Source organism: Phaseolus vulgaris, chromosome 11, assembly GCF_051622355.1.
Source record: "Phaseolus vulgaris cultivar YP4 chromosome 11, ASM5162235v1, whole genome shotgun sequence".
In the NCBI taxonomy this organism is placed as follows: Eukaryota; Viridiplantae; Streptophyta; class Magnoliopsida; order Fabales; family Fabaceae; genus Phaseolus; species Phaseolus vulgaris.
Window position 1 is genome coordinate 12718495 of NC_143508.1, and position 61580 is coordinate 12780074.

Here is a 61580-nt window from a genome sequence, read left to right on the forward strand (position 1 = left end):
TTATACTTAATAATTCAATTGTTCCTTGTGGGTTCGATATTCGTTCTTAGGGACAATTATTACTTCTGACGCAGTACACTTGCTATAAAATAGTAATCACTTCCCTTAGTCTTCCATTTGACAATATTCTCGACGTTTTCCATGGGGTTATTAAAGGAATGAGAAGAGAAAAAGGTCATTAGAGGAGAAGTTATGTGAACAAAAGTTTAATGTAAAAAAAAAAAAATGTGTAAAATTGTGTGGATGTTCGTAACAATGCTTGAAAATTTTTGTTAAGACGTTATGTGATATAGGAAATAACTGATATTTCGTCATCCTAAAGTCTTTTCAATTCCCAACGTTAAACAATTTATTTTTATACAATTTTAAAAAATAATGCAAATTTACAAATTTGAAATTTGAAGTGTGATGGAAATGTAAATAATATATAAATCTATAAATAATAAAACATTAATATTAATTAATTAATTAATATCAATATATATTTATAAATCATTAAATCATTTGGTGCCAAATTTTATAAAAGACTATCTACAAATATATTTTTGTAATAATTTAGAACAATGTTCTAATTTCTGTTGCTTCAAATCTATTTAAGAATGTAATTCGAACATATTTTCAGTATGGATTAGTGAAAACTAATAAAAACATAATGGGAGAAAACATCACTGATTCCACATAACGCCATATACTAAAAGAGAGACTTGAGATTTTAAAATTATTGGAAATCATTTGGTTTAAAGAAGATGCAAAAATATTTGGAATACAATAAAAATCATATTGGAATCAATAAAAAGGATATTCGAAATATGCATTTCAATAAATGTTTTCTACAAAAGATTGCTTTAAAGGATAAAAATAAACAAGGACGAACATAGTGTTCCATAAATCGCGTCCATTAAATACTTTTTGTTTTCTAGATAATTCTGAACATCTTTTGTAAACAAAATAGGATAGTGATGACAAGGAAAGGGATGATATATATTATAAAGACGATCTAATCCCTTTAAATAAGAATGAGTAAAAGAAGGTATAATTCCTTTGTAGAAAAATGTTTGAAAGGTTGTCTAATCATTTTAAATATAACTCACTTGCCTTTAATCTTATTTTTATGAGTAAAATATAATTGTATATACCATAATAAGCTGAAAGTGGTGATATGGTAGACGTTGTAGTGTTAGTGAGAAGGTTTTCCTTCCCAATATTAAAAAATTTTCAATAATAAAGTCATTATATGTTGTGATATTTGATAAACAGTCTAATTAATGATATATTGGGATTGTAGACGGCCTAAACCCTTTAAATAGTTTTTAGAATATTTTTACAATTGTTTGTATGAGTAAAATACAATTCTATATAGTTAGATTGTTTAAACAACAGTGGGTAAAAGACAGTCTAATCCCTTTGAGCAACAAAAGACTAAAGACTATCTAATGCCTTTAAATATGCTTCACTTGCATTTAATATTCTTTTTATCAATAAAATACAATTGTATATATCATAATGAGGTGAAAGTGATGATAATGTAGACGTTGTAGTGTTAGTGAGAATTATACATCGTGATATGTGTTAGATGGTCTAACTAATGAGATATTGGGAATGCTAAAGAGTGTCTAATACCTTTAGTTAGTTTTCTGCATGTTCTTTATGAGTAAAATACAGTTCTATATATCAATTAGACTGTCTAATCTTTCTAAACAAGAGTGAATGAAAGACTATCTAATCCCTTTGAACAACAAAAGATCAAACACGGTCTAATATCTTATTACAAAATAGAACAAAGATGAACAAAAGAGAACAGAGATGAACAAAAGAGTAAACTGAAGACAAAATATATGAGAATGAATATCTCCTCTTTCTTGTTATTCAAATCAAAACCAATGGTCTGAATATATACAAGTAGTACACTCATTCTAGGTTTAACTAAAGAGGAAAAGAATTAATAATTAAATACTAGAATCATAACACACAAGACAAAATAAAGGTTATTCACCTCTATAAAGAGAAACAACTGATAATTAGAAAAGACACCAAATTATTCTCCTCTATAAAGAGAAACAACTGATAATTAGAAAAGACACCCAATTAATATTATGATCCTTCGATAACTCTGCTATCCGTATCCTTTAATACCCCACCCCAAGCTGGGGAGCAAATATTGATGAGACCCAGCTTGGAACAAATATTCTTAAAAGATTGAGGACTTAAAGCTTTGGTATAAATATAAGCCAGTTGCTCTGTGGTGGAAATGGGAAGCAAATGGATGAGACCCTTCTTTAATTTCTCCCGGACCACGTGACAATCTATTTCTAAATGTTTTGTATGCTCGTGAAACACTAGATTTGCTGCAATGTATCTTGTTGAGTCATTGTCACAGTATAAAAGAGATGGTTGTTCAAAAGGAACTTTGAAATCTTGAAGAAGATAAGTTAGCCATTGAATTTCACATGTAACAGTGGCCATTGCCCTGTATTAAGCTTCACAAGAACTCTTTGATATTGTTCCTTGCTTCTTTGATTTCCAAGATGAGAGAATTCCCAAGATACACACTGAAACCAGTCACTGATTGTCTTGAATCACTACAGGTGCCCCAATCACTATCACAAAAGGCTTTCAGATGAACAGAGGTAGTGGAAGAGAAAAATAGATCAAGACTTGGAGCCCCTTTTGATATATCTGAGAATTCTAATCGCTGCATTATAGTGAGCAATTGTAGGCTTAGCAAGAAATTGAGAAAGTTGTAGCACAGAAAATGTTATGTCAGGTCGGGTATTAGTGAGATACATAAGTCTTCCAATCAATCTTCTATAGGCTTGAATATCTGTGAAAGGAACACTTCCCGTAGAAGAGAGTTTCTCATGATTATCAATAGGAGTGGGTGCAGGTTTGCAAGCTAAAAGACCTGCATCTGTTAATAATTCCAATGCATATTTCCTTTGATTTACCTTTATTCCTGTCTTACTTCTTGCTACTTCTAGACCAAGAAAATATCTTAAATTCCCAAGATCTTTAATCTTGAATATCTAATTCAAGGCTTGTTTGATTCAAGCAATCTCTTCTTTATCATTTCCTGTCAATATTATATCATCCACATATACCAATAATGTTGTAAAAGATCCTTCAGAAGAATTAATGAACAAGGAATGATCATTCATAGATTGAGTATATCCCATAGAAAGCAAAAATGATGACAGTTTGGCAAACCATTCTCTGTTAGCTTGCTTAAGACCATATAAAGCCTTTTTTAGTTTACAAACTTTTCTTGGTGGAATAAAAGTCAACCCAGGAGGAGCAACCATGTATACATCTTCTTTCAAATCTCCATGTAAAAAGGCATTGTTTATGTCTAATTGTTTCAATTCCCAATTATAAATAGAAGCTAAAGAAAGAAGCAACCTTATGGTGGTCATCTTTGCTACTGGAGAGAAAGTATCAAGGTAGTCAATGCCTTCTGTTTGTATATATCCCTTTGCCACTAGCCTTGCTTTATACCTTTCAATTGTCCCATCAGCCTTATATTTTATTTTGAATACCCATTTGCAACCTATGGCGGTTTTGTTCTTAGGTAGAAGAGCAGTCTCCCAAGTTTGATTTGACTCTAAAGCAGATATCTCACATTGTATAGCTTTCCTCCAACAGTCATGTTTCACAGCTTTAGAATAAGTGTTTGGCTCAACATGTGAAGAAAGAGACATAACAAAAGATTTGTAAGAAGGTGATAAATTGTTATAAGACAAAATAGAATTCAAAGGATATTTAACTCTTGAAGATGTACTGGAAACATTAAGATTACAATGATAATCCTTTAAATACTCAGGTGGTCTTTTTATTCTTGTGTCATTCGGACAGATGGATCTGATTCAAAACTTTGTTCTATATCATGATTTTCATTGAGGTTTTGGTCTATATGGGAACAATCTACGTCTGAAACTTCAATTTGTGACTCACAATTATTATCACTGCTATTTTCAACATTATCACAAGGTGCAAGAATGACTTGTGATGGCTGACTTAAGACAGATTGATCTTCAGCAAACAAAATTTGATCATCAATATCAGGACTGTTAGTTTCATTACTAGTATCTTGAACCCTTTGGTATGGAAAAACATGTTCATAAAAGACAATATCCCTAGACACAAAAATTTCTCTTGATTGAATATTCAACAAAATATATTCTTTTGTCCCCCTTGGAAAACCAATAAAAACACATTTTGATGCTCTTGGATCAAATTTTCTTCTATTTGTTGACAAAGTGCTAGCATAACATAAAGAACCAAACACCTTTAATCCATTAAAATCTGCATCAGTTTTGAAAAGCATTTCATGAGGAGAAGAATAGTTTAAAACAGGTGTGGGAAGCATGTTTATAATATGCGCAGCATGTATCACAGAATTTGACCAATAAATTTTGGGTAAATGAGATTGTATCATAAGAGCTCTTGCTACATCTAATAAATGACCATGTTTCCTTTCAACTATACTATTTTGTTGTGGAGTATTGACATATGATGTTTGATGTATTATTCCTTTACTGACAAAAAAATTAGTCATGACAAACTCAGTTCCATTATCACTTCTTATTATTTTTATTGTTGTCTCAAACTGTGTTTGAACAAAAATAACAAAATGTTCCAAAACCTTAACAACTTCAGATTTTTGTTTCAAAAGAAAAATCCATGTGTACCTCGAATAGTCATCAACTATGGTCAAGAAATATTTATGGCCATGAATTGATGGTATTGAGTATGGTCCCCAAATATCTACATGAATCAAATCAAAACATTTTTCCGATTTAGATGTACTAATAGGAAAAGAAAGTCTTTTTTGCTTTGCAAAATGACAAACATCACAAACAAAAGATTTGTTATATTTAACAAAATGAAATTTATTCTTGATAACATCAATACATTTATTTGAAATATGACCTAATCGAAAATGTCAAAGGGTTTCTAGATCACTAGCACTGACATTAACAGTATTGATGATGTGTGTAGATTCAAGGGGTTTAATTTGAAATTTCTGGTAAGATGGGATCCTGAGTATATAAAGTATATCTTGTATCTTAGCAGAACCAATTATTTTCAAGGAGTTTTTGTCTTGAATGTGACAACCATTAGAATCAAAGGTAAGAACACAAGATAGTCTATCAACCAATTTTGTTACTGAAAGAAGATTAAAAGTGAAGCAAGGAATATACAAAACATTGTTTATGACATGATTTTGATTGAGAAAAACACTTCCAGAATAATTGGCAATGACTTGATTTCCATTTGGTAATTTGAGATAAATAGGATCAATTTAATGATACGAAGTGAAGTAAGTTAAGGATGAACAAATGTGATCAGTAGCACCACTATCAATAATCCAAGAACTAGAAGAAGAAATAGAGTTATTACCAGTTTGTGTTGTCATGTTGGAAGGAATAACAGAGACTTGACTAGAAACATTGTCACTGGATTTGACCTGTTGTAAAAGAGCTGACAATGTCTGATACTGCTCAGGAGTAAAACCAATTTGTTGAGACTCCACTTCTGACTTTGAACCTTCATGATTCTGCTCATTATTTGTTAAAATTTGTATTGTGAAAGGCTGCATGACTTTGATGATGGTTCTGATTTTTAAATTTGAAATAAGGTGGAAAAACACATTTTTTATAGCATGTATCAATGGTATGCCCTGTCTTTCCACAATAACTGCAAATTTCGGAAGTATATCCTCCTTTATAGCTTCCTCTTCCATATCCACCACCCATGTCATAGGTCATAGCATTGTTATTATAACCTCCTTTGCTAGTAGCAATCATTGCCTTGGATTGATCACCAAAAACTTGCCTCTCTTGTTGTGTAATGAGAGAGTAAACTCTATTCAAGGATGAATTATCTGATAAACTAACATGGTAAGGTGAACAAAGATCTTGTGAGGGATCAACAACTTCACCCATAGATAAATGTAGCAACCAAAGCTCTACCATATTACAAAATAGAACAGAGATAAACAAAAGAGAACAGAGATGAACAAAAGAGTAAAATGAAGACAAAGGATATGATTATGAATATCTCTTCTTTCTTGTTATTCAAATCAAAACAAATGGTCTGAATATATACAAGTAGTACACTCATTCTAGGTTTAACTAAAGAGGAAAAGAATTAATAATTAAATACTAGAATCATAACACACAAGACAAAATAAAGGTTATTCACCTCTATAAAGAGAAACAACTGATAATTAGAAAAGACTCCAAATTAATATTAGGATCCTTCGATAACTCTGGTATCCGTATCCTTTAATATATCTTTAAACATGTTTCACTTATCTTTAATATTCTTTTTATTAGTAAAATATTGTTGTATGTGTCATTTTATGGACCTTGTTGCATGAACATATTTAGTTGAAAGTCATTGTTATTGTAGACGTTGTAGTGTTAATCAAAATTATAGATTGTGATATGTGATACACAGTCTAAGTGAGGATATATTTGGCCTTAGACTTTGTGGTGTTAGTGAGAATTATACATTGTGATATGTGATAGACAATCTAACTAATGATATATTGGGGTTGTCTAAAGAATATCTAACACCTTTAAATAGTTTCCTGAATGTTTTTGCTTTTGGTTTTATGAGTAAAATACAGTTCTATATATCAGTTAGACTATCTAAATCTTCTAAACAACAATGAGTGAAAAATAATCTAATATCTTTAAACATGTTTCATTTCCATTTAATATTTTTTTATTAGTAAAATATAGTTGTATATATCATATTTAACTGAAAGTTATTGATATTGTAGACGTTGTAGTATTAGTCATAATTATACAATGTGAAATGTGATACATAGTCTATCTGATTATATATTGGCCTTAGACATTGTGGTGATACATAGTCTAACTGATGATATATTGGCCTTAGAATTGTGGTGTTAGTAAGAATTACATAGTGTGATATGTGATAGACATTATATAAGCCCATTTTTTTGTTTTCTCTTTTTTTAATAAATAAAATAAAATCTTCTTTTAGTATTTGATATTTTAATCAAAATAAAACTAATGCCACTTTTTTAGTTTTGTAATATATAAGAAACAATTTTAAAGATTCAGATTTTTTTATCATTTTTAATTTAATTTTGTTTGCTATTATTTCCATTTTTTAAGCTTTATTATTTTTTAAATTTTCTAGTTATTAGAAACTTTTTCATTTTATATATTTTCAAATTAATTGAACACGTTTTTTTTTTAAAATTTTACTTATCCGGACAAAGTTAGGTATTGATACTAAGGACTAAAGAAAAGTTAATACAAGTTGTTTAGGTTATCTAATAAATTAAAGGTGTTTTAGTAATTTAAATTGGGATAAGAATGAGGAAAAGGATGTGTATTAAGACTAGTATTGAGATGAGGCGAATATATACATACCAATTCTCATCCCCATACTCAATTTAAAAAAAAAAAATTGGATATTACACATAGCCACACTCGTACACGTACCAGTCAATGTGGAGATTCTCCATCATAATTAGGACGAATTCAAACAATACATTGGGGATGAGTTCATTTGTCTTCCTTACACTTTAGGCCAAATCAACACGAGCCAAGGTTGAGCTTAGTCAACCTAAGTCCACATCTACCCGAGTTGGCTCAAGGTCGTGTTATATCGAGTTAGGACAGGTCCAGGTAAAGAAGAATCGATCTGAGCTCAACTTTTGTCATGTCAAGTGAAGATTGGTGTAAGTCGAACTTAGTCGGGAAAGGCTTAGATTGAATTGATTTAGCCTCGATCCACATTTAGTCAAGTTGGATGTGAGGATGAGTTAGCTTGAGTCCATGTTGGAATGCATTGGCAAAAGTCTACTCGGGCTCACATTAAGTCGATTTAGGATAAACCCACATCAAGTTGGATTAGGTCGAACTTAGGTCAAGCAAAGCCAAGACAAGTCAGACTCAAATTACGTTGAATTGAGATTGAGTTAGGTTAAACACATGTTAGTTTGGGTTATGCCCATGTTAGGCTAACTTATTTTAGTCCAAGTCAAGTGGGTTGAACTCTCATGTCAAGTTTGGTTAGGTTGGATCAAGTTCTAATCAGATTAAGCCATGTTGAGCTCAACTCAATCTAGAATGACTAACCAAAATCTAGGTTAGACGGGGTCTAACTATGCTTGGTTCACATCAAACTAGCTTTGGTATGGTCGAGTCCAAGTAAGACCAATTCACAATTAAATTTAAATCTCATTTGAAAAAATTATATAAACTAGATTTAATCTAGTTTAAATTAGAATGAAAAAATTCAATTCAATTTTATCTAATTAAAATAAAAATTAAATTTGAAATCTAATCTATATTTGATTAGATTTAGAAAATTTAATACATGATCACTGAGTGGTAGACAAAGATTCTTGTGTCAAAGCCTTTGGGAAGCTTGTGTTACCTTCTAATTCCTCCTCTAGGCCACATACTGCATCAAATGCATCTTATGGTCTCTCTTTGTTTTATGCTTCCATTAATATGCAAAAGGAGTAGTTCTAAAAAGTTTTGAAATTATATATGAGGGTCAAGGAAATTTAATTAGTTAAACAATTTTAAACAACTTTTTTTTACTAAACTAGAAAACATTTTTTTTCAACTTCCGAATATATATGTGCCACATTATACATCCCTTAATTACTTTTTCAACTTTTGGATAAATTTTGTATCCAAAAGTCTATCAATCAACATTCTCCTCTTTCAAAAATCAATGGATCAATTTAAGTATTTACTATTTTGAAATGTTTTACTACTAAATTTTCCTTTATAATTTTCAGTTCCTTAATTTCAATTTACAACTTTAGAGTCATTAATCTCAATCACATTTTTTGTCTAAAGAAATCAAATTTAAATTTTATTTAAAATATTCAAATTCAATTTTATGTGGAGTAACGAAATATTATTGGTGCAGTCTAGCAATTTAATATTTGTAGGTTTTTAATTTCTATTAAAGAACCTTGCTATTTTTACTAAGTTCTCCCGCATACATGATAAATAATTATTTCAAATATAATTATAACTTCGAATAAATGTTTTTGATAAAAAAAAATATACTGTATTCAAATTCATAATAGTAAAAAAATATGAAAAACATATTTTTATTTACAATAGATAAAAACAACTTATCATTACTTTTATGTTAGATATGACATGACCTGAATGCAAACTATGCTCAATCAAACACACTGTTAGTCTCTTAGTTGACATTCATGTTTTAGAAAGACGATAAGAAACAATTGTTTTAAAATAAATATAAAATCGGAGAACAAGTTTAAATCTTAAACAAATTTAGTTAAGATTGTAGAAATACTACAGTTAACGTACAACGTATCAGTTTCACTATTAACTATTCATCGCTTCAATTTTCACAAATCTTCACTCAAAATCAGAAATGTCAACTAAATCAACCACTGTAGCACAACATGGAAGATAAGATATAATTTTATTATTATTATTTATGAAACTATAGGTTTATTTTTTTAACAAATAATTAATTAATTTTTTTTCAATATTTTAAAACAGTTTCATATTAAAATTAGATGAATATTCCAATTATAGTCTATTTTACTCACCTACTCTCTGATTTTGATAAATTCAATGGACGGTTTCTTCCTGTACTTCAATATGTTCTTCTTTCACTCTCATATAAATATATGAAAATATTTTTTTATCACTCTTATTGTCACTCCCATATTTTGAATTAATTCAGAAGTTAATCTCGAATTTAAAAATAGTTTACGAATTTTAGAAATATTTTTTTTAAAAAAAAGGTATTCCGATTTATATAATTCAGAAGTTTGAATTTGAGAGTAACTTCCGGATTATGTAATTCAGACACGCATTTAAAAAAAAAGCTTCTGGATTACATAATCCAGAAGCTAATTTAAACTTCCAGATTATGTAATCTGAAAACTAATCATACATCTGAAAAAAGACTTCCAGATTACATAATCCGAAAGCTAAATACAAATTTAAAAAAAGACTTCCAAATTACGTAATCCAGAATATTACAAAAGAACATTTTTAGAATATAAAAAAATTATAAAGGTGAAAGAAGAACATATGGAGGTGCAAGAAGAAACAGTCAATTCAAGGATCACCTCACAAGTTAGCACTCCCAAGCCCAATTGAGGTTGTTTAATGGGTTTCTTATGACCCAAAAAGGCAATGATAGGACGACAATTACTTTCTCTACCCAATTTTTATATGAAATGACAAAAGTACACATAAATAAAAGTGGAGGTGTGGATCAGAAATACTTCTTGAATCCCTAGAACACGTTTTAAGATTTAGATATTCGGAATACTTTTCTGAATTTCACAAATTATTATCCGTAATACATTTTGAGATTTATTTTTCAGCATTTTTTATGTATTTTTTGCATTCTATAATTATTTTTTGAAATAAGATTTTGATTTTTATTCTAAATATTATTTTTAGAATATAATAATCTATTTAAAACTTACTTTTTCATCATATATTTTTTGAATTCTAAATTTTCAATAAAAGATAATTTTAAAAATTTCAAAAGAGAATCAAATACATATCACAATTGCCAAGCTGCGGGAAGAATTTGCCTCATAAGAAAACAATAAAGTTTGGGCAATTGCTTTCTGCACCCTACACTTTTGAACCTGCACCAACATAATTTTGAAAATTCCGAAAATACCCTTTATTCAAGAAATGAAAATCCATAATTTAAAATAATGCATTCCGGAAAAGTCGATCCAGGAGAGATTATTGTGTTCTGAATATAAACATCCAGAAACAAAAAATCAAAATTCCATTCCAGATAAAAAAATCCGGAATTGAAAATAATACATTCCGAAAAAATTTATCCAGAAGAGATTATTATGTTCTGGAAAAGGGGTATAGAATGTAATTTAATATGTACCCCATTTTTTAAGATTATTTTTCTCTTTTCCTCTATAACAGGGTGGAGTGATGTGGTGCAGGAAACAAATGCCTAAAGTTTGTGGGTTGGTCCCACTAGAACAAGAGGTCCATAAACAAAGAAAACATTAGAACTACCATTTGGAAAATGATAGTGTGACAACTCAAAAAGTTGTATACGATGTGATAGGTTTAAAAATAAATATATATATATATATATAGTAAAGGGTAAATTTGTAATTAAATTATATAAAAAAGTATTAAAATAGTAATATTGAGAGTTGTAATGTGGTTGTATAAAAAAGTGTGGTTGTCCATATATCATTGCTCCTAGGATTTTGCGAACCGCAGCCCTTATTTGCTACCTTCACAAAAAGTCAAAAATGTCCTTGATGGGTTTCTCTGACAGTGATCATAACATTTAAAAAAAAAAAAATTAGACATGCTAAAGTGTTCATTTCATGCATACATAGAAAATGTGGTCAATTTCTAGAAAGCATAGTTGTATTTTGTTAAATAACATATCTCATACAAAACCTTTCATCTAAATAGTATATGTCATTATATTGCAATAAGAGCATTAATTTGATTTATGGCCGAATTAGTGTACTTCGTTTAATTATTTACTTTGTATGAATGTTCTAATAAAAGTTATTCTTGTATAAAAAGATTTTACATACTTAATATTGGAATATAAAGTATCTAAAGCCAAGTTGCATTAAAAGGCATGTACTACATAGGTTAAAAGTGAATGACATGTATTTTGAGTCACACCTACTTTAAAAAACTTATAAAATTGTTGCTTAAGGAAGATAAATCAAGTAAGTAAAAGTTATTTAATGTAACTTTCAACACATGTGTGACCTGAGTATTTTAATATATATTTTAGTTGATGATGCATAAAGAACAAAATTTTGAAGTTCATGAATGTATATAAAAGGAGAAAAAAAAGATAAAGAAATATTTAAAAGCTTATATTTGTCCTTTGTAACATTAACCTTAAGTTTATTTGGGCGATTTTTCAAAACCATCTTTATAAACATTTTGTGTTTGAGTGAAACTTGTATGTAGAAACTTGCAAAAACTTATTAAAAAGTACTCATGTGGACAAGTTTAGAGAAAATTATTAAAAAGAAATACCAAAAAATTATAAGTTAACTAAAAAAAATACTAGTGTTCAACTGACTGTGAATCCTATTTAATTAAGCTTAAAAGGTACTAGCATTATTATTCTCCTAAAATAGTCTTTTGAATAAAGAGAAAAGAAATATCTTTATAATTAATATCTTATTTTTTGAGTAAAACCTTCATCAATAACTTATATTTACTAACATTACACCCTTTGAATCTCTTTCGTATTTAAAAATTATAACCAAATATTTTTTTCACCTTCAGGTAATTCAAAGGATTAAAATATGAATAAATTTAATGTAAACTATCCAATCACAAATTAATATATTATGAATTATTTTATTATAAAATTACAAGTACGATAATGCGTACTAGATTCTAGTAAAATGAGTAAAATAAATCAATATGAAATAGAATACAATTATATTTTTACTTATACATAAAGGAATGAAATAAAATCTATATTATATTATTTGACAACTTAAAATGAGTTTATTTTCTTGCAACCAAAAACAGAAAAAAAATTGTATTTATTTTTTTCTCTATTTTTCTAACTTTTTTAGTTTTGTATTTTTATATAAAGGGGATTAATATATATGTAAATAATGACTTTTATATCACATTATTTATAAAAATAATATCATAATGAACTGCTTTAATAAAAAAAAACTTTTCATGAAGATTTTGTAAGATCCGTGTTGGTAACTTTCATCAGAATGAAGGTAAAACCAAATTAGTAAATGAATTGTAAAAGACACCATATACCATACAAGTATATTTCCATTCACACCTTCATAAAAGTTTATCTTTGAGTTATATTATTCATAAAGTTTCTTCAACAATAATTATTTTCTTTTCCCTTGAATTATGAATGATCTCATTTGATTTGATGTCTTTAAATGTGAAATCACTCATCTATGCAAAAGTTAAGTAAGTATTCTTATTCGGGTTCTTCTTTGTCAATAATTCTTGATTTGTAAAAAGTCATAATTATTGTTACAGAAAAACAACTGATTGTTACACCTCTAATAACACTGATTTAAGACTGGTTTAATTCTCCATGCATTTGTTTTGTTGCTGATTTCTTTCAAAGACTGTTATAAGTCAAAATTGCATTTATCTTGGCTTTGAATCTGCTCTGGAAGGAAGCTATGTTGGTCATAAATGGAATATATTTCATATCTTTTTGGAAATTTAAGAGTTTTTATGACTAGTCAATTCTCCATGTGCTATTCATGTGAATTTTGTTCAAAGGCTGACTTGGGTCAATTATTTCTCTGAACAAATTCTTTTTCTGGAAGAAATCAACCCACTAAAACCCAAACTATGTAACTGCTTTTACTGTTATATAACCATATTTATATAGTTGGTTTTCTTCACAAAATCAACCCATTGATTATTCCTCAGCCTTCATATCAATTCTGATGTCTTCATCCTTTTGCTTCTGATATTTCCTCCTTTCTCCATGGAACCAACACCTCCTTCCTCTAAAAGGATGAAGTCCAAAGGAGTAAAAAGGAGCAGTCGTTTAGAAGGTTGGTTTGCTAGAGAAGATGAGAAAAATGAAAAATATCTTCATGAAACCAATAGAAAAGCAATCAATAATCCATAGTTTATCACCTTCATCTGGTTAAAAGAGCATAAACTTACTGAAGTAAGGAGTCTGCTGAAAGAACAATAACTGAAGAAATTTCTTGATATGTCTGGAAACATTTATCCAGACTTGGTAAGAGTTTTGTACACCAATCTACAAATTGTTGGTGATACTATCAGCTCTCATGTAAAAGGACTTGATATGGAAATAACCCCTAAAGTATGGACTGCGGTTGCTGGACTGAAGTATGATGGATTAAGAATAAACAAGGGAACATTGGAGTTGTGGAAGAATTCAACAAAATGCAGTTTTATAGAAGTTTCTTGAAGAATCATCAAACCAAAGTGAGGAATTTTTAGGTGGGTGGCTTGAGACTTAATGAAAGGATTATTGCCTTTATTGTCTCATGGATGCTAACACCAAGAGGGAGCAACCACTCCTTGTTGACTGAGGAAGATTTTATCCTCATCTACTACATAATATCAAGAGCAAGATCAATTGGATTCACATCATCAAAGAACATATGCAAAAGTATATGAGGTTAAGGGACTATCACTATCCATATGTTATCCTTATTTCTAAATTTTTGAATTACTTTGAAGTTGATCTTTAAGAAGAGATAACTGAAGTGATTAAGGGATCACATGAAATCAACAATGGCTCTTTAAGCAAAATGGGTTTCACAAAAATTGGGGAAAATGGGTCAGCAATGATGGTGATCAAGTTGGATCCTTAATGGAGCTCATGCTGAAGATGGTGATGAAGAGCAAACTGATGGTGTTGTTGGTGGTGATGGTGCTGGATTCTAGGCCAGAGAAGATGATGTTGGTCTAAGTGCTGGAATCATGGGAGATCGCATCACCTCTATGGCACCATTTGAAAGATTGATGTTAATAAGAATGGAAACCTTACTGATGAATAAAGAAGCCACCATGAGTTTTGTGTGGCACGTTTTCAAAGCATTGATGAAGAGATTGAAGTTGTTCAAAATAAGCTTTTTGAGCTTCAATATGGAAGAAATGATTGAAGTCTTCAATGCTTTATTTCCAAATTTTGTTTAATCTACTGAACAATATTTTAAATTATGTTTTTTTTTTTAATTTTGTGTCTTACTCTATTTGTGAAGACAAATAGTGGGAGATATATCTAGTTTTGTGTTGAACATTTGTTGCAACCATCTAGTTTAGCATATGGTTTAGATTTTGCTAGTTTGCTGCTTTGTATTGTTGCTGCTCTGCTCTAATTCTACACCTTGTTCACTGATTTTCACATTGATTTTTTTGGTTTTCTTGCTTAAAACCACATGATGAAAATTGGTTCTTTGGTACTATTTCAACCTCGGATATATTGTTACCTGGTATATGCATGATTGTTGTTTTGCAGGTTCTTTCAAATTCAAACTGAACAACACAAACAACCAGAGATTTTTCTTCATCAAATAGGGGGAGATTGTTGAACAAAGGCTTTGATTACTCCAAATCTTTAAGAATTGTTTAGTTGGGTATTTTGTAGTGTTTGAATTTATAATTCACTTTAAGAATTGATCCAAGGCCATTTGATCTTGAAACTTTTTAAAAAGATAAGTTTTCAAAGATAAGTGGAAAATCAACCAATGGACTTATCGTTTCAATAAGTTGTTTTACACTTAAAAGCTTTTGAAAGAGTTTGAAACAATTTGACTTTGGTTGACTTTTTTTGTCAAACCAATTCAATCGGTTGTTTCGATAAATCAATCGATTGATTTTTTAAATTTCTCAACTGAGTTTTGTTAAGTCTGTTAAATCTGTTTTGGCTGGTTTTCAAACTACTTTGGCTTTCGTTTTTAATGATTTTAACGGCCACTTGGAGTCTACAAAAAGGATTTTATACTCTTAGTTGAAAAGACAATTAGAAGATATTCAAATTGCATTTTTTAAATTAGTTTTCCAAGATTTCCTAAGGCTTTGGACTTTTCTTGAAGAGGAATAGGATTATTGTGTGTTAAGTCATTTTTCAATTCTATGAATTGATCTAGGTGTACTCTTTCCTCTTCTTTTAATCTTTGTATTTTTGTAAGGTTGTGTGGTTCAGATCAAGAGGGTATTCTGATCTGTCTAGTGTTTGCAAAGAGAAGGTTGTGTTCTTGAAGGGTTCAAGAACATCTCTTTGTTGTGTGTGTTGTAAATCAAAGGAGTTTGAATTGTTAGTGAAATTCTCAGGTATTTTTGGGGACTGGATGTAACTCTTAGTTAAGAGTGAACCAGTATAAACTTGTTGTGTTGATTTATCTTCCCTTTATCTCATTTAAATCTGTTTAATTATTGTGTTTGTATACTACTGATACAAACAATCGGTTGAATCGAAGAAACAACCGATTGATTTTCTGGAATCAAGTTAAAAACATATTTGATTTTGGTTGATCTTGTTCTGTATCTTTGATTCTGCTTGTTTTTGCCCTAAAATTCTAACAATTCAAACTAATTAGTGTTTAGGCGCTTAAATTAGAGTGACATGGCAAGCATGATCAAGTGTGCTCCATGTGACCTAATTAGGTCTAACGGATCGACCTAGGGTAAATGTGGGTTGTAATGAAGCCCTAATTATGCCCTAGGTAGGTTTTAGATGCCTAGCCTTAACCATAATTCACTTAAGAAAACAAGTAAATTTCCTACTCTAATTTTAGCAAGAAAAATAAATTCAACTCTAGACAAATTACACTAGGTTATAACATTTTTTAACATATATAAAAGGGTGTCTCTGCCATCAGTAGCAAAGTCTCAATCTTCTTTTATCCTCCTTGTCATAGCTCTAGTGATGGTCTTAAGTTAGGCCCTCTGTCATCACTAAAGGAATGAGCATAAAGTGTTGCCTATTTTACCAGTCTAAGGCAACAAACATAAAAGTGTTGCCTATTCCACTAGTTTACAAATCGAATTCAAAACAAACTCTCATTCTAAAATCGAAATCCAAACTATTATTATTATTATCATCGTTAATAATATTAAGAATTACAATAACAATATTATTATCATTATTCATAATAATAATAATACTAATAATAATAATAAAAATCTTAATATTACAACAAAATTTGTCCAGTGTACTAGTTATAGGTGTTATGTTTACTCATGAGACTTATGTTTTCCTTAATGATAATAATAAGAAATGTAACCGCTTTAAAGAAATGTGACCTAAACATAAATGTAATAGTTAAAATACCATTGTTGCATATTCTACTGGTTTAAGATAAGGTTTTGAAAGCATGCATGACCACAAGACAAAAACTGTTACAATTAAGCTACGTGTAGAATACTTTACGATTGAAAAACCATAGTCACTTGCCTAAAGTTTAAGCAAATTTTTTACATTTTAGACCATATATGATATATTTGGTTAATTTTATTTAATTGCCTAAAGTGATATTTGTTGTAGAGACCTTTCAATTCAATCCATACAAATATTTTATTAATTAAATATGTAATATGGTAAATATTTAAAAGAGGATGTTTTCTATCATCATACTTCTATCTTGTCTTAGCATAATTCTCTCTAATAAAAAAAGCATCTTGTGTGTAAAGAAATTATTAAAGTTGCTATGTTTTCGCATGGAGATAAAGAAACACAAATAAACTATTCTTAAATCAATGTATATATATTTGGATGTGATTGAATACTTAAAAGTTGATTATATGTCCAAATGAGATATAAAAAGTCACACTATCCTTAATTAGTGTCGTCCATTTGGAATTGTGTTTGAAGACTTGAATCAATGTTTTAGATGTAGAGAATAAAATTGTTTCAAAATTATTTTAATTTAAATGTAGATTATTGGTATTAGTGAAATCAAGAATTAACTTATTAGGGTATATAAGTTATAGGGCAATCATATTGGTGGGTCTCAAATCCCACCCCATAGAGTATGGGCACCCCCCTTCTTGTCCATGAATGATTTATTTGAAAGTACCACAGCCAGAAATCGAATTTCATCATCTCCATCATATTGGGTTTGAGTGCATCATGATGAACCTAAAAAGGGTGAAATTATTAGAAAAGACTTTTTATATGCCATTATTTTCTTTTGTTTTTGTGTGAGTGAAATATTATCAACTAAGGGAGCCACTACACGATCAAGTAAGGAGGGTATTGTAGATTTTACACGAACTTAACAAAAAAAATCTTTTTATGATTTTTGTAACTTTTTCACTATGAAATTAATTTGTAAAAATGTTACTTTTAAGTTGTAATATTCTGCGAGCAACACATATGTTGGGACATGGTCTATGCATTGACAAAACTGTTTTATGATATTTATAAGCTATTTTCAATTTATTTCTTTAAATTGTATGATACATTGAGGCTAAATTGTAATTTTGATAATCTTTAATTCCTGATTGATGGATATAATCTTCAATATTTTTTTTTAAGTTCATCTAATTTGTCTAATTTTACATTTTTTTTTCATTTGAAACTTAACATATAAATAATCTCAATTAGTTATAGTAAAAAATAAGCTATATAAAAAATGAGAACTGAGTCAAAATTACAAGTTTTTTTTTTAAAAAAAAATTGAAATACTAATAAAATTGTGGAAACAAATCACAAATAAAAAATAAAAAAGATTGAAACTATAATTTAGCTTAAAAATTTATGAAAGTAAGTTGATTTTAAAACTCTTCATAGCCTCTTTTTATTTTATTTCTTTGCATTTCAGGATATAATTTATAAAATAAGTTATTTTTATCTTATAATAATATGGTTGACACAAGTTTTCGAATAACAAAACTTTTTATTTGATAATAAAAACATAAATAAACTATTAAAAATACAGCTAAAATTCAAGAATACAGGTTTTCCACCAGTTTTCCACACCAAGCTTCTTAGCAAGTTCCCAGTCTCCAAATATCATTATAGCTAGATGCCAAATCCTTCAATTGTCTCTCATAAACAAGATAACTTTAGAACTTTACACACATAAATGAATAAAAATAAAATCCCTACAACTGTTATAAGCATCTTTGTCACCAATTTTGTAATACAAGGATGTCCTAGTCAGTGTTGCTACTTCGCAGTGGCACTGAGGAAGATGCTAACTGTGTCGTTGTGTGGTGGTCACCCTGTCCCCTTGGCCTTACATGCTCTCTAATGAAGAAGGTTGCTATAGCTAGCGTAAAATTTGGGTTTGTTTCCCTCTGCAGTTTTCACTGTCACTGTCTCAACGTCCTAAAAGTCATCTTTATGTAACGTAACAAGCAAGACATGCACTGTTTAAGAAAACCACGTTGGTAGTTTAATGTAGTTGTAGTTAATACAAACCAAGTTCATTGTGTACCTATGAGTAGTTTATTTAGTTTTCTTTGGTCTTTGTTGAGAATTCCGTGTACTATATAGTGTATTAAACTCTTGGTATGAAACTCGCGATTTGTGGCAACCAATGCAAGAAATAGCTGAATATATTAAAGTTGTATCTTGCGTTGTATTTCCCTTAGACGCTACTCTTCTACCTCTTTCGAGGTCTATGCAATTAGTACTTTGATTTGTTGACCCAAAAGTTTCTGCTACGCTATATGATAATGATACAAAAATGGAGTTTGAAATTCAAGAAGAAAGGGTTGTTTATGTGGTTGACTCTCCATAAGTCTCACATGAGTCCCGTGGTACGTGGTTCCTAGTTAGATAATAAGCAAGAGCTCTTGTTCCAAAACTCACAAAAATCAGAACTAAAACGCATGGATCATGAGCACTAGTGTTCATTTAAATAAATTGTCATATTTTAAGTTGTTCTTGCCAAATTGTAGTTTGTGCAAAAAATTTAAGCACAAAGAGTTAAAGTTGTAAATTTTAATCGAACACGCGTTTTGGTTATTGATATTTTATTTGATGTGGCAAACAATTATTTAAGGGATAAAAAAAAAGAGAAAAAGGTGTTTTAAATCCTTAAAATTAAACATCTTGTTTACATAAATAAAAAATGTGAATAATACTGATTAACATTATATTTATTTTTCATGGTACATATATATTATATTTGTAGTTTTTTTTTTTAAATTCTACAATACTCACTTTTAAATATTACAAACTATTACAACAGTAAGTTTAGGTTTGTCTCATCCTCATCAGAATTGATATGTTGATAAGTCTACACCATAATGTAATTAGTAAAAAAAAAAAAAATTTGACTGAAACATTTTATGTGAAGAGATTGAACAATTTTAAAATTTATTTATTACATCACAATTATAAATTCATACATTTTGATGTAAAGTTATCAAAGTAACATTTTTTTAAAATTATAGAATTGTCTATACTTCTATATATAAATTAAATTGATTTTATTTCTGTTTGATATGAGATATATTTTTAACACACCTATTTATTCATTAGTATAAAATCTGAAATTTTTATAAGTGATCAAATAAGAATTACTTTTATTTTTTATATTATAAACTAGTTTTATATCTCAAGTAAACATAAATCTCCAACCGGAATAATTTTTTTAAACAAAATAAAGTGTGAGAGGAAATAGAAAAACATTCAGACTATGGTTAAGGTCCAGTATATTAAATGGGGTTCGAGTGACTTCTTTAGTTAGTCCCACAAAAACATGTGGTATGTTTGCAACATGACCTATGTGTGAGAAAATATTCGATAGCTAGACAAAAGGACATTATTGTATATATTTATAGTTACTTTTTGAGACAATTTCCTGCATGGACCCAAGAGCTACGATACACTAGCCAAATACAATTAATAATGCTTTATGCATATTTGGTTTGGATTAATGCATGCACAGAAATAATAATCAGGGTGCTGATACTATCGGTTTTCGTTTGAAATAGTTGGATTAATTAGTTTGTATTACTTTAAATACTAGTTACAAATTAGTATAATTTTTAACTCAAATTAAACTTCAATGATACAATAAATTATTTTTTATTTTTTAGATTAATATATTTTAACTTCATTAGTTAAATATTTCCTTTACTTTTTTCTTCTTAATTTCTTCGTTTTGATTTTTTTATTTTGTTTAGTTTTGCCAAAGAGTCTTAATATGATTATATTTATTATCATATGTTGAGTAAATAAAATAATGAAATATATAAGAAAATAGTTACAGAAAAATCAAATATTAAATAAAGTGAAAATTTAGTTAATAAAGAAGGTATAATTACCTTATTTATTCTTACATTTAGGGTCAATATTCAATTTAATATAATGATTTTTAAGAAAATAAATTTGGTCCCTTTGTTTTTTAGAAAGTACCTAAATTGGTCATTTCTATTAAGTCTCATCCAACGCCATCAAGTGTTGCTAATGTGGTAGAGAGAATTATTGATGTGGATTGTCAATTTAAAGACACATCAGATTGAGTGTTGTGTGAGGTGACAAGTGGAGGGGTTTGACAGAGATTAGTAAAATTTGGGGGTTAGGATTTCTTGTACTCGTTAACGTTTTTGGATGGTAGTTTGTGAATGGATACGAGGGTCGTTTGTGGAGGTGGTTCGATTCTAGGGTGTGTGTTGGAGGTTGTGGTGGAGTTCGATTTTTTGGATTCGTTGGTGGAAGGAAGGAGTTGACTTTTGTGATTCGTTCCTGGATTCGTTGTTCTTTGGTGTTTCCTTAAGTGGGAATGTCTGACTATAGGTCTGCATTTGCATCATCATGCACCAGTAATCGGATGAAAATGCATAACCGGTCTAATTGTAGCCATGGTGGTGGGAGCAAGACCACATTGGTTGCTCCCATTTGCGATTGTGGAGAATTTGTGGTTTTGAGAACAACAACTATCAAAAATGGTGAGAGGCAATTTTGGGGGTGTCCAAGTACAAGGTGAGATGTATTGAACTGTGTTTTATGAAAAAAATACGCATTGGTATTGATTGTTTTGGTTAACATTTTGTCCAATATAAAGTAGGAGTGATGTAAGCATGAGAAACAATTTCTTCAGATGGTGCATTGAAGACACTAGGGATGACAAAGATGGAATTATTGCTAGACAAAGAAACAAGATTTGTAGTTTGGAAAAAACGTTTGAAGGTGTCAAGAAAGTGGATTAAGATGTTTTTAGTAGGATTGTCTATTGTTGTTGTTATAAACATTGCTATATTGACTATTTTCTTAAAATTCTTACGACATATGTTTTCTTTTGGGATTATGATTGAATGAGTTAATGTAATATGTATTAGTGTGTTGAGTTCAATGTGTTGAGGTTATCCCGAAATTGTAATTTGTATTTCAGTATCAAGTAATGCAAAATGAATTTTAATGAACCAAATATTTGAAGTAATGTGTTGTATAATATTTCAGTATCAAGTAAACCAAAATGAAATTTTAATTTGTATTAATGTGTTGTATAATATTTCAGTATCAAGTAAACCAAAATGAAATTTTAATTTGTATTTCAATATCAAGTAATGTGTTGTATAATATAAAATGTAACCATGAAGAAAATGAAATAAGCAAAGTGATCTGGAATGAATCAAACTTAATTATCATACAACCTGATAACATCAATGTACTGCGAAAATTACCAAATACATTGGCTACATGAACTTAAATATCACTTCAAAATACATTAACAGGAACCTACAATAATTGTTTTTCAAAACACACCGTTATAAACTGAAATAAATGGGTTCCAAAAGTAATCATGGCTTCCAAAATCGCCCTCTCCTAGACTGTACCTTAAGCTTAAGCCTCATGTTGGGTCTGCCAAATTTTGCATTTGATCTTGTTGTTCTTCAAGTTGGCTAAGATGGTTGTGACTATGTTGGTTGAGTAGGGGGAGATGGTGGAGGGGGTTGGGTTGGAGCTGCTTGACATGGAGTTTGCTGAAAAGGCCCTGGGTCAAATAGACCTGCCTCACTTGGAGGTTGTTGAGATGGTTTTTCAGTGTAGGACTTTCTGTTGTGACCAAGATTATGACAAATCCCACATTTTTTCTTTAATCCATGGCCTAACTGAGTCTTGTTCTTCATTACCTCACATGCTTCCAACCTTCTCTTCTTTTTTGGTCTTCCAGACATCTTCTTTGTAGGAGGTGGCTCAACATCTGGCATTTCAGTTTTCTCACACACTTATTCACCATTCACTAGATAGATAATTGAGTTGTACACCTCTGCATATGTTGCCTTCTTTAACGAAAATGAAATGAAGTTAACTGCATCCACATTCACAAATTTCATTGCACATAGTGCATAATAACAAGGTATTCCAGTCAACATCCATTTCTAGTAGCCACAATCATGTATGCCCAAGTTAACCACAATTTTTTCTCCAATGATAAAGATATGCCTCACTTTGAATAAGTGATTTGCGGAAGAGCTGTGATCATCCAATTGGTTAGACATATCTAACAACTAACACAATAACTGCTAAAATACTATATGAATGTTGTCATCTAACCTGAGTATTCAATATTGAGTTTGATTTGCTTCCTTTTGTAATCTGCTTAAAATATTGGACATATTAATCCTTCAAATAGGGATGACAATGCAGGGCGGGTCATGCGGGTCGACCCATATCCCGCAACCAAAAAGTGTGAGGCAGACTCACTAATCTAGCCCGCTGACCCACTTAAGTCAGCCTCGCATAACCCGCAGCCCGCACGGGCCAATAGCGGGAGAGGGTGGGTTGGCATTCTAGTCTGCATAAATAAAAATAATAATTATGTTTTTTGTAAAAAAATATCATACCCCATTCACCCATTATTGCCGTGTGACATCTATTTTATTTTATTTAAAAAAATTGAATTTAATGTACTAAAAAAGAATGTTTTATTTTAATCATTTAAAAGAGGTAGTTTTTTTATCAACAATAAAAAATAAATAAATAAGAACAACTTTAAGGGTGATCCAATCCATGTACAAAATCACACAGAAACAAACAACCCCTCCTCCCAGAAGTTTGTCACTAACTTCTTACTAGAACAAATACAGTCTGACCAACCTAAATATATTACTTATGTTTAATCGAATACATACAAACCAAGGGATCCAGACACCAGTCAGAAAAGAAAAAACAAGTATAAGGGACTTTAGAGGTTACCCAGGACCATACCTTTAGTTGAGCCATGAAGTTATTATGAAGAGTGACAGTAGATTTATTTTTCAGTAAAGTCTTATATTTATAATTTATTAATAAAAATAATAATATATAGAAGAGATTTCAATAAGATAGTTAAAAAATTAGTCATCTTCATTAAAATATTTTGTAACAAAACTTTGATAAGATATTCTTATACATTTACATACATATATAAGAAAAATAGATGTAAAGCAAAACTTTAATTATTTTTAATCAAGCATTCTAACAACCCTCATTCTTGAATTTATATTTTTATCTTAATTCAATGAATTGAAACAGAGATAAAATTTTAATTTTTCAGTAGTAAGAATAAGTTTTTTTTATAATTAATAAAATTTTAATTTTTGAAAAAAAATATATTTTTCTTTGCAGGCTGGCCCGTGGGTTACCTCTTATGCGAGGCGGGTCACTGAAATGAGCTTGCACTCCTTGCGCGAGGCAGACCAACCTGGCCCGCATTTTGTGGGCCAAACGCGAGACATGCCTATGTGGGACGGGTTATCCCGCATTGCCATCCCTACCTTCAAATGAGGCAATTTTCAATCTGTTATTTTCCCATCTCTGCATTATATAAGTCCTGATATCTTCTAGCATGATAATGATAGGTATTGCACGTGCAACTATAAGCCCACTATTAAACCCTTCACAAATAGTGTTGACAAGTGAGTCACATTTTGGAGTGAATGTGAACATTGATCTGGACCAGAACCCAGTAAAGGAAAACAAACATTACTTAAATACTTCGAAAATACAGGTGAGTACAACTATGTGCTTTATGAATGTTTGCCTGGGAGGTAATGCAATCAAATGTTTGAAAGCCTCATCATTGACTTCCCTTATAGCCATCATTTCCCTCTCCCATGCTTGGGAATGTGTTGTTGGTTGTCCTCCACATTTAATTTTTTAATTTTTTTCTTCCTCCTCGTCATCTTCCTCAACATCACCTTCCTTACCAACATCATTTTCCACACCATCAGCATCACCAACATCATATTCCACACTGTTAGGCTCACCAACATCATTTTCACACTCAACCTCATCACCTAAAACCAACATAACTTCTGCCTTTGATACAACTTGTACTAAAAATAAATGAACTTCAAAATATGTATTTGCAACTTTCAGCATATCTATTGCACCACCATCATCAACCAAAAGCTACAATCTATTTTCCAACACTTCACAATCTCCATGTGAGTACCACATCTCTTGTATTATTAAAAAGCACATCTCCTTTACAATGTCAACTATTTCAAAGTAACTCCATCTATCAAAGTCACATGAGCATGTTGATGTATCACCACCAACATATCTCCTATCAGAAAATGTCCCACTATGGTGGACCACAAGCTCAAAAAACCTTCTGACATGATATGGAGTTTATAAAAGGTATCCTGTAAAATATACATATGGCCACATATACCAAACAAATTACAAATCAATCCTTCATTTAATTATGTCAGAAACCAAATGTTGGACCACACACAATTTTTTTTTGCACATGGTGGGAACCTACATCAGAAACTACTCTGTAAATGTTCTCTTAAAGTAATCAAATACAGAACATACGACATAAAATAAAGCAATCAATTAAAAAACATTTAAAGAAACCATAATCATTGAACCAACACAGGGTAAATGAAAAGTCCTAACATTAGAAAGGAGAAAACAAAAAACTACACCACACTCAACAATCGTTGCACCTCACGCAATTATTGCACCTCACAAAATCGTTGTCCCACACAATTGCACTTCAAAGGATCACACTTCACCAATGTTGAACTATAACCCCAATCTCTCAAACTCACTGGTTGTCGCACTGATTGCAATTAAAAAAGCCCTAACCCCAATCGCCCACTCACTGATTGTAATTAAAAAAACCCTAACCCCAATCGCCCACTCACTGACTGCAATTCAAAAACCCTAACCCCCCCAATGTTCATTTTTACTAATATGTCAATCCACTCCACTTGCCACTTCACACAACACCCAATCTCACTTTTCTCTGCCACATAAGCAACATAGGGACTTAACATAAATGACCAATTTGAGTACTTCTTAAAAAACAAAGGGAGCAAATATCACTGTACTAAATTGAATATTAACCTTAAATGTAATGACTAATAAGATAATTGTACCAATAAAAAATAATAAATATTTTTTTATATTACATTAAAAAAACAATAAAAAAAAGTAAATTCATCTCACAACAGTAAGTTTTCTTATATAAACTTTCTCTATTTTTGTTTAACATTTATTCAACCTTTTTATGGGGTAGAGTGCACAATGCAATAATTTTTAATTAAATGAGGTTATTTCAAATAATTAAAAAATTAGGAAATGTTAGTATTTGTTATGAGTTAAGTGTTAATTTTGGTAGAACATATTTAATAGAGATTTTTAAAAGATGTAAGTGTGATAAATCATCATAATATAATATAATATACTATAATGTAATATAATATAATATAATAATAATAATAATAATAATAATAATAATAATAATAATAATAAATCAAAGAATTCTAGTATTATATTGTGAATCAAATGTGATGTTTTTGTATTATTGAGATTGAGAATGCTTAATATTACATATTCATCTTTGATGAGTAAATGTGTAATGTTAATTTGTATGTATATTTTATGCATTCACATATTTATTTATTGAAAATTTGAAAAATTAGTTTATTGTAGTTTTATGTGTTGTGAAACTGGTTTCATTGTATATATTTGGATAAAAAAAATTTAAAAGTTTAATGTTCTATTACTTTCAAACCAATCAATCTTATCCAAATATATATTTCAACTCTCTTTTAAATTATTACTTTTTTATGTAATATTACATTTTAAAAATAAATGAGTGGAATAAATTTGGTTTTTCTGAAGTGAGTTTTTGTTTTTATTTAGTGTCATTTAAAATGCTTAGATGAAAGATCGTAAAATGTCAATGTTTTAATAGATTTAAAATAGGCCATTTCTTTTTTACTTGAATGCATTTAAAAATAATAAATTTATGCCGATTAAAATTGTTAATTAAGTAAATTCAATTTTCTCAATTTTATGTAAAAAATAATTTCATCCTCTAAATTATCCTAGATGGAAAACTTCAATTGAAAGAAATGTGTTTCACGTGAATACTTTTTTTAAAGTTTAAAGATCAAGTGACGTGTTAGGAAAATCAGATTGACAATGAATAAAATATAAATTACATAAAAGAGTGTTTAGGAAATGAGTTTGTTGAATAGGTAAAATTAGTTAAAAAGAAATTTATTTAGACCATTATAAATTATTTTCTCTTCTTATATTTAAGTATGAAATAATTACAAGTTTATTTGCAATTTTTCAAAATAAGAAAATTATAATGTTTACTTTTCAAGTAAACGATTAAAAGAAAAAGGTATAAACCAATTTTATAGTGTGATGCAATCACAAATTATTATATATGATAACTTTTTTAATTTTGACAATATCTACTTTATTCACAAAGCTAAGGTTTGTAATTAGTACCATTAGTTTATTACGATTATTATGTACTTTGGCTAGTCGATGTGGGACATTTTTGTTACTCCTAATAGTGACAAGCGTGAAGATGGAGCTGCATAAACAAGAGCTACCAGTTCCACCTATTAATCAAAATCAATTGCATTATTACTAATTTGCAACGTATATGGGACCTCCATGGAGATTTCACATCTTACAACTAATCTTCCTCGTGATTGGTTTGTAATTTGAGTCAACACCAAGAAATTCTTTATCCTAACATGGTACTATTCAATTCAGAGTGTATACAAGTATATTACAGTACTTAAGCAATCAGCTTATTACATTTTTCTCGAATTCATCTGACACGCTTGCATCTTCAGGTAGTGGTGTCTGGTAATAACAGTAGCTATTTTGTATCTTATGCGTGTCAACTACTGAATTGTCTTCGTGTAGGGGTAAGCCAACAAACCATAATTTTATTGGTTGAAACTAGATGTGGAACCATCTTTCTGGCCATGCTTCTATTTGCAGGTGAAGGGTCAACTTTGATTTGCAAGTTACAACGAATCAGAGATGAATGAATAGTGATCAATTCAAAGATCAATGTTCATAAATTGAGGGGGTACTTTGCATTATGAGTTACAACACGCTTCGTGGTGTAAGTAATGGTCTAATAGATCAACACTTTTTGATATTATTATTACGATAAGACTCTTTTTAAAGTAATCTAGGAAGAACATGATTTCTTATACAGGGTTATTGTCCACACTCTAATCTGAAATTCTTTGAAGTCTCTTCCATTATTTCATGACTGTACAATAAATATCACTGTTCTTAGTTACCGGAAAAGATTAAAAACTACAGACACACAACTCATTCCTGTGCTGTACAGATGAGAAGATTACAGGAAAAAAAAAACAAAAATCCAAAAGCAAAGAAAATGTGTCATGACTCATGAGCATAGCTTTGGCAAAGATTTTGTATAACTATTGCCTGATGCTTTTGATTTTGTGATCTTTGCCATTTGAACTTGCATTTTCCTACAGAATTTCTCTAATTCCATGACCCTCCACTGCATTCCTTGTAAATGTGCTTTGAGTTTCTCATTATCTGTAGAAAGATCAAAATTGCCAGCATACAACACAACCTCTTCACTGGTTTTATCTTTCTTTACCTTTTGAGCAGCCCCACTGGAGCTGCAAGGTGAATCGTTGTATGAACTTGTACTGGGAGTAACATGGAGTAAATTTTTTAGCTTATATTGTTGAGAGATAAGAGCCTGAACTGCGGATTTTGAAGGAAATTTTTTGTTCTGAGATAGGTGTAGGCAAGCTTGGGGTGAAAGCTTTTCATAATTTAAAACGCAGCATATCTTCATTCTTTCTTCCTGTGACAATTGAGCATGTACCTATAACAATAATAGTCAGTTCAACAACTCAACCACACTATATTTGAATAGGCCATTAATTTAAAGGCAGATTCAATTTTCTCACTGCGCTACACATATATTATATAAGCATTTCCGATGAATTAATAGAACAAATCTCAGTCAAATACTTAAACATATGACTGAAGTCACATGTGTCCAAATTTAAATTAGAAAGTAACTCTTCTTGTAGATAATGTATTCCACATAAAAAAATCATTATGTATGGTAAGTTTGTTGACTGATGCAATAACTACTTGAAAGCCTTAACAAAGATGATTTCTTATCAGTTGACCATGTGTACAATGCATACAAATTAAACTTTATCTGAATCAAGTAGTAACCATATGACTGAAGTTAGATACTTCCAACATTAGAATTAAATTGGAAAGAATTATTAACTATTATACCTCAAGATACATGTCAATTGCATGGTAGATCTCATCATAAGAATCTCTTGCGGAATCTGGAAGTGCTGTGGCAAGAGCCAAGAACTTGGAAGTTTTCAAACAAGGATCAGGGGCTATTTCTGCTGTATACAAATCTATTAAACTAGCAACTTTCCTCATCCGAATGGGAGTGACTGGACCATTCCCTCGCCGCAAGAATGCCTTTAAAAATCTCAAAACAAGGTTCACATCATACAAGTAGCTTATTCCATAAGGAGATGGAACAAGCAAATTGTCCAAGGTTGCTTGATCCAATTGGGAACCAATCATAGTCTCCAACTTATTCCTGCTACATTTGCTTATATTTAAACCTAAAGTAACCCTCAGAATCCCAAACAAAGTCTTGCAAGGAACACAACTTAGATCCATATCAGAATGCATATCTATGACCATTTCTATTATCTTGCTCTTCTCATTTGTAGTAGAAGTGGAAAATTTAGCCTTCTGATAGTAGATAAGAAACCTGCTGATCAAAACATGGTCCATCTTTCGCGCAAGCATTGACTTAACCAACATTGCAACCAACAAGGGACTCAAAAAAAGGAGATCTTCAAACCACCATGTCAGACGAGTGAAACTTGTTTTTGCACTCTCAGTGCTCTTAGAGTCACATGAAAACCGAATCCAAGAACTATCTGTGGAACTAGTTGATGGACAGGGACTTGCTTCACTAGCCAAAACCAACCTCCCCACAATAGTGTCCAAGCATCTTTCTACCATCACCGAACAATCTAGAACTAGTAAATTCTGGCACTGCTTCAAAGCAATCAAAACATCTGACCAAGTCCAATAGTTGATCTCTTGGAGTGACTTTTCAGTTAGCTCCAACAAGTTAGATACATCAGCCACTGGTTCCTTCATTTCCATGTACTCAGCAGCACAACGCGCAAGGAACAAATTTGAAGGACTTATATCAGCTGTTCCATTATTGTAACAGAATTTTAACATAAGCTCAAAACCTTCTGCTCCTCCTGGAAAATCGTGAAATATTACTTTAAGCTTTCCTGTGGCACCACTAGACTTTCCAAATAATCTAGCAAACTTGTTTGAATACTGTGTAATAACACTCTGCAAAAGCACCCATTTAAGACCAAGCTAGATGATTAATAAACAATAGAAGAAATAATGCACCATGGAACAGCTAGATAAAAAAGAAATAGCAGCAAACTATTAAAGGGCAATTATTTTATTTTATTTGTGTGGAAAGAACAATTAGAGACAGTAGATTTAGTCAAATACCAAAATAACTGGCCAAAAACATGGAACAACTGGAGCACATAGACTAAAAAAAGGACAAGTAAAAAAGGGGAAACGGAGAGAATGAAGGGAAAGTTCCACTCCAATTAAAGCTCTGAAACCAAAAGAAGGGATTGGAGTCGTTATAAACAATAAATTATAAGTAAGTGTGAGCAGTAAGGACCCCTATTCAGAAATCATCTGGCATGGAAGGATATAGAAAGTAAATAAATGGCATGAAAGCAACCCTTGGTCTCTCTCAGAAAAAAATGTGAATAAAACAAACAAAACGAAGGTGAGAACATTTAAGGCTCGGAAGACCATAGCAGCAGCATTTAATGTGACATGCAACATGTAAAAATAAAAACAAAAACAAAAGATGAAAAGGTGACTCATGCTTGTGGTTAGTAAAAATGGAGATGGAAATTATTGCCGGGATGGACAAACAGAAGTTGCCCCACCTCACTGCTATGTAGGTGCAAATTAATGATAGGCGGAAAGCTACATACACGAATCATAAAGTAACTCAAGGTTTGCCACTACTACTAGCTAGAAAGCAGAAGAGAGAAAGAAAAATTAAAAATTGCAAAGTATAAAACCACTGAACCATAATTATTCTATATTCATGAGTATATCAGCATTTAGCATGAACTCACTGAACTGAAACCATCAACCAATTATGATGAAAAAACTAACCATGTGACTAGATCCTGACCCAATGGAAAAGGGAAAAAAAGAAGAAAGGGTTGATAATTTACAATAAAGGTAAAACATAGAAGAGGAATAAAAAATGAAAAAAGTGAATCATTGTCCAACAAAATTCTCCCTTTTATTTGGCGAAATTGTAACCAAAGTTTTGAAACAAAAGTTAATAAGATTTTCAAAACAGGAGTATTAAGCCAAACAATAAAGAAGATAGAGAAAGGGTTACCTTGTCCACCATGAAGGTCTCTTCTCCATTTACATCCACTTCAAGGTTGCAGCAGCAAGCTTCCATAACTTAAAACAAATAAAAACAGAAGAAAAAAAACTAAAGCACAAGAATACAAATCAAGGGTCTTCTGAATTGGCTTGCTGGGACTTATCTTACATGAAAGATAATCCAAGAAAGGGAGATGCATGAGAAAGCCAAACTGGGGAGGGAAGAGGAAGGGGAAGAAGGACTAACAAGATCATATTCTGAGACTAACAAAAGAAGACAAAGCAAAAGTGGTCACAACACTGGTCCTTGTAATGGGGTTGTACTAGTCAATTGGCGCAGAAGTAATGTGGTTCGCCACAGGACACAACAAAGACAAAGCTCGAAGTGAATGAGAAGCAACAAGGCATATAAAGACAGAGGGTGAAATATAATATGTGTAGACGGGTTATGAGTCAGAGAGAGCACACACCACAACGCAAGCAAGAGCAAGAGAGAGAGAAAATAATTATATTTTGGTGTGTGTGTATATAGATATAGATATCATAGATATTATTATACCATAATATAGCACCGAACCTTCTGACATTCCTGCAAAAATAATATTACTACTAGCCTCTTAAATAACAGCATATTTTATGACTAATTCTGATTTCTTTTTCCACAGCAAGTCAGAGAAAAAATTAAGAAAAATAAAACTTAGAACTTAAGCTTTATATCTGGCTTGACTCTTCTCTTGTTTGTTCCATCTTCACTGCTGCAAGAGTTTTATATATGTGCACCAACACCACCATGAGGGTCCAATATTGTAGTGGCCTAGGTGCCCCCAACACCTCTCACTTTTTCCTTTTTTCTGTCAACTATCATGTAATTGACCAAATTTACTATGCATACCTTTTTTTTCTGGGCATGTGCTTCTTCTGGGACCAATTCACGTTCTTTTATTTACCCCACCAAGCCACCAACCAGTTCCATCACTAGTTTTATAGTAATGATAGTATAGATAAATATTATATATATTGCAAAACTTAAAGCAAGCGTCGATATGTCCGAGTGGTTAAGGAGACAGACTCGAAATCTGTTGGGCTTTGCCTGCGCAGGTTCGAATCCTGCTGTCGACGTTTTTAATTGTTTTTCTTTTGTAACACTCGTCTTTATTTACAGAAGACAATGTTCTCTTTTTCTTAATTTATTATTTATCACTAATTCTATAGTAAAGTAAGAAAAGCTTTCCCTGTCCTTTTTATTGTTTTTTGGTAATGAATGTTGATAAAGTCTTCTATTTCTGTGAGTATATTGGATAACTATTTCCTCATTTAGAACTAGTTTATACACATTTTAAAATAAATTGGCCAAGTTATATGAGAAAATTTTAACAAAATTAGTTTATTCATATAATAATTTTGAATTTATATAAAAACTAAATTAGTATTTTTATACTTTTTGTTAGAAAGTTCTTATGGAAAATTTGGAGTTTGTTTTATAAACTTTGTTCTATTGATGTCATAGAAGGTGGTAGATAGTATTTTAATTTTTTAAAGAGATTTTTTTTTGTCTGTGTTGGGTGAATTGGAAGAATATATATAAATTCAATATTTATAAAAGTTTAAGTGTTAATAATTGTTCTTGTACAAAGGAATTGAGAGAATTTTTTACTGATTGAATAATTAACTCTTTTGTTTTGGTCGGTCTTTGCTTTCTTTCTTCGCTCCTTACTCTATTAACTCCTTCACTTTTGTCGGGCTTCACTTCCTTCCTTTGGTCCTTACTCTTTATCTTCAACTCTTGGTCGGGACGACACCTGCAAAAGTGTTCTGACGCTCAAGTAAGTTACATAGGAGGTTGTGGGGAGCAAAAAAACAATTTATTTTGTCTAATATATATTCTAAAGATTGCTCCTAAGGTTACTCATTTCATTTGGAGGTGTGCACAAGATAAGATGCCCACTAAACAAAACTTGTACAACAGAAGGTTACTGAATGCTGATGAGGTACAATGCCTTGTATGTTTTAAAGCATAAAAGTTCATGTATTAGATTCTATTTACTTGTGTAAAGGTGGAAAACTTATAAAAACACTATTATGCTTGGGTGAGAAGGGTATCTTGCTCTCCATGTCATATTATTGTTCACTGTTAGCAAAATGAATCTTGGATGGAAAATGCACATAGTAAAAAGATGTGGTATTTCATCTAGTGTGCATTCTTATGATGAATATGATAAAAAAGAAATGGAGTGGTGTTTAGAAATAAGATATGAGACGAGGAGGAATTGCTACAACAAATTAGCTATGTGGTATGGTCATGGATGAAGATTAAGATCAAATCTTTTAATTTCCCTTATTTGATGTGGAACTTCATCTTGGGTTTATGTTTGCTAGTTGGTTAAGGTAATGTGAGTGTCAATATTGTTGGGGGAAGCAAAAAGTTGTCAAGTTTTAGTAGTATCTTATATTATCTAGAATTCTATAAGAGTATATTGTTTCTCCTTTTGGTTTTGAGTTGCTATATTATAGTTGTTGAGCATATAACGTTAAGAAATGTTAGCTAACAAATGACAAGAAAGGTGATGATGTTTTTAAGAAGGGAATGGAGAAAGGTTTGTACATATGGTATTGGTATTGTAATTCCTGTTATGATGTTGTTGTGAGTACAATTATACAAGAAACATGGAATGTGTATGAAGGGTATTGGTGTTGGAATATAAGTTTATCAATTGGCAAAGACTTAAAGTTTGATCTTAGAGGAGAATCCTTCACAATTTATGTACTAATAGGGTATGTAACAAATGCAACAAGTTGTTTTGTTTGGGTGTGTTTTCTATTGACTTGCATTATGCATTATCACAAGGAATGTGTTTGGTTTTTTAGGGAATTCTTTGAATTGTATGTCGTTATGCAATGGTGGAGGATAAAATGCATTCAACTAGTTGTGTGTTTTTGGTGCAATATACCTTGGTCCTCATGTTTACGTGTTATGACAAGTATTTGATATTGTGGATACAACTTATACTTTTCCTTTAGTCATAAATGAAGTTCCTCTAATAAGTCTGTGATGGAAGGTGGTGAAGGATGGTGAGAAGTTGTAATGGTTTTGAGGAGAAGAGGTTATGATGGGGTGGTGAAGTAATTATGAAAAGCAAATTAAACATTAATGCTCATTTTTTGTGTCATTGCATAGAGTTGTTATAGTGAGTTTGCAGTGTAGCTACTATGAAGCTAATACAATTTACTTGTGAAGTTATTAAAGTGACGCATGATCCTAAAATCATGGTGTGTGGTTGTTAAGATGCTAATGAAGATGTAACAAGAAGGTAAAAAAGGAATTGAGAAGCTATTATACAAATCAAGAAATTATGGTGATATATTTTGGTAAAATGGTTGAATGAGTAAAGATTATATGGTCACCACATTTGACCATAATAAGGGAGTGGTCCAGGGATTTTTACACTTTGAAAAAGTTAAGCAAGAGCGATCTTAGATTATAGTTAAAGCTTCATTGGGGGTGTGGAGGCCATGCAAGCTAGAAGACTATATTTGAGGGTTACCCCAAGTCATATGAAGAAATGGTATAGATTATTAGATCTTGGCTAGTAGGCTCAATGGATCATTACAATGTGTGGTTGGGGTTGTTATGGATAATGGTGTCTTTAGTGAATGAACAAGTTGTAAAATGTGCATTTGAAGTTGAATTATGGAAGTTAAAGGTGTCACCAAATATAATTTTTCTAGATGAATCAAGCAAATAGTTATGTTCATTCTAGGCACAACAACAATAAACTATATCACATATTTTTTCGCAAGAGTTATGTCTAAGTGTTATGTATAACTAAACTTTAAGATAATGTATCGTTAAGATTTGATATAACATTTCATACAGTCAATGTGCTTCAAAACTAGTAAAAATAAATAAAACTAAAGCATTATTTGATGTTCAATTGTATAGTGTATGTAGTTAAAAAGAAATAAACATGTTTGTTTAAAGTGATCTATTTTATAATGAGGCTCTACTACATGACCTTTTTTTCTCTACATGATTTTTCCTAAAAGAATACATAAATAATTTTTCTAACTCATTCACACATGATTCCTTTCAAATCATGGTTGTTTGTTATTTTAGTTGGGAGAAAAGTTGGAATGAAAGGAAGTCTTGAGATATTTAAAATAAATTAATTAGTGAATTTCTCACATGAGGTAGTTATAAATTCAATATTGTGATTTAATGGAGAATGATAATGTGGGTTAGATCATGCAAGTTGACACATCAATCCATAATAAAATAATACAAGGTGAATTTAGTAGTTTAGTCTCCTAACTTACATAGACTCATTCCCATAATAATACAAGGTGAAAAAAGTGTGGACTAACCTTTTTCATATAAATCATATATTTTTTTTTCTTTTTTAATAGTTTATTATTATGTATAATTATTTATACGTTGAAAATGTATGAACATTTTTATTCATTACTTCAACCATGTCATATTAGTATATATTCATTATTTTATTATTATCATATTAATATGTCTTGTATAATATTTTTTTTACTTGTAATAATAATAAAAATTTAATATCTAAATTTGTATTTTACTGGTTTAATATCACTTTGCTTGTAATAAATATTTAAATTTTATATATTCAAATTTAAGAAGAAAAAATTGTTAATAATCTTCTTGAGTTAATAGTAAATGAAATTCACAATAGACTAAAAATAAGCTAGTTCATATTACAACCTCTAGTTAAATAGCTTAATTAATGTAAAAAGGAAAGATATAAAGACTAAGGCACTGTTTGTTTCCGGATGTGATTAAGGAGAAGGGAGGGGCGAGTGGGTGAAATTCCTGTTTCGATCTGTGTATTTGAAGATGTGGGTGCGGATGAGAGAGTGAGGTGGAAAACTTTTTTCCTCATCGTAAAACTGAGAAGATTTGGGAGGATTATAGGTGGCAAAAAGGACACAAATAGCATTTTACTTTCGTACCCTTTAAACACTTTGGGCACATGTGAATGGGTTTACAATGTGTTACACAATAACTTTTCTTCTTTATTACACTGTTTAGTGCTATAAATTGCAAAAGAATCTTGACCAAAAATTTATTTTGACCAGTAGACCCTGTAAATGTGAAAGTGAACTTGTGTTTGCTATAAATGAAATTAGGTTTGATAGTTATGTTTGTTGTGCCTAAAACGAACGAGAGAGAAGTGGATTGAGTAAGAGAAAACTCACTAGTTTGAGAAAGGAGAGCGCATTAGTTTGTCTTCATTTTTTTGAATTTTCCAGAATCAATTTTCCTATTTTTGTACATGGTGCATAATCGATTTTCCATTTTTTCAAATGGTGCAGAATCGATTTTCCATTTTTCCAAATGATGCAGAATCATTTTTTGATAGAAGTGATTTGGGATAATCGATTTTGTGGATTTTAAAGGTAGATAGAGAGTCGATTCTCCTTTATGTGAGAAAAATGTTTGATTCTGATATGTTTTTTTATTTTTTCAGATTGAATCTTGGGCCTCTTGAAGCATCTTGGGTGTGCTTATTTGCTTCTCTTCAACACACGATTTCTTCTTCTTCTTTCCGGTGCTCTTCACCCTTCAAGTAAGTTTTTTTTTTTTTCTAAATGTATTTAGAGTTTTTTATTATTATGTGTTGTTACTGTTTTTAATTTTTAAAAATGTATTTACATTCTTTCTCTATATATTTTTATTTTTAATAAATATATTTATATTCTTTTATATGTGTTTATTGTTTAGTTTATTTTCTTGTTTACGAATTTTTTATGAATGTAGTTACTTTTCTTTATTATTATTATGTGTTTATGATTTTTTATTTTTTTAATGTATTTATTTATTTTTATTATTATGAGATTATTGGTTTTACAGTTTTTTATTATTATGTTTACGGTGTAGTTTTTTATTTTATTTTATGATTTTACTGTTTTTATTTTTTATATTATTACGTGTTTAATGTTTTTAATTTTTTTATTATTACGTTTTATGTGTTTTTTTCAGTGTTTATTATACACTTTTTTGTTAGGTATTTACTTGTTTACAAATTTTTTTAGGTATTTACTGTTTTGTTTATTTTTTTTATGTGTTTATCATTTTTAATTGTTATAAATGCATTTACATTTCTTCATGTGTTTATTCTTTTTAATTTTTATAAATTTATTTATATTTTCTTCTTATTATTTTTTTACTGTTTTTATATTTTTTATTATTTTGTGTTTACTTTTTAGTTTTTTATTCTATATTTTTAATTTTTATATATATATATATATATATATATTTTGTTATTATGTCTTTATTGTTTTTAATTTTTTATTAACAAGATACTATTTAATTTTTTATTAACAAGATACTATTTAATTTTTTTTATATGTTTACTTTTTTTAATCTTAATAACTGTACTTGAATTTTATTTTAGATTTTTCCTGTGTTTTTTATTTTTTTTTACTATTAACTGTTTTTAGTTTTTATAAACTTTTATTTGTTTTTTATTATGTGTTTTATGTATTTAATTTTTATATATGAATTTACACTTTGTTTTGTTGTAATAATTGTATTTAATTTTTTTTAGGTTTTTATTGTTTTGTTTACATTTTTTATGTATTAGTTCTTTTTAATTTTTATAAATGTATTTACATTTTTTTTTTACTTTTTATTATGTGTTTACTATTTATAAGAGTGTGTTTGGATTGTGTTATCTTAAAGTGAATTTATGAGAAAAGTTTATTGAAACTTGTGAATGATGTGATGGTTGTGAGAATATTTTTATTTTTTTAAAAGATATAAAATGTAAGTTTACAAATTTACTCTTATTTTAAAAAAATATTAAATAATAAAATGAGATATTTGTGTATAAATTTGAGTTAATTAAAATTTTGTAAATTATTTTCAAAAGTTTTTAAGAACTCACTTTGGAAAAATACTGATTATGTAAATTTGTAAAATAAAAAAAAATGATTATAAAAATAATTGTGTTTGTAATCAAAATAAAATTTTAATATTCATAATTAAAAAAATTAAATGAAATTTTTTAATATTCATAACATTAAAAAATTTCAAAACATAAAAATTACCAATTTTTTAAAATTGTTGGAAAAATAAAAATTATTAGATAAAACTAAACAAAATTTAATATTTATAGCTATAAAAAATTAATTAAAAAACATTTTTATATTAAATTTAATAATAATTTAATTTTTATATTTATTTTTTATTGTAATGATATAATTTTTTATTAATAGTATTATTAAATGTTTTTTAAAAATAAAATTAAACTCAAATTATTATTATTATTAATATTATTATTTTTATTTAATAATTTATTAATAATTAATAATTTTTTAATTTATATTCATTATTATTATTTTTAAATAATTTTATAGGTTTATTACTATTTTATAAATTAATTTTAAATATTATTATTATTATTTAGAAAATTTAATATGTATATTAATAATATTAGTAATAATAATTATTGTTATTGTATAAATATAAATATATTATTATTATTATTATTAATTTTACTATATTTTATTATATTATTATATAGTAATATATAATTAATTATATTATAAAATTTATAATATAATGGATTTTATTGTAAGTTTTATATACATAATTCATTATTTATAAATTATTTATATAAACTTATAACATAATCGATATTTGTATTATGTTATAGATTTATATAAATTATCGATTATGTATATATTTTTATAATATAATTAATTATTTTATTTTTATAATGTTTATAATATTTTTTACAGATAAATATAATATTTTTATTTATTATAAATATACTTAATATTTTAATTTATGATATAGTTAATTATGTTATATAATGAATGAAGAAAAAAAATTAAGGACAAGTTTGTATTAAAATTTGGATGTATTAAAATTAATATTAAACAAAATTATCAACAATGGACAAATATGAATTTTAATGTAAATGTAAGTATTATTACATTGTTTTCTTCGCACATCTTTGTTATTTGCAATGAAATTTGTTTTTACAAATCTTGGAAATCCAGGCTCGCATATCCGTTGAAATAAACATATCACTTTTTCACTTACGCGCAGAGTATATCATTAGAAGCAGACATTGCATTAATGTAACTTTTGTTGTTATAACATATCTATTTTTGGATTTGGTATATAGTTGACCCACAACTCTTTGCTACTTGTGTAATTTATTATAACTCTGTCGATTAAAAAAATATCACTATAGGACTTTAGTCTTAGTTGTTTCAAAGGAGTTCAAGAAAAACAAGAATATGATATCTACTTACTAATTCTTGCATGATTTTTTTTTCTAGTGTAAGAAAATAGTTAACTTCTCATATAACTAATGACTTTCTTATTTTAAGTTATATAGTGACTTGGTTAATTTGCAAACCTCGCCATGCTTTCATGGAGTAATACTAGGAGGTAAAACCATGTAAATCTCCTCACTCAAATCGTTATGCAAAAAAACATTGTCAATGTCCTGTTGCTTAAGATACTAATCTTTGACTGCAACAACGACAAGGATAATCCAAATGGTTGTAAGCTTAGTCACTGGAGAGTGTGTTTCAAGGCAATCAACTCTTTCATGTTGAGTAACCCTTTGCAACTAATCGAGCTTTGTATCTTGTTGGAGATCCCACATCGACTAGAGATTAGAGCCTTTCATTGTATATAAGTGGGTGCAAACCTCAACCCTATGAGCCGGTTTTATGGGGTTGAGTTAGGCTTAAAATCCACTTCGTAATATATCTTTCAATCTCATCATTAGCCTTACGCATGATTTTATAAATCCATTTACATCCAATGAGAGTCAGCAAGAAGGACCATAATTTTCCAAGTATTGTTGACTTCTATAACCCTGATCTCTACTTCCATGGTATTTATCCACTCAAGAAGAATAATTTTCTTCATATGTTTAAAGCTCAATTTGATTTGAAATAGAGAGAATGTAATTCATATAATTGTTAGATAATTTTTTGGATGATAGAACAACATCAAGCAGATAGCTAAACTGATTGTGACTTTATGTGACAGCATTCTGTGATGACATCAATAGTTGATGATTATAGTCCTTTAGAAAGGTTAGTGCTTTGCGCACCCATGTTTATCATATATTTTCTTCCAATAAAACTCATGAGCATTATCTATCATAATAATCTTGATACTTTTGTTAAATTGATTATGAACATAAGACATGAAACTAATTAACATACTTCTCATTTCACTTTTACTTTTCATCAAATAAACTCACATGTGTCTAGTATAATCATCAACTATCATGAGAAAAAATTTAAGACCGTGTTGGAGGGAATATTAAATGGCCCCTAAATGTTAATATGAATAAGATCAAACGAATTAGTAAGGTAGAATTACTAAGTGAGAAAGGCAATTTGTGTTGTTTGGCTAAATGACAAGAATCACAAATGTTAGTTTTATCATAATGTATACCAACATGCCTATATATACATTCATATCAATTTTAGCAAAGAAGATTATGTTATGGTTATCAGTGACAGAAAAATGAAAGCCCACTATGTAGATTAATTTGTCCAGCCATCTTGGATGTATTTTTCTATTGTATCTGACAAGTATTTTGTGAAAAAATGAGTTGGCAATTTAACGAGGATGTAAGGCAGACAAAAATAATATTAATGGTGAATTCAAGTATGTACAATACATCACATATTATAAGTTTTCTTGATTGAAAAATAGTTTCATCTCGCTTAACAAAAACTTGTGTATTATTTGGAAAAGTAACACATAGGTTTGATTTCATGATAGCTTATAAAGAAAGACAAAATAAGTAACATGATCATATGCATCGGTGTCAAGTATCCAAGAGTCTAAAACGATATTACCTTTCGCATTTAGTTGCATAGAACACTCACCAATAGTGTTGTTGATCAATATTTCTTTAGTGTTTGAAGATTGAAAAATGTCAACTAATTGTTGTATTTGTTCAGTAGTTTAGGTATTCAAAATTTGATTATTGAAAAAATGATTCTATAGAGATTGAGCCTTTTATGGGACATGTTCATTAATCTCAATAACATTAGTGACGTAATGCTCTTTTGTTTCATCTAGGGAGGAATCTTGTGCTTTCAATAGCATTCACTTTCCACATGTTTCATATTGTTGCAATATTTACATTGTTTACCAAAACTTCTTCCTCTGCCTTTTCCATAATTTCTCCAACCATAAACCATGTTGTTATTTATACCATTTATTCTTTGACTTTGTTTTTTAACATTATTGATTAACCCTTTGATTCTACACTAATATTATCATTTAGTTGCCTTTCATGTTGAAGTACCGAAGAAAAAACTCGATTAATGCTAGGTAAGAGCTCCATGTACAATACTTGTGTTTTCACAGTGTTGTAAGTTTCTCTCAATCCTTTCAAGACTCGTTCAGATTCTTTGTATTCTACAATGGTTTTAACAAGAATGCAACTGCATTTAATACTACAAAAATAGGTTGGCACATTTTGTATCCAACTCTTCTTATGACATCATTGAATATGTATAATAATTTGTGATACTTCTTTCGTCTTGCTTGATAGAGTTAACTTCTAGAATCAAATCGGATATGTGAAATTGATTACTCTTTGAGAATCTCTTCTTTAAGTCTTCCCACACTTCCTTCGCATGATCAACATATACAACACTCTATGCAATTTGCGCAGTTAATGTCAGAGTGATCCAATAAATAATCATTACGCTTCATTGTTCCCAACCTTCATATAGATCATTTTCATGTAATGGTTTTAAGATTTCTCCGTTCACGAATTTGTTTTTGTTTTTACACACCCTGGACTCTCTTCATTGCTCTGATAGTTTGTTCCATCAAGCTATGGAGTCACGAGAGTTATCCCAGGATTCTTGCCTACATGCAGGTAGAAGGCGCTCGAGGTCTAAGAAAAATTCATAATAAAGAAACAACCGAAAGAAAATTAGAGTATGGAAGAAGCACAAGAAACCAACAAGAAAAAAAATAGAGAAAAAAATAAATAAAGTCGACAAAGCAGAGCGGAACGAACCCATTCTGATACCATAACAAGTTTCTGCATTATGGTTATTTGAAAGTTCTATGCAAGAGTGAAGAAAACAACAAAAGAAAAGATAACAAAAGAGTGATAATGACCCATATATTATTTTTGCATGCTAACATGAAATACATACACACAAAAAAAATTTAAAATAGAAACAAAATGGCTAAAAATCAATTTGGTCCATTAAACCAAAATTAGGACATAGAAAAGTAACAACAATGAGATAATAATAATAAACTAATAAAGTAAATAAACTTATAACATAAATATAAATAGAACCAATAACATAAAGAATAACTCTTATTAAACTAAGATGATTTAAAAAATAACATTCATAAAAACCGTATTAACTAGTATTATTGGTGTGAGCTTAAATCTTCTAAAAACGTTGAAGTCATTATATTCAATAATTTCGTTTTCACAACATACTATAGTGGATTAAGAATGAAGAACAAAGTCCTCTTTAATTTTACGAAGCAACATATTATAATATTGAAAGATTGGTAAAGAGACATGGTTAGAGTGAAGCAAGATGGTTGAAAACGTAAACAAAATTTGATAACTTGAAACTTGGATGAAATTGAATATCTAATGCCTCGCCCACACTTGAAAAAAATCTTTAATGTGGCATGTGAAAATGAGGTGTGTAGACCTTTGGATTAAAGACAAAAGTGGGAAGTGATGGCGATGAGACGAAGGGGGTTGACAAAGGTGAATGGTGAAAAAGTTCAAACCAGAGAGAGAATCGTGAAGAAGATGAGGACAATCACAGAACGTGACATGAGAAAGTCGTATAGGGTCAGAATCTTTACTTCATAATTTACAATTTTTTTTTGTCTGTCAATCTTTTTTGTCTTGTCCAAGTTTTTTTTTAACCTTTTTCTCTATCAAAAACCCAACCCCTTTCATCAAATTAGACAAACTGACATGTCAGGTTTGGATTAATATTTCATTGGCTAAGCAACCTTTTATAAAGATGGGGTGTTTTCCATGCCCTGTTCTTCTCAATAAAAACTCTAACTTTTCTCTTCTTTCTTTTTTGTTTATAGAAAAATATAATATTTTCATTGCTAACACAAGTATTTGAGAAAAAAGAGTTAACTCACAGCTCTCATCAATGCTATGTATATGCATCCCTGCACAACTATGCGAAAAAAAGTAAGAAGTTTATGAACTGCATTAAAGTTAAACACGAGACATTATCTTATGAGCCTATGGTCATTTCATTCATTCATAGCTTCTTATTCAATGTGTAATTAATAATAATAATAGTTACATTATTTAATATTATTCACATATTTATTTATTTCATTAATGGGTGGTTGATTTCTGATTTTTTTTTATTGATTAAAGCTGAAGAAATATCAAGCATGAAAATTATCCTGGTTTTCAGATCAAGGATGGGAATAATATGAGCAATGGGGACTCTCTCATCATAATTTGAGTCTCACTATCATTTCTTTTTCTTTTTTGCTTTTTCGTTTTTCTAGAAACCTCACTATCTATTTCAAAAAGTGAAATTAGTAAAAGATTAATAAACATATAAAATAGGTTGTACTGTTATTCACAAACCGACCTTAGCTCAGTTGGTAGAGCGGAGGACTGTAGTGGTAATATCCTCAGATATCCTTAGGTCGCTGGTTCGAATCCGGCAGGTCGGATTTTTTTAATCTTTTTCCCATTCAGTTTTGGTTTTATCATTGTGATATTTGTATTTTATTTATGATATCTGCAATTTTTCAAGTTTATTTATTTGTCCATTTTGATTGTGTAGTATAACCACAAATAAAAGAAAATAGAATTTCAGGATTTAAATTTCAGAAATTATTTGATTTTTTACAATTCTAGAATTATTTGACTAGTTTCGGTAATAAGGGTATCATTACAAAATGCATCAAAATTAAAAGTGCCAGTAGAGAAAAAGAAAAGGCAAAAAAAAGCCTCTACTCACAAAATTCTTGTAGTTCCATATGGGCCACCTCTATTGAGCTATGTTTCTGTCCGTCCACGATATGCTGAAATATAGATTTTGTTTCCTGCACCTCCACAATTACTACCTGCATTATTAAAATATCCGTCCTATCCTTATTATGTTATTAGAAAGTGGGATCCTTCGCTCAGAGTCTTGTTACTTTGAGGTTAGTCAAACTACAACATTCCATAGAGTTTTGATGGTAGTGGTGATAACGGTTTTAATGGCTCAAATTGTTTAGAACAATCCGCGGATAGAACAAATTGTTTAGGTTCTCTCTTCATGCTTTCAAGAGAAGGTGCTCTTGCAGGACTGGGTATCGAACTCGGTAAAACATGGAAGAGCTTATTGACTCATATGGAAAAAGTAGGTGAACGTGGATCGAATGTTTTAAAGTTCAAATCAAATAAAATAGATTGGATATAAATTTCATATACATTTTAATTAGATCAAATTTATTTGGTTTTTTTTTTTTAAATCCGTTTAAAATAGATTAAATCTAGATTAAATTCACTTTGTTAATTAGATTAAATTTCATGTGGGATCGATCTGGTATAGGAATAACTCAACTCAGCCTCGGTCTAATTGACTCGAAGTTGACTCCACTTGACCTGATCCAGCTCGACATAGGTCTAGGCCAACTCGGCTCAACCTGGATCTAACTTATTAGGCTCGACCTGGACCCAAACTAACTTAACCTGAGCCTAGGCCAATTAGCCTAACTCGACTCTATCTGGGTCCAACTCAACTTAACTTAACATGGGCTCCGACTTGCGTGGTTGAACCTAGGCTTGGGCCGACTCGGCTCAACATGGGCCCAGACCGACTCGGCTCGACTTGGGCTTGAATGGACTTGGCTTTACATGGGCCGGGACGACTCAGCTCCACCAGGACTTGGGTTGACTCGGGTTTACCTGGGTTTGGGCCAAGTAGGTTTGACCTGACACGCTTTGACTCTTCTCCTTGTGGGCTAGTGATAAGTGTCTAATTTCAGTAATATTTCATATTAAAATATAGACACTTATGAGGATTTATTGCTAATTTACATATAAAATAATCCCTAATTTATGAATTTATACCTTTTTACATTTTTTATGATCTTTATTTGAATAAGAGTATTTTATTCCCAAATTTGGTGTTAATTGCAGATTTCTAAGGAAGATTGGAGATTTGGATTAAAGATGAATGATTTGAGCTAAAAAGATAAAGATAGAAGGTCCCAGAATGAAAAAGATGCAAAGAAAGATTGGGCCTTTTTTATGTTTTATCATTTAGCTCATTAGCGCGACACAATAAACAACCTAACCCTAGAAAAGTAGGATAAATAGAGGGCTAGAGGCTCAACCTTAGTGTGCCAGATTGAGAGGAAAACACCATAGAGTGAATTGTAAGCCAATTGGGAGAATGGAAGGTGATAGAAGTATGCGTGGCTAATTCTACCCTTTGGGATTGAGAGTAATCTGCTCAAACTCTTATGTATTGAGGTGATATTTTATATATTAATATTCAGTTCTTGATTGATTATTGGTATTGTTGTTTTACTTTTAATTTTCCGTGACAAATTGAGAATCTTAAATCTGACCGGGAGGTATTTTTAGGGTTCGGACCTAAACAACAATACTTAACATATTTGAGTGCTAGGAATATATTTGAAATGTTAATTGCTATTAAACGTCTGAGCTTCGTTCTAAGTTGTTCTTATAATTATGCGAGGGATCGATAGTTAGGGGACATTCTTAAGGATTTTATATGCGAGGAATCGATATAAATGATTTTTATACGGGCATCAATTTCAATCAAAGAACTTAATATATTGACATGCTAATCAAAATACATGAGAGTGAGAGAGATGAAACTAATCCTTATTTTTCCAATTGAAACAACTAATTCTTTGTTTGTTTTCTTATTGATCAATGCCAACACAATTAATTCAAAACTCTTTTAATTGTTCTGTTTTTATATTTAGCGATTATTGTACTCGATAATTCATTGTTCCTTGTGGGATCGATATCCGTCCTTAGGGACAATTATTACTTTTGACAAGCGCGGTGCACTTGCCGTAAAAAGTCATCAGCTAGCTCAACCTGAGCACGGGCCGACTCGTCTCTACCTGGGTTCGGGTTAACTTAGCTTAATCTGGGTCTAGGTTGACTAAGCACGATATGGGTTTGTATCAACTTAGCTCGACTTGGACTCGGGTTGACTCGATTCGACTTGGGCTCGAGTCGACTTAGCTCGACTTGGTCCCAAGTCAACTCGGCTCGACTGTGCTGAACTTGGTTGCATGTCATCTTGGCTTGACCTAGGCTAGACCGATTTGACTCGACCTAGGCCTAGATCGACTTGGTTGGACATGAGCTTGGGCAGACTTAGCTCGACCAAGGACCAAGATAACCTGGTTGACCTTAGCTCAAATTGTGAACCAAAGGTTAAAATTAGTCTATAGTTTGTGGTCGATTAAAATTGACATAATTGTACTTTAAAATAAAAAGTAACAATAAAAAATTGACTTTGAATCTTATACAACACAGATGACATCCATAAGATCAATTCCATTTTCTGAAGGTTCTATCATATTTGAGTTAGATGGCAGGGTAAGAACCTTATCACAATGAGATTCCAATTATCTGATGAAAAAAATCTTATTCCACATATATAATCCCTTCTTTCAAAAGCAATAATTATTTAGAAGAAAAATTTGTAAGATGAATTTTATAATGATTAAGGTTCCATGCATTTTAAGTTCCCATTTTGTCAAACTTCTTTAATAATGTCTATGGAGCTTTCCACTACAAGGCATCAGCGAAAATATATACTATAACTAGCTTTGAAAACTTGAACCAAACAAGATAACTGGACTGCTTGAATTCCACTAATGACTTATCTATGGCAAGTGCACTGCGTTGTCAGAAGTAATAATTTATCCCTAAGGACGTATATCAAACCCATAAGTAACAATTGAATAATCAAGTAAAAGATTCACTAAATAGAAAATAGAATAATAAAGTTTGTTGGAGTTTGTTAAAATTGCAATGATTAATAGCAAAACAAGTCAAAGAGTTTGTTGCTTCAATTGGAAAAATAGGGATTGGGGTTCATCTTTCTCACTCTTTTGTATTTTGATTAGCATGACAATATTGTATCCTTTGATTGATATTGATGCTCGTATAAAAATCATTTATATATGATGACATTCTACGAAAATATAAAAATCATTGTATTGATGTATTTTAATGATTTCCTGTTAGATTGTCTACTATATACTATAGACAGTATAAACATAGACTGCCTATACTCTATAGACTGTCTATATTATGAATGTAGACTATAACATGAGATCATCTGTAAAAAAAAGTGCAAAAGGAAGAAGAATTGAAAACATATCCATACTGACTACATTTGAAAATTAAAAAATTACTTGGTACGGATCAACATGTCATCTCAAGTAACAAAATCTACAATAACATATGTCAACTTTGGATATCATTGACAAAATAGGGTTCACATATACAAAATATCTAAATAGTTATAAACCTTGACCTTACCTTGACCTTGACCTTGACCTTACCTTATCTAAATAGTCTCAAGTACATTCATGTGCCCTATATTCATTATCTAATGTGTTATAAGATATTGAATGCACAAGATCAACATCATCTAGCCCGTCCCACACATCAACCTCTTTTGATATCCTTGTGTATGAACTTAGTGTATTCATCATACTCCTGCCCCCAAAAAATATATTAAAGGATACAGATACCAGAGTTATAGAAGGATCCTAATATTAATTGGGTGTCTTTTCTAATTATCCGTTGTTTCTCTTTATAGAAGAGAATAATTTGGTGTCTTTTCTAATTATCAGTTGTTTCTCTTTATAGAGATGAATAACCTTTATTTTTTCTTTGCGTGTTATGATTCTAGTATTTAATTATTGATTCTTTCCCTCTTTAGTTAAACCTAGAATGAGTGTACTACTTGTATATATTCAGACCATTTGTTTTTATTTGAATAACAAGAAAATGAGATATTCATTCTCATATCCTTTACCTTCCTTTTACTCTTTTATTCATCTCTGTTCTATTTCATAATATGGTATCAGAGCCATTTCGAGCATATCCTAGCGAGTGTTTGTGTTGGGCCTATTGTGCCACCTGCTATCGGGCCACTATCGGACCACCCATAATATATAGTCTCACGCACGAGTTGGCAGTCTCGGCGTGAGAGGGGTGTGTTGGAGATCTCACATCGACTAGAGATTAGAGTCTTTCATGTATATAAGTGGGTGCAAACCTCACCTCATTGAGCCAATTTTATGGGGTTGGGTTAGGCTTAAAGTCCACTTTGTAATATGGTATCAGAGCTCCATGTTAGTTCATCAGATAATTCATCCTTGAATAGAGTTTACTCTCTCATTACACAACAAGAGAGACAAGTTTTTGGTGATCAATCCAAGGCAATGATTGCTACTAGCAAAGGAGGTTATAAAAACAATGTTATGACCTATGGCATGGGTGGTGGATATGGAAGAGGAAGTTATGGAAGAGAATATAGTTCCAAAATTTGCAGTTATTGTGGAAAGACAGGGCATACCATTGATACATACTATAAAAAGCGTGGTTTTCCACTTCATTTCAAATTTAAAAATCAGAATCATCATCATAGTCATGCAGCCTTTCACAATACAAATTTTAACAATAATGAGCAGAATGATGAAGGTTCAAAGTCAGAAGTGGAGTCTCAACAAATTGGTTTTACTCCTGAGCAGTATCAAACATTGTTAGCTCTTTTACAACAGGTCAAATCCAGTGACAATGTTTCTAGTCAAGTCTCTATTATTCCTTCCAACATGACAACACAAACTGGTAATAACTCTATTTCTTCTTATAGTTCTTGGATTATTGATAGTGGTGCTGCTGATCACATTTGTTCATCCTTAACTTACTTCACTTCATATCATCAAATTGATTCTATTTATGTTAAATTACCAAATGGAAATCAAGTCATTGCCAATTATTCTGGAAGTGTTTTTCTCAATCAAAATCATGTCATAAACAATGTTTTATATATTCCTTGTTTCACTTTTAATCTTCTTTCAGTAACAAAATTGATTGATAGACTATCTTGTGTTCTTACCTTTGATTCTAATGGTTGTCACATTCAAGACAAAACTCCTTGAAAATAATTGGTTCTGCTAAGATGCAAGATAGACTTTATATACTCAGGATCCCATCTTACCAGAAATTTCAAATTAAACCTCTTGAATCTACACACACCATCAATACTGTTAATGTCAGTGCTAGTGATCTAGAAACCCTTTGGTATTTCGATTAGGTCATATTTCAAAAAAATGTATTGATGTTATCAAGAATAAATTTCCTTTTGTTAAATATAACAAATCTTTTGTTTGTGATGTTTGTCATTTTGCAAAGCAAAAAATACTTTCTTTTCCTATTAGTACATCTAAATCAAAAAAATGTTTTGATTTGATTCATGTAGATGTTTGGGGACCATACTCAATACCATCAATTCATGGTCATAAATATTTCTTGACCATAGTTGATGATTATTCGAGGTACACATGAATTTTTCTTTTGAAACAAAAATCTGAAGTTCTTAAGGTTTGGGAAATTTTTGTTATTTTTGTTCAAACACAGTTTGAGACAACAATAAAAATATTAAGAAGTGATAATGGAACTAAATTTTTCATGACTAATTTTTTTGTCAGTAAAGGAATAATACATCAAACATCATGTGTCAATACTCCACAACAAAATAGTATAGTTGAAAGGAAACATGGTCATTTATTAGATGTAGCAAGAGCTCTTATGATACAATCTCATTTACCCAAAATTTATTGGTCATATTCTGTGATACATGTTGCGCATATTATAAACATGCTTCCCACACCTGTTTTAAACTATTTTTCTCCTCATGAAATGCTTTTCAAAACTGATGCATATTTTAATGGATTAAAGGTGTTTGGTTCTTTATGTTATGCTAGCACTTTGTCTATAAATAGAAGAAAATTTGATCCAAGAGCATCAAAATGTGTTTTTATTGGTTTTCCAAGGGGGACAAAAGGATATATTTTGTTGAATATTCAATCAAGAGAAATTTTTGTGTTTAGGGATGTTGTCTTTTATGAACATGTTTTTCCATACCAAAGGGTTCAAGATACTAGTAATGAAACTAATAGTCCCGATATTGATGATCAAATTTTGTTTGCTGAAGATCAATTTGTCTTAAGTCAGTCATCACAAGCCATTCTTGCACCTTGTGACAATACACCTTGTGATAATGTTGAAAATAGCAGTGATAATAATTGTGATTCACAAATTGAGGTTTCAGACGTAGATTGTTCCTATATAGACCAAAATCTCAATGAAAATCATGATATAGAATAAAGTTCTGAATCAGATCCATCTGTCCGAATGAGCACAAGAATAAAAAAAACCACCTAAGTATTTAAAGGATTATCATTGTAATCTTAATGTTTCCAGAACATCTTCAAGAGTTAAATATCCTTTTAATTTTGTTTTGTCTTATAGCAATTTATCACCTTCTTACAAATCTTTTGTTATGTCTCTTTCTTCACATGTTAAGCCAAACACTTATTCTGAAACTGTTAAACATGACTATTGGAGAAAAGCTATACAATGTGAGATATCTGCTTTAGAGTCAAATCAAACTTGGGAGACTGCTCTTCTACCTAAGAACAAAGCTGTCATAGGTTGCAAATGGGTATTCAAAATAAAATATAAGGCTGATGGGACAATTGAAAGGTCTAAAGCAAGGTTAGTGGCAAAGGGATATACACAAACAGAAGGCATTGACTACCTTGATACTTTCTCTCCAGTAGCAAAGATGACCACCATAAGGTTGCTTCTTTCTTTAGCTTCTATTTATAATTGGGAATTGAAACAATTCGACATAAACAATGCCTTTTTACATGGAGATTTGAAAGAAGATGTATACATAGTTGCTCCGGATTGACTTCTATTCCACCAGGAAAAGTTTGTAAACTAAAAAAGGCTTTATATGGCCTTAAGCAAGCCAGCAGAGAATGGTTTGCCAAAATGTCATCATTTTTGCTTTCTATGGGATATACTCAATCTATGAATGATCATTCCTTGTTCATTAATTCTTCTAAAGGATCTTTTACAGCATTATTGGTATATGTGGATGATATAATATTGGCAGGAAATGATAAAGAAGAGATTGCTCGAATCAAACAAGCCTTGAATCAGACATTCAAGATTAAAGATCTTGGGAATTTAAAATATTTTCTTGGTTTAGAAGTAGCAAGAAGTAAGACAGGAATAATGGTAAATCAAAGGAAATATACATTGGAATTATTAACAGATGCAGGTCTTTTAGCCTGCAAACCTGCACCCACTCCTATTGATAATCATGAGAAATTTTCTTCTACTGGAAGTGCTCCTTTCACAGATATTCAAGCCTATAGAAGATTGATTGGAAGGCTTATGTATCTCACTAATACCCGACCTGACATAACATTTTTTGTGCAACAACTTTCTCAGTTTCTTGCTAAGCCTACAATTGCTCACTATAATGCAGCGATTAGAATTCTCAAATATATCAAAGGGGCTCCAAGTCTTGGTCTATTTTTCTCTTCCACTACCTCTGTTCATCTCAAAGCCTTTTGTGATAGTGATTGGGGCACCTACAGTAATTCAAGACAATCAGTGACTGGTTTTAGCGTGTATCTTGGAAATTCTCTCATATCTTGGAAATCAAAGAAGCAAGGAACAATATCAAAGAGTTCTTGTGAAGCTGAATACAGGGCAATGAACATTGTTACATGTGAAATTCAATGGCTAACTTATCTTCTTCAAGATTTCAAAGTTTCTTTTGAGCAACCATCTCTTTTATACTGTGACAATGACTCAGCAAGATACATTGCAACAAATCCAGTGTTTCACGAGCGTACAAAACATATAGAAATAGATTGTCACATGGTCCGGGGAAAAATTACAAAGGGTCTCATCCATTTGCTTCCCATTTCCACCACAGAGCAACTGGCTGATATTTATAACAAAGCTTTAAGTCCTCAATCTTTTAAGAATATTTTTTCCAAGCTGGGTCTCGTCAATATTTGCTCCCCGCTTGTGGCGGGGTATTAAAGGATACGGATACCAGAGTTATCGAAGGATCCTAATATTAATTTGGTGTCTTTTCTAATTATCCGTTGTTTCTCTTTATAGAAGAAAATAATTTGGTGCCTTTTCTAATTATCAGTTGTTTCTCTTTTTAGAGATGAATAACCTTTATTTAATTATTGATTCTTTCCTTCTTTAGTTAAACCTAGAATGAGTGTACTACTTGTATATATTCAGACCATTTGTTTTGATTTTAAATAATAAGAAAAGGAGATATTCATACTCATATCTTTTACCTTCCTTTTACTCTTTTATTCATATTTGTTCTATTTCATAATAAAATACATGTCAGAAACACAAATCCAAAAACAAGAAAAAATTATCATTCCAGAAAAACAAATCCAGAATGTATATAATACATTATGGATGAAAATAAAGCTTCCGAAAAAACAAATCCATAATGGATAAAACATATTCTAAAAAGTAATTCCGGAAGATAAGTAAAATCTATAATCCAAAATGTCCAGAGACAATTTTGATATTTTAAAAAATCATTGGATGCATATTCAAAAATATTGAGTGCAGAAATCAATTGCCCTAAGTCTTTAGAATTGCAACTTGGGCCTATTCCTTTCTAGATTTTTTTTGTTATATGTACTTCATTGACAAAAAAGAGAGTAATAATCACTTGACATTTATTACTTTTATTTAAAAATAATGTCTAATTATTTTATAATCAAAATTAATAAAAAAAAGTCAATTAAAGACAAGTCTATATTTAGAATCGATTTATGAAAGAAAATGCAATTATTAAATTAATACATTCTGAATTTCTTCAACTCAGATTAATAATATTTCAATGATTCTTACATTTTATAATCGTTTACTATATATTACTAGAATGAGCAGTTTTTCCTATGTAACTCTAAAATACAAGAAATAAGTGTTGACATGTAAGGATGTGTTTTAATAAATTTTCATGATATCTTAGAATGATTTTTAAAATGATATATTAATTAAATTGAAAGGAAATATAAGAAACTAATATATTATTTTTATTTATTAATAAGCTCTCGTTAAGTACTTCTCAATAAAGGTTTTTGCATTTTCTTATTCTGCCCATGTATATTGTAAAATAAAACATTAATATATAAAAGTATAAATAATAATAAAACACGGAAAAATATAACAGTATATAATAAATTTAAAATAAGAAACAAAAATATTATATTTTTATAAAATTAAGAAATAAATGAAAAATTATATAATAAAAATAATGAAAAATATAATAATTTTCTATATTGTAATTATAACTATGATGTTAACATAAAATAATAAGAAAACCCACAATTACGAAAAAACACACAAAATTATCTATTTAATATTTAAAATACTTATTTTATATTATTTGAATTATATAACTAACGCTGAGTAAATGCTTAGTTGACTATAGTCTTTTTAATCTTTTAATAGTATTTTAAATAAATATATTATCGTTTAAATTATATCAATGTGGTAATATTGTAATTAATAATCTATAAAATAAATATCATAAAGAATAAAATGTACACAGTCGTAAGTTGCATTGGTACAAGATCCTAGTTATATAGCATATGACAAAATGAATCCTTTGTTTTTACAACACCTATTTTTATAAAAAAAAATTAAATATATCTAATTGTTTAAATAGAAAAAGTAAAATACGTCAAACCATACTTATAAATAAATAAAAAAATTACACGAATAATGTATCTACGATATTTAGTATTGAATTAAAGAAAGAATATACTAAAATCAAAACTAAAAGGATCTATGCGGCGGTAGCATCAATAAGAAAATAAAATAAAATTTATATAAATTAACAAATTTTAGGGTAATATAATAGATTTAATAAATTCTAAATAATTTTGATATTAAATTAAAAAATTAAATTTAAATTTAACTCAAGAAAATCGATTTAATAAGTCTATATATCATTATTTGACCAAGATCCAATATAAATTAAAACTCGCCGTAACATAATTTTTCCAAATTCAGTATAAGTACCATTTAAAAAAAATTATTATATTAATTAAATTAAATATTATTTTAGAGAAAAAAATTAATATTTTATGATGACATCGAAATATACAATATAATATTTCTCAAAGATATAATGGAACAATTAAGTAAAGAATTAATGGGAACAACTAATAGAATATACAATTAACATGAGAATAACATTTTTCAAACCAATAAATTTTAAAAAATTGATATGAGAATAAAAAAAGAGAGAAGTATGTGAGAAGTTTGAAAGGAAGAAAAAAACTAAGTGAGCGTGATTTACTCCTTGAAATATGATAAAAGAAAGAAGTGATTGGGGAGGGTAGTTTGGTGATGTAAAATTGTTTCACTTTTTCTGCACAAAAGGCATGAAAGTCTTCTACACACTTTGCCATGCAAAGCAAAAAAGTTGATTGTGGGAAACCTCCAAAAGCACTAAAGCATGAATGAATGGCTTCAAGATGCTTTTCTTACTCACTAATTAATCCATAGAGGCAGTGGCAGAAACGTAATATGCAATACAGAACATGCCATGAACAAAACAACAGATTCCACCAATGGACAGGAAGTGATGGTGTGAGAAACCACAGGATCCATCTGACCTATTGTTTGACATAGTCCCTATCACCAACATGGATAATCCAATGCCCAACACAACCCTGATCAACAACACAACCAAAAGGAGACAAAAAAAAGGCCAAAAAATTAGTGAATCATCTATGCTTAGTTAGTATTGTGACCAACATAACTTTAAGTTCAATAACTAAACTTTGAAACTGGGGATTACTCATGTACATTATTTTGATCATATCAGTATTCAACAAGTAAGAAAGATAAGACTTTACCAAGTTAAAATGAGGCAAGCTGTTGATATTTGCCTATTTGAAGAAGCCTTCTCAAACTCTTGTTGAGAGCAAATGCAGTTGCAGCCACCTAGCATGTTGGCTATGGCATGAGCTAGACCCAAAAGCACTGCTGCTACTAACCCCAACATGAAGGCTTGATGACTTGGCTCTCTACACTCAAATATCCACACTTTTAAGTGCTTCACCTGTTTGTTGAAAACAACAATGGGAGTTTTAACATAGGTTTCATTTCATACAAGTTGTCTTAAAACCCTAATGCACTTCACAAAAGCTGGCTTCAAACATACCTTGTTTTGTGCTATTTCTGCCTCAAAGCCAAGAATCCCAGCTGCAACATCCATGACTAAAATCAGGAGGCACAGAAAAATGCCTGCTACTCTAGCCATTTGTGGCAGAAGTGTTCTTCTGTACAATTTTTTGAAGATCAGAAACAGTGGAGAAATATGCAAGTGTAGTGTGAGTATCTGATTATATATATATAAGGAATAAAGTGAGATTGGTGGGAAGTGGCTAGTAAAAGTTTGTTTTGTCACACTGTGCAAACTTTAAATCTGCTTTATTGTCTGCTTTCTCTTCTTTTTCCCCACTCTTGGATTCCTTTGAAAGAGAAGTTCTGGTAAAGCAAGGTAGAAGCCAGCTCATTCTATGTCTATAGGCATTTACCTAAATATGAATATAGAATAGGTTAGTTAGTTTCTTTTTTTTTTTCACCTTTTGGGGTGCAATTGATTTAATTTTAATTACGTATACATTTTATGACAAAAGGTATGGGAAATTTTAAAAAATAAAAATAAGTTTCTCAAAAATATTAAAATCAATTTATAAAAATTATTTTTTTGTTAGTTTCTCTAAAATTTTAATTTAACCTGTGAAAAAATAATTTAAACTTTTAAAAAACTTTTTTTAACTTATGAAAGAAAATAGCAATGGATACCAATGTCACAATTCAACAATGCTTATAATAATGTCACCTTTACTCAAGTTATCATGACTATGGTTTAGAGAGTTTATTTTATTCTTTTTGTCAATAACTTAATGTTTGGCGATTGTGTTACTCCTGATTTCGTAATTATTATGTACTTCTCGTATATTACACTAATAATATTGACAATAATTCAGTGAGTTGAAAAAATTATAGAAAATACTGAATTTTGGTTTAGCAAGTTTTTTTTTTTTTTTAGAATTAAATATATTTTTCGTCTTTCCATAATTTTTATCTTTGATTCAAACTAGATATTTGTAGTATGGAAATGATGTGGAATTCACTCAATTTGAGATTCCAGTTCATCAATCCATAGTTATAATAGACGTAATGAGTTTGCAATCAAAACAACAATAAATTTAAAAAAAAAATTAACAACCATTTTACATATAGACTCATTCTAGTCATTTCCATATTATAAGTATTAAATGCTGTATAATTTGAATCAGACAAAAATTAATTTTATGTTATAATATGGGAACCAAAAACATATTCAATTCTTTTTAGTCATCTAAAATGCAATAGATTGGAATAGCCTCTTTGTTACCTTCAAATGACAGACTGAAAAATAATTATTCTAAATTAATATAAGAATGTTTATTTATTTATTCATTTAAACTAAACTTAATTTAAACTAAACTTAATGCATCTATTTTGTATGCACTTAATGCCACGTCATATATAGGTATTCTCTCACCTCATCTAAATAAATAACCAATATATCCACTACAACATTATAAAGATTTATCAAAAAAGAAAATCTCAACGACCTGGGAGTTTCATAATAAACTAGCAAGTATTCACTTTTTATGAACTATTCATAAATAGTTTGCATATTAATTCAAAAATAGAAAATAAAAGGTGACAATGCTGTTTATCACTACTTTTAAAAAATACAATTTCATTATAAAGTTCTTCTTACAATTTTTTTTAAAAAAAATAACAAAGAACTAATGCTTCCATGAGGATTTCTTTTTTTTTTTTTTACTTTTATTTCTATAATTCTTCTAACAAGTAACTTAATTATTTGTAATTTTTAGAAATGTCAAATATTTAATTAAATATAACGTGTATAACTAAATACTCTGTAATTGTGTTGGTAGTAAATACTATTTTATTATTAATGTACATGCACCAATAACTTCATATTCCAAATTAAAATTGTGAGTTTTATAATTAATAAATATTTTATTAAATACCATAGAAAAAAAGTGTATTAATAACATTAAATATTATGTTTTTTCATAATTTTTCTACTAATATATTCTTAATTGTACCGATCGGAGTTGAATGAGCCACATTACTCAATGTCGTTAACCGACTGAATGATGAAACAAATTGAAAATAAATATCAAGTAAGGAACAATTCTATAAATTAGCGTAACCTCCTTATAAATTCGGGTCACACCCTACCAAATCCGGGTAACACTTCGAGAAATCAGTTAACATTGATTTATTGAAGATATGTGTCAAATATGACCCGTGAATCAAATAGTCAATTACCAAATACTATAAATAAGTCTTCTTAAAAGGAGTAAGGTATACACTTTTATCAGTTTTATATCATACACTCTCAATCTAGAGTACTTAATTGTCGGAGAACCTTCTCTAGGTTTACTCCTGATCAAAGGCTAAAGAGCTAAGGAATTGAAGAGTGGAAGTCTTAAGGAGTAGAAGGGTTGAAGAACTAAAGCACGAAAGAGGAACGAACGAATATGAGGAGAGCGACTGACACAACGACAATTGTATCTGTCAATCTCAGGTATTATCTAGGCACATTTTATCTATTATAAGTACATTAATTAATATTATTTAGATACTGGCTAGTAATATTGTGAAATATAAATGTAATTTTATATTACAATAAGATATGATCTTATATTTATTTTTATTTTTTAAGAAAAAGAAATCGTGTTAGAAAAACAAGTATTTCTATAAATTAAAAAAACAACAGAAATTGTGTTTAATGAAGATATGATTTCAAACATGAGTTACCTATTTTCATTATTTATAAAAGTATATCTATATTTTGTAAATAAATAAATAAATAAATTACACCAACTTTATAAAAATGGCAAGTGTGTGTATGTATATATAAAAGTATGGCCTCTAAATTTGTTGGCCACAATATGGTTTTTTTTTTATTGCATCAAAGTTTGTCATGTTCATGTTAAATAGGTGAAATGATAAAATACTCCATTTAATTCACTCTTTTACATACTCTTAATTAAAACTGGATACATTCATACCAATAATTTTTTGTTTAATGTTATATTTAAGACATATAAATCAGACCATGACTCGGTTATAGGTTACTAGCAGTTATAAGTTACTATTATAAAATCCATTTACATCTCATGATTACTATTTAATGTATTTTCTAATGGTCTGAGTCCAACAAGACCTATAAATAGATGATAACTCTCTCAGTAAGGGGACACACTAAACTCTTCATACTCTTACTCACAAATATTCTATGTTTTTACTGACTTAAGCATTAGAGAGTCTTTTGCAAGTGGATCTCCCTTCTCTCCTTGTGATTGGTCAACACTACAAAGCTTGGTCCACAGAGAACTTATCTCTTCTCCATCTCGGAACTCTCTTAATCCATTTTTGGTAAGAATATTTTGGTGCCCACCATGGTGCTTTGATAAAACTTTTCCCCAGGACTACCATAACAACTAGATGTACCTTATCAACATGAGTTCTTCACAGAACAACATGACCACCCAGCTCGAGGCTATCCTCCGAAGGAAGGAGGAAAGCATGCACAAGACAATGGAGAAAGTCCTCGGACAAATGCAGAAAAATATTGTTCAGGGATATAACGTCCCTGAAAGAGCAACACAGGGTGGAAGCTAAACAGAACCGAGCTGAGATACAAGCTTTACAAGATCAATGGTGGCAAGAAATGACGACCATACTCGGATTGGTAGGAATCCTACCCAATATACGATAGATTCCCAACAGTTATCGCTTGAACCATCCATTTGGCAAGAACGTACTTCTCCTTACACATATACTCCAAGATCATCCTGGAGGGAGACTCGTTATGCTCCAACGACAGGATCATCATGGAGGGAAACTCGGGGACACGAGCAAATACCATTCAAGGCGGTACCCAATCCTCCTATCAATGAAACGATGAAAGTCAATCGAGAAGGTTTCCACCCCTTTACCTCTGAGGTCATGAGAGCTCAACTACCCCAAAAATGGAAATGGTCGAGCTTGGAAATATACGACGGGACTTCAGACCCCGAGGCTCACATCAAAGCATACATGACCTAGGTAAATCTGTTTTTGGGGAGCATGGTCGTACATTGCAAACTCTTTCCAACAACGTTGATGGGGGTGGCCTTGGAATGGTACTATTCCTTTCCCAGGATTCCATTGACTCCTTTAACACACTTTGTGATAGGTGCCTTCATCCGAAATGCTTGGAGTTTTTGGAGGAATTGGCGGAAGCTTGGTGTAGGAAATGGATCAAAGATGGCTCCAATGGAGCTATGGATTCCTTGTAGGTGCATGAAGAGTAGAGAGAGTGATTGGTTGGGCAATATCACTTAGAGAGGTGAAGAAGAAGACCAAAGGTGTTTATCCTAGAGAGGTTTGGACAAGCGAGTGAGTAGGCTAGCAACTTGGCAACATAACACTTATTAATTTATGAGCCAAGCACCCCTTTAAATAGCATAGAGGTCCACCAAGGTTACACAATTTTGAGAGAGAAAATCTAAATGCTTTAGGTTTGAAAGCGACACCTATTTGGAGTCACATTGCAAGCATGACCTAGGTGTGCTTCATGTGACTTTTTTAGATCTAAATGACTGACCTAGGTTAACTATGAGCCTTAATGAAATCCTAACTTAACCTAGGTTGGTTTTTAGATTCCTAAATTTAACCCTAATTCAATTAATAAAATTACAAGTAAAATTCTTATTCTACTTTTAGCAAGAAATTTAAATTCTACTCTAGAAAAACTACACTAGGTTATGGAATTTTTTAACATGTATAATAGGGTGTCTCTGCCATCAGTAGCAGAGTCCCAATCCTCTTGAATCTTCCTTGCCATAGCCCTAATGATTGGTCCTGAGCTGGGCCTTCTGTCATCACTTTGTGCATAGTTCTTGGCCAAATTTGCTTATTGCAAACCAATAGTTGCAACGCCGACTTCATTGCACAATGTGGTGCAAGGTGAAGAAGAAGGCATGGGACAATATATATGGCACGATTTTCAAAAGCAACATTAAACATTCCTGACCTTCATCCAATTGTAGCCATGCACGCCCTATTGGTAGGACTTCATTTAGGGAAGTTCTTAGACACCCTTTACACGAATACATCAACATAGATGAACTTCGCAACCGAGCTGCACGATACATCAACATTGAAGAGAATGTTGATGTAAGAAGAAAAATAATGAAAACATCAGAAGTTCTCACTTTGGAACATATCCCAAAAGAAAACGAATTGGGAGATTTGAAGATTATACAACCTTAAATACAAGTCGGGACGTGATCTTGCACGAAGCGTGCAACCATGGGTCGATGCAACATTTGCCTTCGGCAATCAGTCATCCATCAACTGATTCGGCCAAGAAGTGCAATTATCATAAAAACATGGGTCACACTACGGAAGAATGCTTCAAGGTACGAGCAAGTCCTTTTAGTGACCAAGGAAGCATTAACCACTAGACCAAACAAGTTCTTTGGTCATATTATCATTTTTATTATACTTATTATTATTAATATAATTTATATCCCTAAACCCTGATAATAATATAAATTATATTCATATTATTAATATTATATTCATATTATTAATATTAATATTATACTCATATTATTAATATTAATATTATATTCATATTATTAATATTAATATTGTTAATATTAATAATATTGTTAATATTAATAATATTGTTAATATTAATAATATTGTTAATATTAATAATATTGTTAATCTTAATAATATTGTTAATATTAATAATATTGTTAATATTATTATTAATAATAAGTATAATAAAAATCATAATAATACTAAAGAATTTGTTTGGGGGTAATGGTTAAATTTTCTTTGGTAACTGAAGGAACCTGGTTTTGAATCCCATTCATTGCAAATTTTATTTTATGGTGCCAAAAGTTACATACGGAATATAATCTGTATGTAATGTTGATTTTACATACGGATTTTGATATTATAAAAAATAATCAACAGACATTAGTAGAAATCAAAATCAAGGGTTGACCTATGCTAAATCCAAACTGAGCTCATTCTTTATTCCGAGTTGGGGGCTTATGTACAAACCCCCAATTACAACTGGATACATTC

The 61580-nt window shown here is 30.2% G+C and overlaps 2 protein-coding genes and 2 non-coding genes across 4 annotated transcripts; 2 read left to right on the forward strand and 2 right to left on the reverse strand.

Annotated features, from left to right (window-relative positions):
• Positions 1 to 27951: 27951 nt before the first annotated feature.
• Positions 27952 to 32123, reverse strand: LOC137826488 (Phototropic-responsive NPH3 family protein). Its single transcript, XM_068632468.1, has 3 exons — positions 31223 to 32123; positions 29017 to 30123; positions 27952 to 28588 (listed from the first exon to the last, which is right to left on the reverse strand). Exons 1-3 carry the CDS (start codon positions 31286 to 31288, stop codon positions 28133 to 28135), a joined length of 1629 nt encoding a protein of 542 aa, XP_068488569.1. The 5' UTR covers positions 31289 to 32123; the 3' UTR covers positions 27952 to 28132.
• A 126-nt stretch (positions 32124 to 32249) lies between these two features.
• On the forward strand, positions 32250 to 32331 carry TRNAS-CGA (transfer RNA serine (anticodon CGA)). The gene has a single exon. It is a non-coding gene; the product is annotated as a tRNA-Ser (tRNA).
• An 11509-nt stretch (positions 32332 to 43840) lies between these two features.
• TRNAY-GUA (transfer RNA tyrosine (anticodon GUA)) lies at positions 43841 to 43930 on the forward strand. The gene is given in 2 exon segments: positions 43841 to 43877; positions 43895 to 43930. It is a non-coding gene; the product is annotated as a tRNA-Tyr (tRNA).
• Positions 43931 to 54657: 10727 nt separating this feature from the next.
• LOC137820978 (protein VASCULATURE COMPLEXITY AND CONNECTIVITY) lies at positions 54658 to 55910 on the reverse strand. The gene is made up of 3 exons (XM_068625346.2): positions 55558 to 55910; positions 55250 to 55455; positions 54658 to 55063 (listed from the first exon to the last, which is right to left on the reverse strand). Exons 1-3 carry the CDS (start codon positions 55654 to 55656, stop codon positions 54886 to 54888), a joined length of 483 nt encoding a protein of 160 aa, XP_068481447.1. The 5' UTR covers positions 55657 to 55910; the 3' UTR covers positions 54658 to 54885.
• Between the last annotated feature and the right edge of the window lie 5670 nt (positions 55911 to 61580).

Bases quoted from the DNA above. Each gene is read 5' to 3' on its own strand.
- LOC137820978 (XM_068625346.2), bottom strand. From the start codon at position 55,656: ATGGCTAGAGTAGCAGGCATTTTTCTGTGCCTCCTGATTTTAGTCATG. The intron at 55,456-55,557 runs GTATGTTTGAAG...TTCAACAAACAG, and splicing joins CAGAAATAGCACAAAACAAG to GTGAAGCACTTAAAAGTGTG. The intron at 55,064-55,249 runs GTAAAGTCTTAT...GTTGTTGATCAG, and splicing joins GCTTGCCTCATTTTAACTTG to GGTTGTGTTGGGCATTGGAT.
- LOC137826488 (XM_068632468.1), bottom strand. From the start codon at position 31,288: ATGGAAGCTTGCTGCTGCAACCTTGAAGTGGATGTAAATGGAGAAGAG. The intron at 30,124-31,222 runs GTAACCCTTTCT...GTGCTTTTGCAG, and splicing joins AGACCTTCATGGTGGACAAG to AGTGTTATTACACAGTATTC. The intron at 28,589-29,016 runs GTATAATAGTTA...TTATTGTTATAG, and splicing joins CAATTGACATGTATCTTGAG to GTACATGCTCAATTGTCACA.